The 72,089-nt window shown below is 38.1% G+C and overlaps 3 protein-coding genes across 3 annotated transcripts in view; all 3 read right to left on the reverse strand.

The window, feature by feature from the left end:
* Positions 1 to 177, reverse strand: part of LOC131822698 (olfactory receptor 5AN6-like) — a 945-nt gene extending 768 nt beyond the window's left edge. The window contains exon 1 of the mRNA XM_059158984.1: positions 1 to 177. This exon is cut by the window's left edge and continues 768 nt beyond it. Within this exon, the coding sequence (XP_059014967.1) occupies positions 1 to 177 (177 nt within the window).
* Positions 178 to 29,697: 29,520 nt separating this feature from the next.
* On the reverse strand, positions 29,698 to 30,636 carry LOC131822699 (olfactory receptor 5AN1-like). Its single transcript, XM_059158986.1, has one exon. The coding sequence runs from the start codon at positions 30,634 to 30,636 to the stop codon at positions 29,698 to 29,700; it is 939 nt and encodes a 312-aa protein (XP_059014969.1).
* A 35,366-nt stretch (positions 30,637 to 66,002) lies between these two features.
* On the reverse strand, positions 66,003 to 66,941 carry LOC131822700 (olfactory receptor 5AN1-like). Its single transcript, XM_059158987.1, has one exon. It carries the CDS (start codon positions 66,939 to 66,941, stop codon positions 66,003 to 66,005), a length of 939 nt encoding a protein of 312 aa, XP_059014970.1.
* Between the last annotated feature and the right edge of the window lie 5,148 nt (positions 66,942 to 72,089).

Consider the following 72,089-nt stretch of genomic DNA (forward strand, 5'->3'; position numbering starts at 1 on the left):
AGGTGTGTGCAGATGGGAGTCCACCCTGATGAGTGTGATGAGGCCCAGGTTCCAGCACACTGTCATGAGGTAGGTCCCTAGGAACACTGAAAAAAGGACAATGGTGAGCTTTGGAAATTCAGAGAATCCCAAGAGAATGAATGTCATAACTGCTGTACTGTTCCTTCCCCCAGCCATTGCATTAGTAATCCTAGGATCTGTAGACAAAGAAGAGAATAAATCTTTAAGTTAGCTGTTATCCCAATTTCTATTATCACCTTCTACTCACACTAAAAACAAAACCAAGAGAAATATTGAACCATTTTAGAAGAAATAACTCCACTTAATGTTGCCCCTAAATAGTTACAATGGTCCCCTGCATCAATATTCCCACATGTAAAAGAAGATAATTATACTTTTCACTGTTAGCTCACCAGGCTCTTACAAGGACAAAAGAAAGTATAATAACATTTGGAAAGCTCTTCTTAAAGATACTTTAGAAGTTTCAGGATATGATTAGAGGGATTATAACTCCTATGTATAGCTTAGTGACTAAAAGCATGGCCTTAGATGTCACATAGCTATCTTTGGAATGTGGTTCTGTTATCTGGGAGTTTTAGGACTTTGAATATGTTGTCTATTATCTTTCTACCTAACTTACTTAATTGACAAGACAAAGATAATAGAACCTACCTCATATGGTTCAGTCGAAGTGAAATTAGTTCAGTTATATACAGTGTCACTCGTGCAAATATTAAGTATTGAGTGAAGTTGTATCATTAGCTAATATCTATGGAATATAGTTTTGAAGCACTAGTTTGGCTCGTGAAAAACTTTTAAAAGGTCAGCCTGGTGGTGGGTGTTAAGAAGGGCATGTATTGCATGGAGCACTAAGTTTGGTACATAAACAATAAATCTTAGAACACTAAAAAAATAAATTAAATTAAAAAAATAAAGGATTGGTAATACATATAACATTCTCAGACTACAGTGGGATTAAGTTAGAAATCAGTAATAAATTGGTAATTGAAGAACCATCATATTTGGAAAGTAACCACATATTTCTAAACTATTCAGAAGTCAAAAAATACATTAGAATAGAAATTAGAAAACATTTGTAACTTAAATATAATGAAAAATATTATTCACCAAATCTTGTGGATTTTTTAATTGAGATATAATGGGTATATATAGGATTTCACTCATATGTGGAATTTAAGAAATTGAGCAGATGAACATAGGGGAAAGGAAAAAAGAAAAAAGAGGGAAGCAAACCATAAGAAACACCTAACAATAGAGAACAAACTGCTGGTTGATGGAGAGGAGGTGGGCGGGGGATGGGCTAACTAGGTGGTGGGTATTAAGGAGGGCACGTGCTGTGATGAGCACTGGGAGTTATAAGTAAGTGATGAATCATTAAATTATACATCTGAAACCAATTTTGCCATATATGTTAACTAACTAGAATTTAAATAAAAACGTGAAATCTAAAAAAGGAGAAAAAAGAAGGTATATATACACGATGGAATACTATGCAGCCATCAAAAGAAATGAAAACTTCCCATTTGCAATGATGTAGATGGAACTAGAGGAAATTATGCTTAGCGAAATAAGTCAATTGGAGAAAGACAACTATCATATGATCTCCCTGATATGAGGAAGAAGAGGTGCAACGTGGGGGGTTTGGGGGGTAGGAAAAGAATAAATGAGACAAGAGGGGATCAGGAGGGAGACAATCCATAAGAGAGTCTTAATCTCATAAAACAAACTGAAGGTTGCCGGGGGAGGGGTGTAGGGAGAGAGTGGTGGAGTTATGGACATTGGGGAGGGTATGTGCTATGGTGAATGCTCTGAAGTGTGTAAACCTGGCGATTCACAGACCTGTACCCCTGGGGCTAATAATACATTATATGTCAATTTAAAAAAAAAATAAATAAATAAAATATTTTTAATAGCAAAAAAAATTTAGCGATGGAAAGGGAGATATAACTAGCTCCTGAAATTGTTACAATGGATATGCTAAACAATTTCATGTCAATAAGTTTTAAAACTTAAAATGCTCAAATTTCTAGGAGAATGTAACTTGCCAAAAGTGACTCAAAAAGGAATCAGAAATCTGAATATTCTATAAACACTAAAAATTTGAATCAATACTGAAAATCTTTCCATGAAGAAAACCCCAGGCCCAAATGGTTCAATCAGCAAGTTGTACCAGGAATAAAGGAAAACACGGGGTCCCTGGGTGGTTCAGTCAGTGAAGCATCTGCCTTCGGCTCAGGTCATGATCCCAGGAACCTGGGATCAAGCCCAAATTGGGCTCCTTGCTCACAGGGAGGCTGCTTCTCCCTCTCCTTCTGCTTGCAGCTCCCCCCACTTGTGCTCTTTCTCTCTCTGTCAAATAAGTAAATAAAATTAAAAATAATAATGAAAGAAAACAGTAATTCCAATTATACACAAAACTTTCCAAAGTATAGAAATTTAAACCAATCTCCAATTCATTTTTGTGGGACTATCATAACTTTGTGCCCAAACCTGACAAGAACTGAATAAAAATGAAACAGTATAGCCCTATTGACTTGTGTGCACAGATTAGAAACATCTTGAGCAAAGTGTTGACAAACTGAATCTAACAGCATATAAAAATAATAAAGCATGATCGAGTTGTGTTTATTTCAGAAAGGCATGGTTGCCTTAATATTAGAAAATCACTTATTGTAATTCACCACATTAAGAGATTAAAGAAGAAAATAATATAATCATCCTAATAGATTTAACTAAAAAAATTTTATTCATGATTTTAAAAAATTAGCAAATAAGGGAACTATTTTAACCTTGCTGAGGATATCTTACAACCAACCTCCGCAAATTATATTGTAATGGTGAAATAATGAAAGAATTATCATAGAGTTCAAAACAAGGACATAAAGCTCACCATCACATGTTTTATTAATCTTTGCTTTAAAGATTCTAGCTAGTGAAACAAGGGCAGAAAAACAATGAAATTTTAAAAAGTCAACTTTAGTGAGGTATAATTCACAAACAATAAAGTATATCAATTTTATGCAGTTGACAAATTTGCTCACCCATTAGCACACCACCATAATCAAGATGTAGGACATTTTCTTCCCTCCAAAATATTCCCTTATGCCTTTTTAAAATAAGTCCTCTCTCCTACCCCTTAGGCAACCACCAATCTGCTTTCTTTTTTTTTTATTTATTTTTTATTTATTTTCAGCATAACAGTATTCATTGTTTTTGTACCACACCCAGTACTCCATGCAATCTGTGCCCTCTCTAATACCCACCACCTGGTTCCCCCAACCTCCCACCCACCCCCCACCATTTAAAATCCCTCAGATTGTTTTTCAGAGTCCATAGCCTCTCATGATTCACCTCCCCTTCCAATTTACCCCAACCCCCTTCTAACCCCCCAAGTCCACCATGCTATTTGTTATGCTCCACAAATAAGTGAAACCATATGATAATTGACTCTCTCTGCTTGACTTATTTCACTCAGCTTATTCTGTCACTCTATGTTAGGGGATCTTCACTAGATTTTCAAAATAAATGGAAACAAATTGTATTTAATTTTTATGTCCAGTTCCTTTCATTTAATATAGTATTTTTGAATATTCATATAGTTGTGTTCATCAATAATTTGTTACTTTTAGTGTCTGAATAATATTTTATCATACATATATACAACAATGTGTTCATCCATTCACCTGCTGATGGATATTTGAATTGCTTCTAAATTCTAGCTATTATAAATAAATCTTTTATGAATTTTTTATGTGCAAATAGTGGTGTAGACAAATGTTTTCATTTGGGGAGTAAGTACTTTGCAGCTGACCTGCTGGATTATATGGTAAGTGTTTATTTAACTTTAAAGAAATTGTCAAATTGCTTTCCCAGTATGTAATTTTTTAAAAAGTTTTATTGAGCTATAATTCATATACCATACAATTCACCTGAATGTGCCCTTTTCACTGCCAGCTACAGCTATGAGAATTTCAACTTTGAGGAGAAGATAGAAATTATATTTTTATTACCTCCATGGGATCTGGTTGCTTTTATAAAAAATCCAAAAAGAAACTAAATAGCAATATGAGAATTAATCATTATTCCCACATGATCTAAATGCCTATGTAAAAAACAAAAAAGGACTGTATAGATATCTCATTGCAATGAATGAGCAATTAGCAAAACCAACATATAAAAATGATGTTCAAGGGGAGGAGTCAAGATGGCGGAGAAGTAGCAGGCTGAGACTACTTCAGCTAGCCAGAGATCAGCTAGATAGCTTATCTAAAGATTGCAAACACCTGAAAATCCATTGGCAGATCGAAGAGAAGAAGAACAGCAATTCTGGAAACAGAAAAACAACCACTTTCTGAAAGGTAGGACCGGCGGAGAAGTGAATCCAAAGCGACGGGAAGATAGACCCCGGGGGGAGGGGCCGGCTCCTGGCAAGCGGCGGAGCAACCGCACACAAAATTAGGACTTTTAAAAGTCTGTTCCGCTGAGGGACATCGCTCCAGAGGCTGACCGGGGCAAAGCCCACACGGGGTCAGCGTGGCCTGAGGTCCCACAGGATCACAGAAGGATCGGGGGTGTCTGAGTGTCACAGAGCTTGCGGGTATTGGAACGGGAAAGCCGGCTACAGAGACAGAGCCCACAGTAAGCTCGCAACTCGGGGTGACCTTGAACTGGTCGCAGGCTCAGTGAGCTCAGAGCGCGGCCGGAGGTCAGGCAGACGGGAGTAACTGGGTGCTGTTCTCTGAGGGCGCACTGAGGAGTGCGGCCCTGGGCTCTCAGCTCCTCCCAGCCGGAGACCAGGAGGCCACCATTTATATTCCCGTCCACGGAAACTCTACGGAAAGCACTCAGGGAACAAAAGCTCCTGAAAGCAAACCCGAGTGGATTACTCACCCCGGCCCCAGGTAAGGGCAGTGTAATTCCGCCTGGGGCAAAGACACTTGAGAAACACTACAACAGGCCCCTCCCCCAGAAGATCAACAAGAAATCCAGCCGAGACCAAGTTCACCTACCAAGGAGTGTGGTTTCAATACCAAGGAGAGCAGCAGAATTCCAGAGGAGGAGAAAGCCAAGCACGGAACTCATGGCTTTTTCCCTGTGATTTTTTTTTAGTCTTGCAGTTAATTTAATTTTTTTCTTTTTCATTTTTTGTTTTTTTTTTCTCGCCTTCGGGTAAACATTTTTTTTTACTGTTACCTTTTTCTTTTTTTAACGATTTTTTACTAGTTTATCTAATATATATATATTTTTCTTTTTTATATTTTTCTTAGCTGTTTTCTTTTTTTTAAATTCCTTTCTTTTCTTTTTTTTTTCATTTTTCTTTTTTTTTTTTTCTTTCTTCCTTTTTGAACCTCTTTTTATCCCCTTTCTCCCCCCTCATGATTTTGGATCTCTTCTAATTTGGTTAAAGCATATTTTCCTGGGGTTGTTGCCACCCTTTTAGTATTTTACTTGCCCCTTCATATACTCTTATCTGGACAAAATGACAAGACGGAAAAATTCACAACAACAAAAAAAAGAACAAGAGGCAGTACCGAAGGCTAGGGACCTAATCAATACAGACATTGGTAATATGTCAGATCTAGACTTCAGAATGACAATTCTCAAGGTTCTAGCCGGGCTCGAAAAAGGCATGGAAGATATTAGAGAAACCCTCTCGAGAGATATAAAAGCCCTTTCTGGAGAAATAAAAGAACTAAAATCTAACCCAGTTGAAATCAAAAAAGCTATTAATGAGGTGCAATCAAAAATGGAGGCTCTCACTGCTAGGATAAATGAGGCAGAAGAAAGAATTAGTGATATAGAAGACCAAATGACAGAGAATAAAGAAGCTGAGCAAAAGAGGGACAAACAGCTACTGGACCACGAGGGGAGAATTCAAGAGATAAGTGACACCATAAGATGAAACAACATTAGAATAATTGGGATTCCAGAAGAAGAAGAAAGAGAGAGGGGAGCAGAAGGTATACTGGAGAGAATTATTGGGGAGAATTTCCCCAATATGGCAAAGGGAATGAGCATCAAAATTCAGGAGGTTCAGAGAATGCCCCTCAAAATCATAAGAATAGGCCCACACCCCGTCACCTAATAGTAAAATTTACAAGTCTCAGTGACAAAGAGAAAATCCTGAAAGCAGCCCAGAAAAGAAGTCTGTAACATACAATGGTAAAAATATTAGATTGGCAGCTGACTTATCCACAGAGACCTGGCAGGCCAGAAAGCTGGCATGATATTTTCAAGCACTAAATGAGAAAAACATGCAGCCAAGAATACTATATCCAGCTAGGCTATCATTGAAAATAGAAGGAGAGATTAAAAGCTTCCAGGACAAACAAAAACTGAAAGAATTTGCAAATACCAAACCAGCTCTACAGGAAATATTGAAAGGGGTCCTCTAAGCAAAGAGAGAGCCTACAAGTGGTAGACCAGAAAGGAACAGAGACCATATACAGTAACAGTCACCTTACAGGCAATACAATGGCACTAAATTCATATCTCTCAATAGTTACCCTGAATGTTAATGGGCTAAATGCCCCTGTCAAAAGACACCGGGTATCAGAATGGATAAAAACACAAAACCCATCTATATGTTGCCTCCAAGAAACTCATTTTAAGCCCGAAGACACCTCCAGATTTAAAGTGAGGGGGTGGAAAAGAATTTACCATGCTAATGGACATCAGAAGAAAGCAGGAGTGGCAATCCTTATATCAGATCAATTAGATCTTAAGCCAAAGACTATAATAAGAGATGAAGAAGGACACTATATCATACTCCAACAAGAAGATTTAACAATTTTAAATATCTATGCCCCAACGTGGGAGCAGCCAACTATATAAACCAATTAATAACAAAATCAAAGAAACACATCAACAATAATACAATAATAGTAGGGGACTTTAACACTCCCCTCACTGAAATGGACAGATCATCCAAGCAAAAGATCAGCAAGGAAATAAAGGCCTTAAACGACACACTGGACCAGATGGACATCACAGATATATTCAGAACATTTCATCCCAAAGCAACAGAATACACATTCTTCTCTAGTGCACATGGAACATTCTCCAGAATAGATCACATCCTCGGTCCTAATTCAGGACTCAACCGGTATCAAAAGATTGGGATCATTCCCTGCATATTTTCAGACCACAATGCTCTAAAGCTAGAACTCAACCACAAAAGGAAGTTTGGAAAGAACCCAAATACATGGAGACTAAACAGCATCCTTCTAAAGAATGAATGGGTCAACCGGGAAATTAAAGAAGAATTGAAAAAAAATCATGGAAACAAATGATAATGAAAATACAATGGTTCAAAATCTGTGGGACACAACAAAGGCAGTCCTGAGAGGAAAATATATAGCGGTAAAAGCCTTTCTCAAGAAACAAGAAAGGTCTCAGGTACACAACCTAACCCTACACCTAAGGAGCTGGAGAAAGAACAAGAAAGAAACCCTAAGCCCAGCAAGAGAAGAGAAATCATAAAGATCAGAGCAGAAATCAATGAAATAGAAACCAAAAAATCAATAGAACAAATCAACGAAACTAGGAGCTGGTTCTTTGAAAGAATTAATAAAATTGATAAACCCCTGGCCCCACTTATCAAAAAGAAAAGAGAAAGGACCCAAATAAATAAAATCATGAATGAAAGAGGAGAGATCACAACTAACACCAAAGAAATACAAACTATTATAAGAACATAGTATGAGCAACTCTACGCCAATAAATTTGACAATCTGGAAGAAATGGATGCATTCCTAGAAACATATAAACTACCACAACTGAACCAGGAAGAAATAGAAAGCCTGAACAGACCCATAACCAGTAAGGAGATTGAAACAGTCATTAAAAATCTCCAAACAAACAAAAGCCCAGGGCCAGACGGCTTCCCGGGGGAATTCTACCAAACATTTAAAGAAGAACTAATTCCTATTCTCCTGAAACTGTTCCAAAAAATAGCAATGGAAGGAAAACTTCCAAACTCATTTTATGAGGCCAGCATCACCTTGATCCCAAAACCAGACAAGGATCCCACCAAAAAAGAGAGCTATAGACCAATATCTTTGATGAACACAGATGCGAAAATTCTCACCAAAATAGGTGAGAATAGGATTCAACAGTACATTAAAAAGATTATTCACCATGACCAAGTGGAGTATATTCCAGGGCTGCAAGGTTGGTTCAACATCCGCAAATCAGTCAATGTGATACAACATCAATAAAAGAAAGAACAAGAACTATATGATACTCTTAATAGATGCTGAAAAAGCATTTGACAAAGTAAAGCATCCCTTCCTGATCAAAACTCTTCAAAGTGTAGGGATAGAGGGCACATACCTCAATATCATCAAAGCCATCTATGAAAAACCCACCACAAATATAATTCTCAATGGAGAAAAACTGAAAGCTTTTCCGCTAAGGTGAGGAACACGGCAGGGATGTCCATTATGACCACTGCTATTCACCATAGTACTAGACCTCCTAGCCTCAGCAATCAGACAACAAAAGGAAATTAAAGGCATCCAAATCGGCAACGAAGAAGTCAAATTATTACTCTTCGCAGATGATATGATACTATATGTGGAAAACCCAAAAGACTCCACTCCAAAACTGCTAGAACTTGTACAGGAATTCAGTAAAGTGTCAGGATATAAAATCAATGCACAGAAATCAGTTGCATTTCTCTACACCAACAGCAAGACAGAAGAAAGAGAAATTAAGGAGTCAATCCCATTTACAATTGCACCCAAAACCATAAGATACCTAGGAATAAACCTAACCAAAGAGACACAGAATCTATACTCAGAAAACTATAAAGTACTCATGAAAGAAATTGAGGAAGACACAAAGAAATGGAAAAATGTTCCATGCTCCTGGATTGGAAGAATAAATATTGTGAAAATGTCTATGCTACCTAAAGCAATCTACACATTTAATGCAATTCCTATCAAAGTACCATCCATCTTTTTCAAAGAAATGGAACAAATAATTCTAAAATTTATATGGAACCAGAAAAGACCTCGAATAGCCAAAGGGATATTGAAAAAGAAAGCCAACGTTGGTGGCATCACAATCCCGTACTTCAAGCTCTATTACAAAGCTGTCATCATCAAGACAGCATGGTACTGGCACAAAAACAGACACATAGATCCATGGAACAGAATAGAGAGCCTAGAAATAGACCCTCAACTCTACATTCAACTAATCTTCGACAAAGCAGGAAAGACTGTCCAATGGAAAAAAGACAGCCTCTTCAATAAATGGTGCTGGGAAAATTGGAGAGCCACATGCAGAAGAATGAAATTGGACCATTTCCTTACACCACACACGAAAATAGACTCAAAATGGATCAAGGACCTCAATGTGCAAAAGGAATCCATCAAAATCCTTGAGGAGAACACAGGCAGCAACCTCTTCGACCTCAGCCACAGCAACATCTTCCTAGGAACAACGCAAAAGGCAAGGGAAGCAAGGGCAAAAATGAACTATTGGGATTTCATCAAGATCAAAAGCTTTTGCACAGCAAAGGAAACAGTTAACAAAATCAAAAGACAACTGATAGAATGGGAGAAGATATTTGCAAACGACATATCAGATAAAGGACTAGTGTCCAGAATCTATAAAGAACTTAGCAAACTCAACACCCAAAGATCCAATCAAGAAATGGGCAGAGGACATGAACAGACATTTCTGCAAAGAAGACATCCAGATGGCCAACAGACACATGAAAAAGTGCTCCATATCACTCGGCATCAGGGAAATACAAATCAAAACCACAATGAGATATCACCTCACACCAGTCAGAATGGCTAAAATCAACAAGTCAGGAAATGACAGATGCTGGCGAGGATGCGGAGAAAGGGGAACCCTCCTACACTGTTGGTGGGAATGCAAGCTGGTGCAGCCACTCTGGAAAACAGCATGGAGGTTCCTCAAAATGTTGAAAATAGAACTGCCCTATGACCCAGCAATTGCACTACTGGGTATTTACCCTAAAGATACAAACGTAGTGATCCAAAGGGGCACGTGCACCCGAATGTTTATAGCAGCAATGTCCACAATAGCCAAACTATGGAAAGAACCTAGATGTCCATCAACAGATGAATGGATCAAGAAGACGTGGTATATATACACAATGGAATACTATGCAGCCATCAAAAGAAATGAAATCTTGCCATTTGCGACAACATGGATGGAACTAGAGCGTATCATGCTTAGCGAAATAAGTCAAGCAGAGAAAGACAACTATCATATGATCTCCCTGATATGAGGAAGTGGTGATGCAACATGGGGGCTTAAGTGGGTAGGAGAAGAATCAATGAAACAAGATGGGATTGGGAGGGAGACAAACCATAAGTGACTCTTAATCTCACAAAACAAACTGAGGGTTGCTGGGGGGAGGGGGTTTGGGAGAAGAGGGTGGGATTATGGACATTGGGGAGGGTATGTGCTTTGGTGAGTGCTGTGAAGTGTGTAAACCTGGTGATTCACAGGCCTGTAACCCTGGGGATAAAAATATATGTTTACAAAAAATAAAAAATTAAAAAAAAATGATGTTCAAAATCAAGTTAATGAAAGAAATCACTGTTATAGAGATTAAGTTCAGGTTTGAGGTAGCACAAAAAGGGGGCGGGTAACAATATACTTTGAAAACACAAAGACAGAAAGAACAGCTTTTTAGAAAGGTAAAATAAAGGACCTCCTGTGTGTCTCAGTTGGTTGAGTGTCTGACTCTTGGTTTTTGCTCAGGTCATGATCTCATGGGTTGTGGGATTGAGCCCCACCCTGGGCTCCATGCTCAGCATGGAGTCTGCTTGATATTCTTTCCCTCTCCCTTTCCTTCCCCACTACACTTCCCCTTCTCTCTAAAATAAATAAATAGATCTTTTTAATAAATAGAATAAAATAAAATAAATACCCTCCAAAACAAAAACCTAGTCAAGAAATGGGCAGAAGTTATGAACAGACATTTCTCCAAAGAAGACATAGAAATGGCTAACAGACACATGAAAAAATGTTCAGCATCACTCATCATCAGGAAATACAAATCAAAACAACAATGAGGTATCAGCTCACACTGGTAAGAATGGCTAAAATTAGCAACTCCGGATTCAACAGATGTTGGGGAGGATGCAGGGAGGGGAACGCTCTTACATTATCGATGGGATGCAAACTAGTGCAGTCACTGTGGAAAACAGTATGGAGGTTCCTCAAAAAAAATAAAAATAGAACTACCCTATGACCCAGCTATACATTACTATGTATTTACCCAAATCATACATAGTGATTTGAAAAGGCACATGCACCCTAATGTTTGTAGTAGCAATGTCCACAATACCAAAACTATGGAAAGAGCCCAGATGTCCACCATGGACAGATGAATGGATAAAGAAGATGTGATACACACACACACACACACACACACACACACACACACACACACATGAATATTACTCAACCATCAGAATGAAATCTTGCCATTTGGAATGATGTGGATGGAGCTAGGGTGTATTATACTAAGTGAAATAAGTCTGTCAGAGAAAGACAAGTATCATATGATTTCACTCATATGTGGAATTTAAGAAACAAAACAGATGAACATCAGGGAAGGGAATGAAAAATAAAATAGGATAAAAACAGAGAGGGAGACAAATCATAAGAAGCTCTTATCTACAGGGAATGAACAGGGTTGCTGGAGGGGACTTGGGTGGTGGGATGGGGTAGTTGGGTGACTGGCATTAAGGAGGGCACTTGATATAATGAGCACTTGGTGTTATATGTAACTGATGAATCCCTAAATTCTACCCCAAAATTAATAATACATTATGTGTTAACTAACTTGTATTTAAATAAAACAAATAAATAACAAATAAAAGAACTCAGAGGTCACCATATATATTAGCTCGTCTCATAAATGTCTACCAGAAGATGCACTTGAGCCAAAAAGCAAACAGCAAAAATGGTATATGGAGAAAGTAATGTGATCATAAATACCATTTTACTTAAAATCTTACCCTTATGTAGATACGTCAGTAAATAAGACTGTAGAAAAAACACAATAAAAAGGAATTTTTTAAAAGTCCACATCTTATTTCTACAACTTACTAAACTCTATGCCCAGAGTGTCACTAAGTAATACATGAGAAGTCTCAAATGAAATACTGATTTCTACAATCTGGGGAAGAGGGAGAAAATGGAACACAGACAAATTAGAGACCGGAGCCCCCTGCATTTTGCCCATTGTCTTGCACCAGGACAAGTTACCCAGATTCATCAAGCTGGGTTCTTCTATGTGTTGCTTTCCTAGCCTTTGTAATACAAAGGCAGGGGAGGAACCACCTGCACAGCTATCCCTCTGATCTTTCTGCAGCTCACCCATCCAGCCTGAAAATTATCCCTCTAAAGCAGAGCTTCTCAACCATGGCTGTACATTAGAATAATCTGGTGAACTTTTCAAACCCTCATGGATCAGGCTGCACCTCAGATTTTAAATCAGCATTGCTGGTGCTGGGAACCAGGCATCCGTATTTGCTAAAGCCCCACAGGTAATTTCAACATCAGTCTCCCTTCAATGGGTATAAAAATTGCCCTGAGCATCTGCTAATGCACAGATGACTGGGCCCTATCTCCAAGAATTTCCTAGATAGTAGGTCAGGAATGGAATCTGAGAGTTTGCTGTTGGAACGAGCTTTCAGGTGATGCTCACACGGCTGGTCCCAACAGTATACTTTGAAAACCACTTTTCTAAAGATTAAATGAATTAAGTGACAGTTTGTTGCTAGAGCATGGGCAGCTGTTCTGAAAGCCAGCAGAATGGTTGAAAGCAGTTGTATCTTAGGAAAGCAAGACCACACTCAGCACCTACGTTTTTTGTAAACACCTCCAATGGCTCACATACTGTAGAGGAGGGGCACATGTTTGTTAAAGGAATGCTTCAGCATTTGTCAGACCTTGAGATTAAGATCATGCCTCCAATTGATATTATGATTTATTTCTATCAGTGCATAAATCTTCCAACAAGGTAGATCCACGAAGGATTTTCTTTAATATTGGAAAATGATCACAATCATGGGACCAAAGGAGAAATTTAAAAGGTTCTTTTACTCACTGAAATATTATCATCCCATTTTGGGGAGAAATTATATTCCTGTTATTTATAAAAAAACAAAACCAAAACAGTCTCTTATGGTTTGTCTCCCTCTCTGCTGGAGGGAAAGTGGATGTGTGTATGGGATAACTAGGCATTAAGGAGGGCACATATTGTGATGGACCCTGGGTGTTATAAGCAATTGATGAATTATTGAAATGTACATCTGAAAATAATGATGTATGATATATTGGCTAATTGAATTTAAATTTAAAAAACCAATATTCTATCATTGAAGGAGAAGGAGAGTTTGAGTTTCTCTAAGACAATACCTGGAGCTAAAATGGGGGAAATATCCAGTATCTCTGTGGGCATCACTGTGTATCCATCCTTACAACTTCGGGTGAACCAGCCTCAGGGGTTAGGGGACCCAGAAATCCTGAGATGATAACTTTCCCTTGTAATCTGAGGGTATTGCTTTAAAGGAGACTGATTTAGCATAGGTCTTTGATGTAGCAAATTGTGTCACGGTGATTTGTTCACAGTAACAGGATAGAAATTACTGCCTGGTGTAAACTTCTTAAACTTCTTAAGTTAGCAAAGTTGTTTCTCTTTATGTGCTCCTTGCAATTAGAGAATGAAGGAAGAAAAGAAGGAAGAAAAAAGTGGGAAGAAGTTCATATTTAGAAATTTAAAGACCAAACCTCTTAAAACTTAGGACATGCTAGGGAACCAGAGCAATGCTAAGGAACATTTAGCTCATTGATTCCTAAAGTTCTTCATATTTCAGGATTTGGGGTAGGGATGGGGCTTGGGTTTGTTCACTTGTAGGTCATATGCTTTACATCCTAACTAGCCCTTAAATGAATTTAATTGGAAACAAAAAGCTATAAAATGTGAAATAAATATTGATTCTTAAACCCCTAAGCATTATGAAATGAAATATGCTAATTTCATCATAAAAAGATTTTGCATATTGACAGATTTGGAACATCAAACAAACAAATCAATTGTTAATTTTTAGGGTACAGTATCATAAATGTCTGCCCTTTTGTTTATCTGTTTTCATCAAATATAATAATAAATAATACTTGTTGACCACACTTACTATTCTAGTCCTTCTTCTAATATATATATTAACCAGGTAAGCCTTACAAAAATCCTATTTTAATATTAGACACATGAAGTTAAAGGATTTGCCCAGGGTCCCAATGCCAAAAAGTGGCAGACTTGGGAGCCCACTCAGGAGGACTGGCTCTGAGGTTAGGCATTTAATAATTAACTATTCTTCAAATTTATATTAAAAGTTTCTGTGTCGGGACGCCTGGGTGGCTCAGTTGGTTAAGCAGCTGCCTTCGGCTCAGGTCATGATCCCAGGGTCCTGGGATCGAGTCCCACATCGGGCTCCTTACTCGGCAGGGAGCCTGCTTCTCCCTCTGCTTCTGCCTGCCTCTCTGTCTGCCTGTGCTCGCTTGCTCTCTCTCCCTCTGTCTCTGACAAATAAATAATAAAAAAAAAATCTTAAAAAAAAAAGTTTCTGTGTCTTTCATCTTTATTTTCCTAGTTATTAACATTGAACTACTTATTGTTTATAAGTTGCTTAAAGCTTCAAGATGATTCTTAAAGTTTAAACAAATAAGAGTAGGTAGGGTCAAAAGATCACATTGGCCTAGTATCAACTGTAGCTGAAGTAAGTGACCTCTTGCATCAACTATTACAAAGATTAATATCCACTTTATTTAAAAAAATTCTTTAATTTTAATATCCACTTTAAAGATGGGTCTGGAAAGATGGCAGTCAAGGACAATTTTTAACATTTACAAAAGCTATATAAATTGTATATTTATGCAAAATAATGCCATCAAAGTGCTTTGGAATAAAATTGTATCAACTCCCTCTGGCTACTGCATTTCAGGCTAAGAAACAGTTTCAACTATTCCTAATGAATATAAATGGGAAACTAAATTAATTACTGAGAAGCAGAGTATACTTGGCTCCACGGTTTACCAACTTTATGATGGTTAGCAAATCACATCACCACTGTTTGTCTCCATTTCTTCATTTGTAAGGGAGGAATGACCATGATCTCATTAGGTTTCTGTGAAAACCTATTTAAGTATGGTATGTAAAATATGTAATAGAGTGCTGGTCACAGTAAGCTCTTGAAAATGGGTTTTTATATTAATAATAAATGGTAATAATGATTATATCCTAAAGGTGTTTTCCAAAAAGTTTTTACAGGGAAAAAGCGGAATTATATGGTAATGAAAATCTGGGGCTCCTTGAGCTATTAGAAAACCTCCATACTCTCCACTCCTCATTCTACCTATTTGTCAATGACCGAAATTCCATGGGAGATGTTTTTCTTTCAGTTAAAATACCTTGGATTCTGTTAACATTCAAATATTCCCACAGGGTTAGGGAAGAGGGAATATAGTTATCATGAGAAAATAAAAAAGTAAAAATAGTAATTGAACCTGGATGCATGAGGACTCTGAATTGAATGCATAGGAAATCAGGGTTGCACGAAGAAAGCAAACCAAGGGTGCCTGGATGGCTCAGCTGGTTAAGCATCTGCCATGAGCTCAGGGTCCTGGGATCAAGCCCAGGATTGGGCATGCTGCTCCCTCTGCACCTCCCCCTCTTATGTTTTGTCTCTCAAATAAATAAGTAAAACCTTTTTTAAATAAAGAAGCAAGCAAGCCAAATTTTCCCATTCTGATTTTACCCACCCAGGTATTGTAGATGTTCTGACAGGTATATCTTGGTGAAATCTGAGAGGCACTGCTACCATGGCTGCCTTGTCCTGGACGTGTGCCTGGACCTGTGCTGTCTTCTTGACTGTACCCTATATGCCCAGATGTGCACAGAGTTCTCTAGGGATTTGAAGGACACAAACATCACAAGATGAGCATTTCAGGATGGGTATGTTTACTTCCCCTAGGTCCTACTAGCCATTGCTTCAAGAGAGGTGCTTCCAACTCAAGATTCTCTTAAAGGTCTCCTTAGGGTCTAGTGTGGCAAGAGAGGAGGTAATTAACAGAAGGCATTGTTGGCATCTAATTAGTCTCCAGAGTGAGGGATGGAGGAAACCCATAGAGAAATGTTCCCAGCTGAGTCCATTTCTCTGCGCTATCATGTGCCCCTCATGACCTAAGTGAATCAAATTCTAATTTTTCTTTCTAGACTTTCAGAATCAGGAGCTCTACAAGGGGCTCTTAATGCAGGGAGATCATATCACTTATTATCCAAACTGAACAACCTTGGTCATGAAAAAAGAATTATTGATAATCATTTCAGGACAATACGCATAAATCAGGATTGTTCCAGGCAAACCAGATTGTATGCTCACCCAATATTTGAAGCCTTTATCAAAACAATTATTCATTGTGGTTTTGGTGATAATGTACTGAAGCTCTGGACAGACCTGCTTGGGTTGAATTCTGACTTTCTTACAAACTCTATGACCTTGACCCTTTTACTTAATCTCACTGTGCTAATCAGCAGAATGGAGGTGATAAAAGAACAACTAGCTGAAAGAATTGTGGTAAACCTAAATGAAGTAAATCTGTACAGTGCTTGGGAGTGCTCAATAAATGTTAGCAATCTTCATTGTTGTAATTTTCCCATTTTTGTTTATACTTTTACCAAAAAAAGTACATGTTATATATACAATTCCCTGATATTCAGCTTTTGTTACATGATGTTATTTTTATTTATTTATTTTTAATTTTTAAATTTTTAAATAAACATATCATGTATTTTTATCTCCAGGGGTACAGGTCTGTGAATCGCCAGGTCTATACATTTCACAGCACTCATCATAGCACATCCCTCTCCAATGTCCATATTCCCACCACCCTCTCCTGTCCCCCCGTCCCCCAGCAACCCTCAGTCTGTTTTTTTGAGATTGAGTCTTTTATGGTTTGTCTCCCTCCCAATCCCATCTTCTTTCATTTTTTCTTTTCCTACCCCACAAACCTCCAATATTGCATCTCCACTTCCTCATATCAGGGAGATCATATGATAGTTGTCTTTCTCTGATTGACTTATTTCGCTAAGCATACTACACTCTAGTGCCATCCAGAACATGACATTATTTTTGTATGTATTTAAAACTTTATAAATTATGTTTTAATAAGCTATATAATGTACTGTTCAAATTTTTAATTTAGTTAATGGTTTTCTTACTGTATCAGACTTTCTCTATATATTTTATTTTTATTTTATATTTTTCCCATTTTATTTCATTTTTTATTAACATATATGTTATATTATATTATATTTTGTGGGTCAAAGTGTACATGCATTTTATTTTATTTTTTTTAAGTATAACTTTTTAAAAAAATTTCTTTTCAGTGTAACAGTATTCATTGTTTTTGCACCAACCCAGTGCTTCATGCAATTCTGCCCTCTCTAATACCCACCACCTGGTTCCCCTAACCTCCCAACCCCCACCCCTTCAAAACCCTCAGATTGTTTTTCAGAGTCCATAGTCTCTCATGGTTCACCTCCCCTTCCAATTTCCCTCAACTCCCTTCTTCTCTCTAATTCCCCTTGTCCTCCATGCTATTTGTTATGCTCCACAAATAAGCGAAACCATATGATAATTGACTCTCTCTGCTTGACTTATTTCACTCAGCATAATCTCATCCAGTCCTGTCCATGTTGCTACAAAAGTTGGGTATTCGTCCTTTCTGATGGAGACATAATACTCCATAGTGTATATGGACCACATCTTCCTTATCTATTCGTCCATTGAAGGGCATCTTGGTTCTTTCCACAGTTTGATGACTGTGGCCATTGCTGCTATAAAGGACACAGTCAACAAAACAAAGAGGCAACCCACATGGGAGAAGGTATTTGCAAATGACAGTACAAACAAAAGGTTGATATCCAGGATCTATAAAGAACTCCTCAAACTCAACACACAAAACAGATAATCATATCAAAAAATGGGCAGAAGATATGAACAGACACTTCTCCAATGAAGACATACAAATGGTCATCAGACACATGAAAAAATGTTCATTATCACTAGCCATTAGGGAGATTCAAATTAAAACCACATTGAGATACCACCTTATGCCAGTTAGAATGGCCAAAATTAGCAAGTCAGGAAACAACATGTGTTGGAGGGGATGTGGAGAAAGGGGAACCCTCTTACACTGTTGGTGGGAATGCAAGTTGGTGTACCCACTTTGGAGAACAGTGTGGAGATTCCTCAAGAAATTAAAAATAGAGCTTCCCTATGACCCTGCAATCGCACTACTGGGTATTTACCCCAAAGATACAGATGTAGTGAAAAGAAGGGCCATCTGTACCACAATGTTTATTTTTTTTTTAATACTTTCATCACTTGAGTGTGTATACCTAACTGTTAAGATGGGTTTGGCTTTTTTTTTTTTTTAATATGTTGATTCTTTCTGTCTCTTTCTGTCTCTGTATCTCTCTGCCTCTGGATCTCTTTATGCATGTATATGTGTCTCTGTCTCTCTCTTGGTCTCTATGAAATTTATCTGTTTTTCCTTTGGAACTTCTCAGATTCTGCATTTTGCTAATTCAATCCTCATAATACGGTTTAGTATGTTTTTCTGTCTCCTGTGTTTCATGTAAATTGGTAGTTGGATATAGGGGCTTAATTGATTTAGTTCTGAAATTTTCAGCAAGACTATCCCATAGGTAATACTGCACACTTGTTTTTAATATCCACATTTAGAAAGCACAGATCTCCATCCTCAGTCATGTCATAAATGCAGTGCTTTGCCTGGCTCCCCAATCTGAGAACCTATGGGAAACCAAGAGAAATGGTGACACGTCCCACAGATTCATTCTGGTTGTTACACACTGCTTCAGTGGATCTTTAAAAACCTTTCTCTACCTCTGTTTTCCTCTCCAGTAAGTAAATTTCACAGAAGTTTGTTCTGATTATTTGTTAACTTCTAGTTTTAAACTTCTATATTTATCATGTAAATGCTTATTGTCTCTTACTCTAACATTGTCCACTGCCATGTGATGAGATAGCTCTTGTTAAAGAATGTGTACATACCTGTTCAAATATTTCAGAACAAGAGAAAAGAGAAAGACAAAAGCAGGGTTTCTCTCCTAGATCAAATACAGTTAATATTTTGTGTGGAATAGGGAGCGAACATGAGGCAAGATATTGTCAGGTTGCACCCAAGTGAAATGGGTGTGAAGTCTTGCAGATTGCTAATTACAGCAATAACTGGGACTATAACAAAAAGGTTGACAAACAGGTGAGGTTAAGGAGATCCTAAGAGGTGGAGAAGAAGTATTTGATATAGATAACCCTTAGTACCACTCAGATTTTTCATGCCCTTGCATTGTATTTCCCATATTACAATACGGAGACTCCATTTTTGTGGGAACTAGATGCTCTCAGATCCTCTCAAGAAGGGAGGTTCAGTCAATAGGGTTAGTGAAGCAATTTTCAGTGCTTGATAGAGCAGCTAGTTCTGAGGTCCCAGATTAATTTGATCTCTCCACTACTGATTCCATATTTCCCTCACTCTCAGCCATTATTTCATCTGGTATAGTTTGCTCATCTAGAGAGAGATCCAACACATATATCCCTAAAGAAATTGAGCCCTTAGTTGCCTTGCTCTTAATAGCTATTGGGTGCTGCAATTGCCTATTAACTGCTCTTCTGGATACACAGGCATCAAGAGATGCGTCAGTGAATCCCCCGGACCCCAAACACTCTTATTCTAGCTGACTGTGTAGCAGCAACCCTAAATCCTCACGATAATCAAGTCAATTATCCCCACCATAAAGCAAGTCCTTTCTTTGCCTGATGGTCTACTAGCATCAGATGAAAGTCTCAGTTTTGAGTTCATTGGACTCCTTTTGTGTCCCTTGACAGTGTTTCTACCTGGGATCTAGGGCCCAAGATTGTATAACCTAAGTTTATGGGGGAAAGAAAGCACACATTATAAAAGGGGGTCACTGGGAATGATGGTGAAGGAGGGGAAAATCCTACTCTATTCTTTGGTTCCTGGAGCCATGTACATAAGGTCCTGGGGAAAACCACTCTATATTATGTTTGTTTAGTTCACATTCAGCTCCCTGGAAGATAACACCTTAAATATAAGGAATTTTTTTCTAGCTGACACCTTAATTCAGCTTAAAGCAGATACTTCTTTAATGACATACAATAACATAATAACATAATGACATACAATAAAAGATCAGTGAATCTCATGCTTATACTTCCATCAGCTCACCTTCTTTGCTGTAAACTGTGTCCTTTTAGCTGAGGCAATGTTATATTGGATAGCCTGGGTGTTTTTAAATTTTTTATTTGACAGTGAGAGAGAGAAAAATAGAAAACAAGCAGGGAGAGCAGCAGGCAGAGGGAAAAGGAGAAGCAGGCTCCCCTCTGAGAAGGGAGACTGATGTGGGGCTTGATCCCAGAACCCTGAGATCATGACTGAGCCAAAGCCAGATGCTTAACTGACTGAGCCACCCAGAATCCCTAGACTGAGTGTTTTGTAGGCCCTCAGTTGCTGGTACTGGCAGAGATACTGCACACATGGAAGGCAGACCTTTAACTAAAGAATGTGTCAATTCAAGTAAACATATATCACTCTCCCTTCCAAAGTGGTGGAGTTCACTATAATATACCTATCACCAAGTGGTTGGTATACCTGAGTATCATTTAGTGTTCAGGTTTATCTTCTTTGCTAACACATTGGATATTCAGTGGTGTCAGTAATTTGGTCTTGGTGAGAAGGTGCTTAAGCAGTGCCTTCATCCATTCCACCGTGTTCATTCTCTGTTCCTAGTAGCCATGAATTGGAATATACAAAGAGGGAGACTAAATGACATTCATAGTCTTTGTCAACCTGTCCATCTAAGTGTGAGAACTCCCAATGCAATGGATATTTTCTGGTGAGTATTAACATGTGACAAAAAGATCTAGGGGCTTTATGCCTATAGGTTTATACATATACTTCTTCCCTGGATGTTCCCGTCACCAATCTTCCAAACTTGTTCCTTCTAGGTTCCTGACCAACTAGTCAAGATATCTATCACTTCTTAAAAGCCCATGTGTGCCTTTAACCCAGGAGCTTTCTCCCTCAATTCAAACTGGACAACCAGGTGTGCTTCTTGGAATTTTGACCACTAGAAGAACTTCCCTTTACCACTGTCCTTTAAGGCCACTTTATTGGATAGTGAAAGACTGCGTTCAAAAATAGATGTACCAGAGTACACTCTCATCAGCAGAAGATGAAACTCTGTAACTGTATACTTTAGTTGACACTTGATATTGTCCTACTTGATACTTTTTACTTAAATGATAGGTGTGAAATTGTATCACTCTATAATTAATGAGGTTTAAATTCTTTAATATGTTTTTTTTTTTTAATTTTTCAGAGAGAGAGAGAGGGAGAGAGAGCGAACACAGGCAGAGGCAGAGGGAGAAGCAGACTCCCTGCCAAGCAAGGAGCCCGATGTGGGACTCGATCCCAGGACGCTGGGATCATGACCTGAGCTGAAGGCAGCTTCTTAACCAACTGAGCCACCCAGGCATCCCTAAATTCTTTAATATATTTTAAGACCATTTGTACTTTGTCACAAAATTCCTATTGATTTACTTAGCCCATATTAATGCAGACACTTCCTTTTTTATTCATAGGAATCCATTATATATTCTAGATACTTATCAGTCATATTTGCCTTAGTGTCTTCTCCAGTCAAAATTGGATCTTTAAGGAATTCCTAGCAGTCTCTTAATAATGTCTGTATGGTTCTTCTTGGTTTAGAAATATGTTCCTACAAGTAGTAAATGAATTTTCCTCATGTGTATCTTACACATATTTTGTTAGATTTATACCTAAACATTCACTTTTTCAGGTGCAAGTTGTCTGGTTCACATATCCAATATTCAGTGGTGGAACCTGGATCAGGAAATAGCAATAAACACACCTATTTTGAAAGTGGAGAAGTAAGACGCATATAAAACTCACTGGTCTATAGCAATCCCAAGATTCTACTAGGCAGATTTTATGAGGAACTCCCACACTGAGAGTGTGTACTATTCCATAACTAGGGACTATTTCCATTTTCCCTAATTCACTATTTTCCAAGATAGTTAGTTTCACCTTCTCTAATGTCCTTACTTTGATGTTTCTCCTCTTTGGCCACATTTGAAGAGTGAATTGAAAAACATCTGCTCCATAAGAGTCTGATCAACTGTCCCAGACGGTTTCCTAGCCATTGAAAATTGATGGCCCCCAGATTCTTTAAAGTCTCAAGTAGCCAAATTTCTCCTAGTCCAGATTAATAGTTGACTTCTTATTTACTTATTCAGGTACATTCCACAGATCAGTAGACACATTAACAATTCTGTTCTAAATATCTTTGTCTCTGTCCAAAATATATATGAAATATCTCAGTCCTATCAGGCTTCTCTGTGAGAATCACACTCTACATTGCTGAATTTCTTTTACATGAACCATTTGTCAAATTAAAAAGATTTACTGAGCAAAACCTTCAACCATTTAGAGTTTAAAACAATGGGAGGTAATAAACACATCCTTGATATGGTCCTTAATGCAAGGCTAAGTTTTATTACCCTTTTTTTCTGAGTCTTTCTAATTTTTCTCTTTACTCATTGGAGATGAAGATTGAGAGTTTTTCCTCTAAGACCAGGAACAAGATAAGAATGCCCACCCTCACTACTGTTTTTTTCCCCCACACATGCGTGACTGACAAAGCCACTCATTCAACATGGTGCTGGAGTCCTAGCTAGAGCAACTAGACAAGATAAAGAAATAAAAAGCACACAAATAGGACAAGAAGTAAAGTGGCTTCTATTTGCAGATGATTTGATCTTATTTATGGAAAATCATAAAGAGTCAAGCAAGCCACTGTTAGAAGTAATCAATGAATTCAGTAAAGTTGCAGGATATAAAATCAACATACAGAATTCATTCTTTTTTCCATACACTAACAACAAAACATCTGAAAAAGAAGAAAACTATCCCATTCACAATTGCATCAAAATCAATAAATACTAAGGAATAAAACAAGGAGGTGAAAGATCTATGCAATGAAAACTCTAAGACATTGATGAAAGAAATTGAGAACATAAACAAATAGAATGATATCCCATGTTCATGAAACAGAAGAATTAAAATAACTACACTAACCAAAGCCATCAATAGATTCAGTGTAATACCTATCATAATTCCAGTGGCATTTTTCACAGAAAAAACAACCCTAAAATTTGTATGGAACCACAAAAAAACCCCAAATTGCCAAAGCAATGCTGACAAAGAACAAAGCCAGAGGCTTCCCACTTCCTGATTTCAAACTACACGAAAAGCTATAATAATTAAAACAGTATGGTAGTAGCATAAAAACACATACATAAACCAATGGAACAGAACAGAGAACCCAGATAAGCCCCCAATCAGTTAATGAATATATGACAAAGGAGAAAAGAATACTCAATGGGGAAAGGACATTCTGTCCAACAAATGGTGTTGGAAAACTGGATAACCATATGCAGAAAAAAAAAAAATGGACCCCTATCTTACACCACCCACAAAAATTAACTCAAGATGGTTTAGAGGCTTAAACATATGACCTGAACTCATAAAACTCCTTGAAGAAAACATGAGGAAAAAGTCCCCTTGACACTGGTCTTGGCAATAATTTTTTGGAAATGACACCAAAAGCACAAAAAATAAAAGCAAAAATCATTAAGTAGGACTACATCATATTAAAATCTCTGCACAGCAAAAAAAAAAAAAAATCAACAAGATGAAAAGGCAAGCTAGGAAATGGGGAAAATATTTACAAGCCATTTATGGTTAAGAGGTTATCTTCAGAAAGGACGAATACCCAAATGTTGTATCAACATGGACGGGACTGGAAGAGATTATGCTGAGTGAAATAACTCAAGCAGAGAGAGTCAATTATCATATGTTTTCACTAATTTGTGGAGCATAAGAAATAACATGGAGGACATTGGGAGGAGAGGAGAAAGGAGTGTGGGGAAATTGGAGGAGGAGACAAACCATGAGAGACTGTGGACTCTGAGAAACAAACTGAGGGTTTTGGAGGGGAGGGAGCTGGCAGGTTGGGTGAGCCTGGTGGTGGGTATTAAGGGAGGCATGTATTGCATGGAGAACTGGGTGTGATGCATAAACAATGAATTTTGGAACATTGAAAAAATAAAGTTAAAAAAAGATTACTAAAAAATAAAATTAAAAAAAGAGGTTACCATAAAAAATATACAAAGAATCATACAATTCAGTAACCAAAAAAAAAAAAAAAAAAAAGGAATAATCTAGATTTAAAATGGGCAGAGGAACTTAAACATTTTTCCAAAGAAGACATCCAAATGGCCAACAAGTACATAAAAAGATGCTCCATGTTACTAATCATCAGGGAAATGCAAATCAAAACCACAATGAGATACCACCTCATAGCTGTTAGAATGGTTATTATCAAGAAAAAAAAGAGATAATAAGTATTGATGAGCATGTGAAGAATAGGGAATCCAATGCACTGTTGTAGGAAAGTAAATCCAACCATTATTAAAAACAGTGTGGAGGGGGTGCCTGGGCGGCTCAGTCAATTAAATGTCTCCCTGGTCCTGGGATCAAGCCCCACCTTAGGCTCCCTGCTCAGTGGGGAATCTGCTTCTCCCTCTCCCACTCCCCCTGCTTGTGCTTACTCTCTCTCGCTCTTAAATAAATTTGATGGCATTGATAGCATTAAGTTAAGTGAGATAACTGGGAGTCGGGGGAAGACAAACACTGTGATATCACTAGTATGTGGAATCTAAAAATGCTGAACTTATGAACACAGAGAGGAATAATGGTGACTAGGGGCTGGTTGGCAGAATTGGGGAGACATTTGTATGTGTACAAATTTACTCTTAAAAGATAATTAAGTTCTGGAGATCTAATGCACAGCATAGTGAATACAGTCAACAATACTGTATTATACACTTCAAAGTAACTAAGAGACCAGATTTTAAGATGTTCTCACCACAGAATAGAAATAATTATATGACACAAAATAATTGTTCACTAATGCTACAGGCAGTAATCATATTGCAACATATAAAAGTATCAAATCAATATATTGCATAACAAACTTATACAGTGTCATATGTAAATTATACCTCAATAAAAAAAATAAATAAATTTTTAAATAAAATAAATTGCAAAATGATATTAATGTAACTGGTATTTTTTTAAACTTCAATCCTACCTACTGTCATTCAGATACCTTCCAAATGTAACCTACCTCTTAGATTGTTGCTAGAGGGGAGGTAGGCAGGGGAATAGTTTAAATGGGTGATGGGTAGTAAGAAGGGCACTTTCTGGGCACCTGGGTGGCTCAGTGGGTTAATCTTCTGCCTTTGGCTCAGGTCATGATCTCAGGGTCTTGGGATTGAGCCCCACATCGGGCTCTCTGCTCAGCGGGGAGCCTGCTTCCCCCTCTCTCTCTGCCTGCCTCTATGCCTACTTGTGATCTCTCTCTCTCTGTGTCAAATAAAATAAATAAAATCTTAAAAAAAAAGAAGGGCACTTGCTGTGATGAGCACTGGGTGTTGTATGTAAGTTATGAATCACTAAATTCTACACCTGAAACTAATAATATACTGTATGTGAAGTAATTGGAATTTAAGTAAAATCCTGAACAAAAAAAAAAAGAAATGCTAAGTCTTTGTACTAAAATTCATGCTCAACTTTTCATTCTTATGGGACATGGCTCCCAATAATACCTTCTGCACATTCAAACCACTTCACTTTGTTAATTTGTATGACTATGGGAAATGCCCTTCTCTTTTGTGAAGTAAATCCTACAAAATGAGGTAAAGCCCCTCCTCCTGACTGAACTTTCCATGGACTCCCTGATAATCCACATGAGTTCTTATTCTTTTCAAGTCCCTTAGTCTGTGGGTCTGTTTCAATCATCTTACATTGAACTATACCAAAAGTGTAGAATTTATTATTTTATATATGGGTCGGTCTCCTAGTTAGATATTCCTAGACAGGAAACTTTCCTAATTTCTCTTTTCATCCTTACCACCCACCTCGATGTATTTATCTAGCAAACTCTTAGTGGGGGCTGGCAGATTCACTGTTCCTTGATATTACATGACAAAATCTCTGTGCAATTACTGTGGGCAAGCTAAACTGTCTTTTTAGTCCCAAAGACTGACCTAGTTTAGAATATGTGGTTCACCTAAGAGTAGAATCTGGCATATACCATTGGTCTAAAAGTTCTTAAGGGGCAAGTTGAAATAATCATGTTTTATTTTCCCAGGTTTTTTCTTTAAAGTAATACTTTAGTGGTGCGTGGGTGGCTCAGTGGGTTAAAGCCTCTGCCTGTGGCTCAGGTCATGGTCCTGGGGTCCTGGGATTGAGCCCTGCATTGGGCTCTCTGCTTGGCAGGGATCCTGCTTCCATACCCCTGCCCCGCCTGCCTCTCTGCCTACTTGTGATCTCTGTCAAATAAATAAATAAAATTTTAAATAAAATGAAATAATATTTTAATGGCATTTCCCATCAGTACCTCTAGCATATGATTTTCAACAGCAGTTGAAATGCAAGGTGCACTGATGAAGGCAATTCTTAGAAGACAGCAGTTCTGGGAACCTAACCCATCTATAGGAGCTCCCAGAAGATTAACTTCCAGTTATCATCAGCAGCTCTTATTTGTCACCTGCCTGAGCTCATCTGAACCCATCAAAAGTTAGATCTGCACAGTATTATGGAAATATCCTCCAGTAATATCTAGCAGAGTTTGTCTCCCGATGAAACCCTCATAGTACTTTAGCAATAGACTTCCCATACTTCCTTATACATATGTAGTGAGCAATGCCACAAACAACATACTTATACCTGGACTGGCAACCCAAACATCCTTTATTTGTACTACAGTTTCCTTGGAATGGGGTAAGCACCCACACACCCTCCTGGAGATTTCAATAATTCCCCTTTTTTCAGTCCTATCCAAATGTAAACTCATGCAAGATTTGGCAAAGGTTTTAAATGCCTCTTCACTTAAAGTCTTTAATTAAATAGAATAATTCATGTGACTCATCAAAATTGAGACCAAAAGCATTCATTAACACAATGAACACTGAAAAGAAATTCAAAAATAAATAAAAATAAAAATAAAAGAATCCATTAAATTGGGATGCCTGGGTGGCTCAGTTAGTTAAGTGGCTGTCTTTGGCTCAGCTCATAATCCCAGGGTTCTGGGATCAAGCCCCACATCAGGCTCCTTGCTCACTCAGCAGGGAGCCTACTTCTCTCTCTGCCTGCCACTCCCTCTTCTTGTGCATGTGCTCTCTCTATCTTTCTGACAAAATTTTTTTAAAAGTCTTTAAAATAATCCATTAAATCTCTGAGGATATGTATATGTAATGACATCTAGTTTTTAAAATTTATTTTATTAATTTCTTTTCAGCATAACAGAATTCATTGTTTATGCACCACACCCAGTGCTCCATGCCATATGTGCCCTCCATAATACCTACCACCTGGTTCCCCCAACCTCCCACCCACCCACCCCTTCAAAACCCTCAGAATGTTTTTCAGAGTTCATAGTCTCTCATGGTCCACCTTTCCTTCCAATTTCCCTCAACTCCCTTCTCCTATCCATCTCCCCATGTCCTCCATGGTATTTGTTATGCTCCACAAATAAGTGAAACCATATGATAATTGATTCTCTCTGCTTGACTTATTTCACTCAGCATAATCTCTTCTAGTCCCATCCATGTTGATACAAAAGTTGGGTATTTGTCCTTTCTGATGGAGGCACAATACTTCATAGTGTATATGGACCACATCTTCCTTATCCATTCATCCGTTGAAGGGCATCTTGGTTCTTTCTACAGTTTGGCGACTGTGGTCATTGCTGCTATAAATATTGGGGCATATGTGGCCCTTCTTTTCACTACTTCTGTATCTTTGGGGTAAATACCCAGTAGTGCAATTGCAAGGTCATAGGGAAGCTCTATTTTTAATTTCCTGAGGAATCTCCACACTGTTTTCCAAAGTGGCTGCACCAACTTGCATTCCCACCAACAGTGTAAGAGGGTTCCCCTTTCTCCACATCCTCTCCAACACACGATGTTTCCTGTCTTGCTAATTTTGGCCATTCTAAGTGGTGTAAGGTGGTATCTCAATGTGGTTTTAATTTGAATCTCCCTGATGGCTAGTGATGATGAACATTTTTTCATGTGTCTGATAGCCATTTGTATGTCTTCATTGGAGAAGTGTCTGTGACATCTAGTTTTTATCATTTGGTTAAAGACTGAGCAATTTAGCTAGTCAACAGTGTTGGGACACATCTTGTTCCTCTTTTTAACCAGATCTCTAGGACCAAATGTTTTGTTTTCTCCTTCAGACAACATAAACTAGCCAGAGCTGAGAATCTGCATATCCCACTATTTCCTCTCCTAACCCTTGAGGCTTCCTAGAATATATCATTTTAGAGCAATTTGACCATCTACTCCATCCACTGAATCACCCATACAACCATAACTTTCTAGGAGATAAATACTGAACACACACAAGAAAGAATGCATACCAGTTTTCCATATTTGTTCCTAGTCTCTGCAAATACTGCACATTCAGTAACTATATTATTACAACAAATTCTCACACAAATCTCCTTACACCAAATTTGAACAGATGCTTAAAATACCAGAAACAACTTGGTAGTGTAATCCCATTGGCTATGTCAATTAAGGGCAAAGTTTCAAGATTTAATGGAGGAGAAAAAGAGGTTTGTGTGCCACAATATCAGAAATTGCTATTAGTTGACATAAATTTTGTACATCATCTCCCATCAGAAATCCACATTGGACATGAGGCACAATAATTAAAACATGAAAGTTATAAGTAAATAGTACTGAAGGGATGACATTATTCATTCCATTCTTCTTTATGATCCAAATTGCCTCCTGATTCCTTAGATTATAGCTGATGGAGACTGAGATGTGACCAAAAACTTACCAGGTGATCAGTCCTGAAAGAGCCCTTAACAAACATTAGCCACCTCAGATTGCTCTTCCCAGAGGACACAACCAGGCCAGTTGCATAGCTTTGTTTCTGTTCAAAGGCACATCCCCTCTCTTGATTTATTCCCATTGTGGTCAGAAATACAGAACAGACATTGATCACCCTCTTGTCTGGATTATGCTGCATAAAATATTTAGGAGACAATGTCTCTACACTCCTGGGGATCTCTATCAGGTATCACTCCTTTACAGTCAGAGGTCTGGGACAGAGCAGGGCTCAATCTCTGAAGAAAAAGAAGTAGGAAGTTTCTAAACATTAACATTTTACAAATACTTGCAGACTATTAATAAATGATGAGGCCACTCCTCATGCAAGTGAGAAAGTATGAAACTCCAAGACTTAAATGTATTGTGCTTGTGTGGAACCAAGTCAGCTCTCAGTCCATTTGGCATATTATCTGTCTCAAATTAACCTTTCTTTATCCAAAGGCAGTATGAATTTTGTTAAAGTCCATTCCTGTGCATGTTACTAGGGGTTAAGTTTTGTGAGAGGAAAAGTCTAGACAGGACCTCAGCAGGACCATCTCTTCTTTTGTAACCTCTTCAAGGCATCTTTGATTTCCTTGTTCCTCAGACTGTAAATCAAGGGATTCAGCATTGGAATAACCACAGTGTAGAATACTGATGCAAATCTGTCAAAACTAGAGGAACCACCAGAGCTGGAACTCAAATAGACAAACATACCAGAGGTATAGAAGAGGGAAACTGCTGTCAGATGAGAAGCACATGTGTTGAAAGCCTTGGACCTGCCTTTGGCTGAAGTGATCTTCATGATGGAGAGGACAATATAGCCATAGGATATCATGATAATGAGGGCATTTATAATCCCAAAGATCATTGTTAATATAGCAGTCAACAGTTGTGCAAAGAAAGTGTCAGTGCAGGACAGGGCTAACAGCTGGGGCATGTCACAGAAGAAATGATTGATGACATTAGACCCACAAAAGTGGAGCTGAAACATGGTACACAACTGGGATATAGAAGCAGAGAGTCCGGCCAAATAGGATCCCAGCACCATCTGAATACAGAGGGTGGGTGACATGATGGATGAATAAAGAAGTGGATTACAAATGGCACTATATCGGTCATAAGCCATGGCTGTCATGAGACAAGACTCACTCAGTCCCATGGTTGAAAAGACAAAGTACTGAACAGCACAACCCACAAAGGTGATGGTCTGCTGCTCTTGGAAAAAGTTGGAGAGCATCTTGGGAGCTATAGAGGTCACATAGCAGATATCTATGAAGGACAGATTACTGAGGAAGAAGTACATGGGTGTGTGAAGGTGAGAGTCCATCCTTATTAAGATGATGAGGCACAGGTTCCAAGTCAGAGTCAAAATGTAGATCAGCAGGAATACAACAAAGAGCACTGCTAGGATTCTGGGAAAATCAGAGAATCCCAAAAGGATGAAACAGGTGATCTGTGTAATATTTCCTCTCCCAATCATTGGCTTGTACTTCTAAAATCAGAGAAAAAAGAAGAGAATGCACTGCTGACTCAGGCAAGATGACAGTATTACAATTCCCATATGTGCTACTTTTTCCCCTTCACTGAGTGCTGGGAAAAACCAATGTCTCACTGTCCTGGTGAAAAGACCCAGATTTTCATCTCAAATTATCAAGAAGTGTGATTTTAAAAGTGCTTCCAACTAATATTTATTTGACTAATAGAATTGAAATTAAAAAAAGAAAAAAAGTGCTTCAGATTCTCAATTATTTCATGAATTCTCATGAAAATTAAAGAGATATGTTTTAATTTGACTGAGAACTAAAATAATATAAGTGCTGTGATTATTACAGAGATCATTCATTAAAAGTTTTTTTAATTTATTTTTTATTTTCAGCATAACAGTATTCATTATTTTTCCACCACACCCAGTGCTCCATGCAATCCGTGCCCTCTATAATACCCACCACCTGGTACCCCGACCTCCCACCCCCCGCCCCTTCAAAACTCTCAGATTGTTTTTAAGAGTCCATAGTCTCTCATGGTTCACTTCCCCTTCCAATTTCCCCCAACTCCATTCTCCTCTCTAACTCCCCCTGTCCTCCATGCTATTTGTTATTTAAAACCTCAGATAATTCATTATATAATCACTGCTTTACAAGAACAGAAGTAGAATCACTCTAGATTAAAACCGAAATAGCTCTTCAGGCCAACATGGCCATCTAGATAATGTTTTGAAATTTCCTTTTTTATTCTTAAGAAAAGTTATTTATCCTCTTTGTAATAATTTCACAAACTCTTATATGCATGTAGTCAGTGTATCATCTTCTAGCTGGCCTGAAAACTATATCATAACTTATGACTCTGACAATATTTTCTTGAGGCACAGTATATGTAACCAATAAAGTTATGCAACAAGTGTTCTTAGGGAATTCTTCGTACTAAGTATATCAAAGGGAAGGTAGTATAGCTCACTACTGACCCCAACATTTTTTTCATTTTTAGGGTACTTTACTACTTTAGAAACAGCATGAGAACAAATTGAGAACATTAAATGTTCAGACTATAGAGTTTTGTCTGATATCCTCTCGCTTTATGAGCTTGTCCCAGTAGCTTAAATACACAAGACTGATTTACTCAAAATGAAGTGAGAACATTAAGAGCTGCTGGACTATGAAATTACTAGGACAGTTACAAGAAAATTCATGGAGATGCTCAGCACACAGTTCTGTACACAATAATTGTTCAATAGGTGTTGGCTATTATTATCATGGATTGCTTACAGATAACCATAAATGACAGCTGTGCCCATGGTTAGGAACATTAACAGTGCTATAGTTGTATGGGTTAATCTGAGGAACTTCCTGAGGCATCACTGACCTTGTGGACAGTGAGAATCATTGCCTTTAGGCAGATGTATATTCAGACCTCATGTAGAAACAAATCAAACCACCCAGGGCCATGAAGACACAAAACACATAAACAATTTTCTATTTAATTTGCTTGAGTTTGAGTACACTTGGTTAACTGACAACCAGCATCAGACAATGATGGACCGGATGCAGAGGAAAAGTTACTTTTAAGGATTTATATATCTTAATAGCTTTTGTTCCTGTAAATAATATGTTCCTGTAACACTTATTTTTATCTATTGGATGTATAATGCTTAGCAAGTTATTGACCCCTTTGTGCTTCAGTTGTATCATCTATAAACAGAGCTAGGAGAACTTACCACTTCAGAGGGTTGCTGCAAAGACTGATTGACATAAAGCGCTTAAAACAGTAAGGGCTCAATAAATGTTGGCAACTATCATCCCCATTATCATTCCTCTCTGTGAAGGAAAAATAAAGTAAGCTAATACTGAAATATCAAGAAGTTCTTCACATAAATTATTTTCTAAATTAAATGGTCTCTAAGCCAACACTCAAAAATATCGTTAGTCAATGACTGTAGTTGTTCCTGTCTGGTATTACTCTGTTATCTCCCAGTCAGCTGGAGTATAAACAGCTGATGCTGCTTTTCATGGGCCACCACCACCAGGCACTCTGAGCTGATGAAGCTCCATACAGCACATGGTCTCGTGGACATGTTTCACTATTACCGATAAGCACCTTGTATACGAATAGTTGTGTTACTGAACAAATACATGGTGCTTTCACCCACTTTTGGAGACAAAACTAAAATTATCTTATTTCATTTCATTTATGCTTTTGTGAACTTGGAAGTCTTTCCTTTGACTCCTAAAGTGTGGCCAATATAACTTATCCACAATTTTATCCAAGATGAGTTGGGGTCAATGAAAATATTCTGAAAACATAAACTCTCATGCACAACATCCCCCAATACATGAACATAATCAATAAATTTGGTGAAAAGAATTCAGGTTTCTGATCAATCACTTGCAGTAAAGCTCTTCACTTTTTTTTAAATTTAATTTTATTTTTTCAGTGTTCCAAAATTCATTGTTTATGTACCACACCCACTGTTCCATGCAATACATGCCCTCCTTAATACCCACAACCAGGTTGACCCATCCCCCTCAACCACTTCCTTTTAAAACCCTCAGTTTGTTTCTCAGAATGCACAGTCGCTCATGGTTCATCTCTCCCTCCAATTTCCCCCAATTCACTTTTCCTTTCATCTTCCTAATGTCCTCCATGTTATTCCTTATGCTCCACAAGTAAGTGAAACCATATGACAATTTACTTTCTCTGAATGACTTATTTCACTGAGCATAATCTTCTCTAGTCTCATCCATGTTGATACAAAAGCTGGGTATTCATCATTTCTGATGACTGAGTACTATCCCATTGTAGATATGGACCACATCTTCTTTACCCATTCATCTATTGAAGGGCATCTCCGCTCTTTCCGCAGTTTGGCAATTGTGGACATTGCCACTATGTACAGGGTATTGGGGGTACATATAGCCATCTTTTGATTACCTCTGTACCTTTGTATCTAGTAGTACAATCAGGGTCATAGGGTAGTTCTCATTTTAATTTTTTGAGTAATATGCACACTGTTTTCCAAAGTGGCTGCACCAACTGCATTCCCACCAACAGTATAAGAGGGTTCCCCTTTCTCCACATCCTCTCCAATATTTATTGTTTCCTGTATTGTTAATCTTGGCCATTCTAACTGGTATAAGGCAGTATCTCAATATGATTTTGATTTGAATTTCCCTGATGGCTAATGATGATAAGCATTTTTTATGTCTGCTAGCCATCTGTATGCCATCTTTGAGAAGTGTCTGTTCATGTTTTCTGCCCACTTTTTAAACACTTGAAAGCTAAAGACCATCCTGCTCAAGAATGTTTGGATCAACCAGGATATAGAAGAAGAACTTAAACAATTCATGGAAACCAAAGAGAATGAGGACACATCAGTCCAAAACCAATTGGATACAGCAAAGGCAGTCCTAAGGGGGAAATACATAGCTATCCAAGCCTTCCTCAAAAAAATCGAAATATCCAAAATATAGCAATTCTCTTTACACCTTAAGGAATTGGAAAATCAATAGCAAATTAAGCCAACCCCATGCACAAGAAGAGAAATAATTAAGATTAGAGCAGAGATCAATGAGAGATAGAAACTAGAGATAAAGTATAACATGTCAACAAAACTAGAAGCTGGTTCTTTGAAAGAATTAACAAGAAAGATAAACCATTGGCCAAACTAACCCAAGAGAAAAGAGAGAGGATCGAAATTAATAAAATTATGAGTGAAAGGGGAGAGATCATGACTAACACCAAGGAAACAGAAACAATCATCAGAAAGCATTATCAACAGTTATATGCCAATAAATTAAGCAACCTAGAAGAAATGGATGCATTCCTGGAAATCTATAAATTTACAAGTCTGAAAAAGGAAGAAATTGACAATGTGAATAGACTAATATCTAGTAATGAGATTGAAGCAGTGGTCAAAAAACTCCCAAAGAGGAGCCTGGGTGGTTCATTGGGCTAAGCCTCTGCCTTCAGCTCAGGTCATGATCTCAGGGTCCTAGGATCGAGCCCCATATGAGCCCCATATCAGGTTCTCTGCTCAGCAGGGAGCCTGCTTCCCCTCACCCCTCCCCACCTGCCACTCTGCCAACTTGTGATATCTGTCAGATAAATAAAATCTTTAAAAAAAACCCAAACTCCCAAAAAACCAGAGTCCAGGACCTGACAGATTCACTGGGGAATTCTACCAAACATTCAATGAAGAAATAATACCCATTCTCCTGAATCTGTTTCCAAAAATAGAAACAGAAGGAAAACATCCAGACTCTATTAAGCCAGGACTACCTTGATCCCCAAACCAGAAAAAGACCTCATCAAAAAGGAGAGTTTCAGACCAATATCCCTGATGAATATGGATGCCAAGATTCTCAACAAGATCCTAGTTAATAAGATCCAACAGTACATTAAAAAGATTAGCTCTTCACTTTCTCATCACATTCTGGTGACAGAGGCAGCCAGAGGTAAAGGTATTTCATGTGACTCAGCATTCCCCCAAAGGTAAGGAATTATGGATTGTTCTACTCATTCATGACAAAATGTATCTTCTTAAACTTTGGTAAGTTATAGGAAATGGGAGAAATTCACTTTTTGGTTAAGTTTTTGCATGTGTCCACCATTTCCCAAGACAAGTTAAAAAAACAGTGACTGGTGTAAATATTAATTGGAGGGGAATGGAACCAGTGTTCATGTTCTAGAGGCAGAAAGGTACCCCTCCCCAATATCATAGAATCTAGAAAGACCTCAAGGCATCTAGTTGTGAAAATGAATTATAATTTTAGACAAGACTCTTGAAAGCAGCTAGGAGGAAGAGATTCCTTACATGCAGAGGAAGGCCCATCAGAATAATGTCAGATCTGTCCGCAGAAACCTGGCAAGCTAGTAAGGGCTGGCAGGATGTATTCAGGGTACTGAATGAAAAGAACATGCAGCCAAGAATACTTTATGCAAGACTGACATTCACAATGGATGGAGAGATAAAGAGCTTCCAAGACCAGCAAGGTTTAAAAGAGTCTGACCACCAAGCTGGCACTGCAAGAAATATTAAGGGGGGTTCTATGAAATATGAAAAAAACACAAAAATATCATTGAACAGAAATATATGGAGACAATCTATAGAAAGAAGTACTTGACAGATAACATGATGTCAATAAAAACGTATCTATCAATAATCACTCTCAATGTGAATGGCCTAAATGTGCCCATAAAATGGCACAGGGTTGCAGATTGGATAAAACAACATGACCCATCCATATGTTGTCTACAAGAGGCCCATTTTGAACCTAAGGATACATCCAGACTGAAATTGAAGGAATGGAAAAGCATCTTTCATGCCAACGGCCTCAAAAGAAGGCTGGGGTAATGATTCTTATATCAGATAAATTAGATTTTAACCTAAAGACTGTAGTTGGAGATACAGAAGGACACTATATCATTCTTAAAGGATCTATCCACCAAGATCTAATAGTTGTAAATATTTATGCCACGAATATGGAGGCAGCCAACTACATAAGAAAACTGTTAATCAAGATAAAGAGTCAGGCGAGGATGCGGAGAAAGGGGAACCCTCCCACACTGTTGGTGGGAATGCAAGCTGGTGCAGCCACTCTGGAAAACAGCATGGAGGTTCCTCAAAATGTTGAAAATAGAACTGCCCTATGACCCAGCAATTGCACTATTGGGTATTTACCCTAAAGATACAAACGTAGTGATCCAAAGGGGCACGTGCACCCAAATGTTTATAGCAGAAATGTCCACAATAGCCAAACTATGGAAAGAACCTAGATGTCCATCAACAGATGAATGGATCAAGAAGATGTGGTATATATACACAATGGAATACTATGCAGCCATCAAAAGAAATGAAATCGTGCCATTTGCGACAACATGGATGGAACTAGAGCGTATCATGCTTAGCGAAATAAGTCAAGCAGCGAAAGACAACTATCATATGATCTCCCTGATATGAGGAAGTGGTGATGCAACATGGGGGCTTAAGTGGGTACGAGAAGAATCAATGAAACAAGATGGGATTGGGAGGGAGACAAACCATAAGTGACTCTTAATCTCACAAAACAAACTGAGGGTTGCTGGGGGGAGGGGGTTTGGGAGAAGGGGGTGGGATTATGGACATTGGGGAGGGTATGTGCTTTGGTGAGTGCTGTGAAGTGTGTAAACCTGGTGATTCACAGACCTGTACCCCTGGGGATAAAAATATATGTTTATAAAAAATAAAAAATTAAAAGTAAAAAAAAAAAGATAAAGAGTCATATTGATATGAATACACTAATAGCAGGGGACCTTAACATGCCATTCTGAGCAATAGACAGACCATCCAAACAGAAAATCAATAAAGAAACAAGAGCATTGGGGCACCTGGGTAGCTCAGCGGGTTAAGCCTCTCCCTTCTCTGCTCAGCAGGAGCCTGCTTCCCCCTCTCTCTCTGCCTGCCTCTATGCCTACTTGTGATCTCTCTCTCTCTGACAAATAAATAAACAAAATCCTTAAAAATAATAAAAAAAAGAACAAGCATTGAATGACACATTGGACCAGATGGACTTCATAATTATATACAGAACATTCCACCCTAAAACAACAGAATACTCATTCTTCTCAAGTGTACATGGAACTTTCTCCAAAAGATTTCACATACTGGGCCACAAATCAGGGCTCAACCAATACCAAAAGATTGTAATTATTCCCAGCATATTCTCAAACCACAATGCTTTGAAACTGGAGATCAACCACAAGAAAAAGTTTGGAAGGAATTCAAACACCTGGAAGCTAAAGACCATGTTGCTTAAGAATGCTTGGATCAACCAAGAAATCAAAGAAAAACTTAAACAATTCATGGAAACCAATGAGAATGAACACACTTTGGTCCAAAACCTATGGGATACAGCAAAGGCAGTCTTAAGGGGCAAATACATAGCCATACAAGTCTCCCTCAAAAAAAAAAAAAAAAAGTGGAAAATCCAGAATACACCAGCTGTCTCTACACCTTAAAGTACTGGAGAATCAGCAACAAATTAAGCCAAGTCCACACACAAGAAGGGAAATAATCAAGGTTAGAGCAGAGATCAATGAGATAGAAACTAGAGATACAATAGAATGTATCAGTGAAACTAGAAGCTGGTTTTTTGAAAGAATCAATAAGATTGATAAACCATTGGCCACACTAATCCAAAAAGAAAAGAGAGAATGCCCAAATTAATAAAATTATGAATGAAAAGGGAGAGATCACAACACAAAGGAAATAGAAACAATCATCAGAAATTTTATAAACAGTTATATGCCAATAAGTTAAGCAACCTAGAAGAAGGGAATGCATTCCTGGAAAACTATAAACTTCCAAAACTGAATCAGGAGGAAATTGACAACCTGATTAGACCAATATCTAGAAATGAGATTAAAGCGGTGAACAAAAACCTCCCAAATAACAAGAGCCCAGGACCTGAAGGATTCCTTGGGGCCATACCACCAAACTTTCAAAGAAGAAATAATCTCTATTCTACTGAAGCTGTTTCAGAAAATTGAAGCAGAAGGCAAGCTTCCAGACTCTTTTAATAAAGCCAGCATTACCCTGATCCCCAAACCAGGTAAAGACCCCACCAAAAAGGAGAATTTCAGACCAATATCACTGGTGAATATGGATGCTAAGATTCTCAGCAAGATCCTAGCTAATAGGAACCAATAGCACATTAAAAAGATTATCCACCATGACCAGGTGGGATTTATCCCTGGGTTGCAAGGGTGGTTCAATATTCACAAATCAATCAATGTAATAGAACAAATCAATAAGAGAAGAGCTAAGAATCACATGGTTATCTCAATTGATGCAGAAAAAGTATTGGCAAGATACAGCATCCTTTCCTGATTAAAACGCTTCAGAGTATAGGGATAGAGGGAACATTCCTCAACTTCATCAAATCTATCTATGAAAAACCAACAGTGAATATCCTCCCCATTGGAAAAGAGCTGACAGCCTTCCCTTTGAGATCAGGAACACAAGGATGCCCAATATCACCACTCTTGTTTAACATAGTATTAGAGTCCTAGCAACAGCAATCAGACAATATAGAGAAATAAAAGGTATTCAAATTGGCAGTGAAGAAGTCAAACTCTCTGTCTTCACAGATGACATGACACTTATATGGAAATCCCAAAAGATTCCCCCCACCCAAACTACTAGAACTCATACAGCAATTCAGTAATGTGGCAGGATACAAAATCAGTGTACAGAAATCAGTTGCTTTCTTATACACTAACAGTGAAAATACAAAAAGGGAAATTAGAGAATTGATTCCATTTACTATAGCACCACCAACCATAAGGTACCTGGGAATAAACCTAACCAAAGAGGAAACATATCTGTACTTGAGGAACTACAGAACACTCATGAAAGAAACAGAAGACACAAAAAATGGATGACCATTCCATGCTCATGGATTGGAATAATAATCATTGTTAAAATATCTATACTGCCTGGAGCAATCTATACTTTCAATGCCATTCCAATCAAAATTCCCTCAGCATTTTTCAAAGGTATGTATGTATGTATTTATTTATTTAACAGAGAGATCACAAGTAGGCAGAGAGGCAGGTAGAGTGAGGGAGAGGGAAAAGCAGGCTCACTCTGGAGGAGAGAGCCCGATGCAGGGCTCCATCCTAAGACCCTGAGATCATGAGCTGAGCCAAAGGTTGAGGTTTAACCCACTGAGCCACCCAGATGCCCTTCCACAAGCATTTTTCAAAGAGCTGAAGCAACAATCCTAAAATTTGTATGGAACCAGAAGAGACCCTGAATTGCTAAGGAAATGTTGAAAAACAAAAACAAAACTGGGGACATCACATTGCCTGGTTTCAAGCTTTACTACAAAGATGTGATCACCAAGACAGCATGGTACTGGCATAAAAACAGATGCATAGACCAGTGGAACAGAGTAGAGAGACCAGATATGGACCTTAAACTCTATGCTCAAATAATCTTTAACAAGGCAGGAACAAATATACAGTGGGAAAAAAAACAGTCTCTTCCATAAATGGTGCTGGGAAAATTGGACAGCTATGTGTAGAAGAATGAAACTCGACCATTTTCTTACACCATATACAAAGACAAACTCGAAATGGATAAAAGACTTCAACGTGAGGCAGGAATCTATCAGAATCCTAGAGAAGATCATAGACAGTAACCTCTTTGACATTGGCCACAGCAACTTCGTTCAAGATATGTCTCCATAGTATCATGCTTAGCGAAATAAGTCAAGCAGAGAAAGACAACTATCATATGATCTCCCTGATATGAGGAAGTGGTGATGCAACATGGAGGCTTAAGTGGGTAGAAGAAGAATAAATGAAACAAGATGGGATTGGGAGGGAGACAAACCATAAGTGACTCTTAATCTCACAAAACAAACTGAGGGTTGCCGGGGGGAGGGGGTTTGGGAGAAGGGGGTGGGATTATGGACATTGGGGAGGGTATGTGATTTGGTGTGTGCTGTGAAGTGTGTAAACCTGGTGATTCACAGACCTGTACCCCTGGGGATAAAAATATATGTTTATAAAAAATAAAAATTAAAAAAAAAAAAAGAAAAAAAAAAAAAAGATATGTCTCCAAAGGAAAAGGAAACAAAGGCGAAAATGAATTTTTTGGGCCTCGTCAAGATCAAAAGCTTCTGCACAGCAAAGGAAATGGTCAAAAAAACAAAGAGGCAACCCATGGAATGGGAGAAGATATTCACAAATGACAATATAGACAAAGGACTGATATCCAGGATCTATAAAGAACTCCTCAAACTAGGGTGCCTGGGTGGCTCAGTGGGTTAAGCCACTGCCTTCGGCTCAGGTCATGATCTCAGGGTCCTGGGATCGAGTCCCGCATCGGGCTCTCTGCTCAGCAGGGAGCCTGCTTCCTCCTCTCTCTCTCTCTCTGCCTGCCTCTCTACCTACTTGTGATCTCTCTCTGTCAAATAAATAAATAAAATCTTTAAAAAAAAAAAGAACTCCTCAAACTAAACACACATGAAACAGGTAATCATGTCAAAAAATGGGCAGAAGACATGAACAGACTTCTCCAATGAAGACATACAAATGGCTATCAGAGACATTAAAAAATGTTCATCATCCCTGACCATCAAGGAGATTCATATCAAACCACATTGAGATACCATCTTACACCATGTAGAATGGCCAAAATTAACAAGACAGTAAACAACGTGTGTTGGAGAGGATGTGGAGAAAAGCAAACTGTCTTACACTCTCGGTGGGAATGCAAGTTGGTGCAGCCACTTTGGAAAACGATGTGGATATTCCTTAAGAAATTAAAAATAGAGCTTCCTTATGACCCTGCAATTGCACTTATGGGTATTTACCCCAAAGATACAGGTGTAGTGAAAAGAAGGACCATCTGTACCCTAATGTTTCTATCTGTACCCTAATGTTTATAGCAGCAATGGCCACAGTCATCAAACTGTGGAAAGAACCAAGTCACCCTTCAATGGATGAATGGATAAGAAAGATGTGGTCCATATACACTATGGGGTATTACGCGTCCATCAGAAAAGATGAATACCCAACTTTTGTATCCACATGAACAGGACTGGAAGAGATTATGCTAAGTGAAATAAGTCAATTTTCATATGGTTTCACTTACTTCTGGAGCATAAAGAATAACATGGAGGACATGTGGAGCTGGAGAGGAGAAGGGAATTGGGGGAAATTGGAGTGGGAGACGACCTATGAAAGACTGTGAACTCTGAGAAACAAACCGAGGGTTTGGGAGGGAATGGGCATGAGAGGTTGGGTGAGTCTGGTGTTGGGGATTATGGAGGGCATGTATTGCATGGAGCACTGGGTGTGGTGCATAAACAATGAATTCTGGAACACTGAAAAGAAATTTAAAAAAAATAAAGGCTACCTGAGGGAGAAAGGAATATTAATTGAAAATTTTATTATGTGCATTTAGCTAAACAAAATATTTCCATTTCTCAATACTGAGCATGTGGCCAGTTTGTAAGGTTGTGCAGAATACAAAATCAAGTAAAGAAAACCAAGATGTTGCGATGAAGTAGAACAATATAAGTAACAGAAAAGATTAAAAGAGACAGGCCAACAATGCCTTGAAGTGAGGCATCTCTGATATCTGTGTTACTCACACCAGTGCCTCCAGACCGGCAGGGCTCCAAAAATGACCACAGAGAGCTATTGGAAGTATTTCAAAAGGCAAGTGGAAAGAACCAAGATGCCCTTCAATGGACGAATGGATAAGGAAGATGTGGTCCATATACACTATGGAGTATTATGCCTCCATCAGAAAGGACGAATATCCAACTTTTGTAGCAACATGGACGGGACTGGAAGAGATTATGCTGAGTGAAATAAGTCAAGCAGAGAGAGTCAGTTATCATATGGTTTCACTTATTTGTGGAACATAACAAATAGCATGGAGGGCATGGGGAATTAGAGAGGAGAAGGGAGTTGGGGAAAATTGGAAGGGGAGGTGAACCATGAGAGACTATGGACTCTGAAAAACAATCTGAGGGTTTTGAAGGGGTGGGGGGTGGGAAGTCGGGGTACCAGGTGGTGGGTAGTATAGAGGGCACGGATTGCATGGAGCACTGGGTGTGGTGCAAAAAATAATGAATACTGTTATGCTGAAAATAAAAAATAAATTTAAAAAAAGGCAAGTGGAATTGTACATGAGTACTTTATTATATCATTAATTGGTGAAGCTGCTTGCCTCTTGCTACTCAGAAATTATAAAAAACGCTGTATGTTGACATGGAAATCCAATTAATTAATATTATTATAAAAACAAATTCCTTAAACAAAAGAAAATTCAAAAATTTCTTTTGATGGAAAAAGTTGGAAAATCTAGATAAGAATATGGGATCTTAAGAAATTCCTCTGAATGTCAGTAAATTGTTATTTTTAATTCAGTGCTCAATTATTAACTTTTAAAACTGTTAGCTTTAAAAAAATTTTTAAGCTTTAATTTTTTTAAACCTTATGCACGTATTTATTTATTTGACAGAGAGTGAGACAGAGAAAGAGGGAACACAAGCAGGGGAAGTGGGAGAAGCAGAAGCAGCCTTCCCATTGAGCAGGGAGCCTTGGGATTATGACCTGAGCTGAAGGCAGATGCTTAATGATTGAGCCACCCAGGTAACCTAAAATTTTTTAGCTTTTATAAACTTTATCTCATTAGATTCTAAATAATCCCAATATCCCCCATTGAACACGTGAAAAATAAAATTAAAAAAAAAACAGAAGGTGACAGAGCTCAATATCACACCCTGAAAAAATTGTAGACCTGGAACTCAACATTCATCCTTCACCTCAGAATAATCCCTGAAATTTTAGATTAGAGATTAGCCTAAATCTTCTTTCCAACGAAGTCAGAGAAGTTGGGAAGGAGAAAGCAAACCCAGGAAGGGTTCACAGTAGAGGAATGGGGGTGAGGAAGAGGAGAAGAATGGGAGACACTGAGGAACATAAAACTTGCTCTACTACAGCTCCTACTAGAAGAATCACATGGCTATTAAGATAGCACAGAATCCACTGTTCTCACCAAATCTTGCCCTCTCACCTTGATTCAGAATCCACAAGAAGACAGAGCTCTTGCCAAAGGCTGAAATTGTTTATTTCTTTTCCAAGGGAATATTCCAAGCAAAATTCTATTGCTCTCCAAGATGGGACCCTTTGGCCAAGAATTAGGCTTTCCACTCAGAGTAAGAGAGATGCCAACAACTGGAGATCCTCTTAAATTAGTTATTGTTAAGGGCAGAGATAATAGGATAAAAGACAATTAGAGGGAGAAAACCCTCCAGGTACTTGTTCTCTGGAGTCACAGTTGTCATGGAGATTCTGTCCTGCTAATTTCATGCCCCATTTTGCCATGTCCCTTGTTGGATCCAGTCCCCACTTCCCCAATAGTCCAATCATGTCCATATGACTATTGCTTTTCTGTTAGACACTAAAGAGTAAGTAGAGCTGGGAAGAAGCTAGGAATCATTTAGTCTTATACTGTCTATTACCAGATGAGGAACCTAAAGCCAGAAGAGCTAAAAGATTTGCTCGAGATGACACTGGTAAAATACTAACTGGTGAAATACCTTAATTAAAATAAGTTAGAAATGTGAGCATTTCCCTGTTATCAAAGCACTTTCATTTTAAATATATATATTCGTACATTTGCTCACCTCTCTGACTGGATCCAATCATTGCTGCAGCCCGTGAGGCAGACATGGAATTTCCTATGGGTAAGCAAGGAAATCGAGGCAATCAGGAAAACAGTAAAACTAATTCATGACTTATCATGGCACAACCTGGGGCATTGATATCAACCAATCTGGGTAAAATTCTGACCCTTCACTTGATGACTGTGTGACCATGAGCAAATTAACCTATAACAGCCTCAGGATTATCACATCAGGATTATCATAAAATGGGGCTTATAGTAGTAGCAACTTCATAGAGGAGTTCGTCATAAAGAGAATGAAATTGGATAATGCTTATAAAGAACTTAGAGGTGGTGTAGTGCAAGCATGTCTTCTATTATTATTCAGTGTAATTTCTATGCTCTGATTTGGAGTTCTTTCCAACATATGCTGCATTACTAATACGTCCTTCAAAAATATCTCCTTATCATCATTCCCACAAACATTTTTGCTTGTTTGTTTCTAGGGGGTTTTTGTTTGTTTGTTTCTAGTTTTTTGAAAATGAAAGTTGTCTACCGTGCCAGTTACTAGGAATACAGAGATGTTTTAGAGAAGTTCCATTTTGGTTTGAGCTACTTCAACTATTCTCACTTCTAGGGAGAAACGGGTGGGTGGGCAATGAATTAATTATTTAACACTTGCTGATAATTTAGTAGTTCTATATTTCCCCTGATAAGGACTGTAATAACTTAATCCTTAAACTGAGCAGGTACCTAAGATAGTTTTAAATGTCTAACACCAAAAGTAGAGAATTAGGCCACCATGGCCACCCAATAGAGGACATGTTTCTGGTCAGAAAGAATCATGTATGTTCCACAAATAACACTTTGTGAGATTCAAATAAATTGTTACTACAGTGGGAAGAATGTGGCATACCTCTTTGTGCCCAAAGGTTCTATCTGTAATATCTGAAATATAATTTCTCATCTACCATCTTCATATGGCCATCTTCATACAGTAACAGAAAAAATTAAATCTAAGTGATGTAACTATGTAAAGTATAAAGTACTGTATCTATATACACAAGATAAACAGGGAAGAATAATAATACAAAAACAAACTCATAGATACAGAGAACAAATGACGGTTACCAGAGACATTGCAGAGTGGATAAAATGGTGAAGGGGGTCATTTATATGGTGATGACTGGTAATTAGACTCTTGGTGGTGATCACTTTGTAGATGTTATATAGATTATATAGATTATTTAGATTATAGATTATATAGATTATTATATAGATGTTGCTTATAATGTACACCTGAAACTTACATAATGTCATCAGTTTCTTGGCATAGGCAGGCCTGGATCTTGCTGCTTGCTATCTTCCCCAAGAATGTGTAGTCCTCACATAGTTAGCCTCACAAGAATGATGGTTATCATGGTGTGTTTAAGGTATAGGAACTGAGTCTTTGATTTGAGTTTCCTAGTGATTCCAGGACCTTAAGATGATTAGGAGCAGAAGAGCCATTATATTTGGGAGTTCCATGAAGACACAATAGGACAACTAAGAGAATTTCAAGAAAAATTTAAAAAGAGATTTTTTTTTCCATTCAAGAGTTTGTGGATAATTTCATACATTGTATGTTACTATATTTTAAAGATTTTATTTATTTGTTAGAGAGATGGAGAGAGAGCACAAGAAGGCAGAGTAGCAGACAGAGGGAGAGGAAGAAGCAGGCTCTCCCCTGACCAGGGAGCCTGATGCAGGGCTCAACCCTAGAACCCTTGATCATGACTTGAGCCAAAGGCAGCCATTTAACCAACTGAGCCACCTAGGTGCCCCAGTACATTACTATTTATACAGTACTTAAGAAATATCTACATTTTCCAAATTGGCCGAACGAGCTTACTTTCCCACCAGCTCTGCACAAAGGTTTTTTTTTTTTTCCTAGTCCTCCCCAACACGTGTATTTCTTGTCTTTTTGATATTACCCATTCTGACTGGTTTAAGGTGCTATCTCATCTTGCTTCCGCATTCCATTTCCCTGAAGAATAGGGATGTTGAGCATATTTTCATATGTCTATTGGCCATATGTCTTCTTTGGAAATAGGTCTATTCAAGTTTTCAGCCCATTTTTTAAATTGTATTCTTTGGCTTTTTTTGTCTTTGCATTGTATGAGTTCTTCATATATTTTGGATATTAACCTTATGTCAGATATACCATTTGCAAATACTTTCTCCCATTCAGTGAGTTGACTTTTCATTTTGATGATGGTTTCCTTCATTGGTTTTTCCTTTACAAGCTTTTTAATTTGATGTAGTCTCATTTGTTTGTTTGTTTGTTTGTTTTGTTTTCCGTGCCTTTGGCATCAGATCCACAAACACATCAGCTAAGTCTGATGTCGAGGAGCTTGCTGCCTATGTTTCTTTCTAGGAATTTAATGGTTTCAGGTCTTAGATTCAAGTATTTTATCCATTTTGACTTAATTTTTGTGTATGATATACGAAAGTGGTTGAGTTTCTTTCTTTTTTTTTTTTTTTCATGAGGCTGTCCAGTTTTACCAGCACTATTTATTGAAGAGACTGCTTTACTTTTCCATTGTATGCTCTAGGCACTTTGCTGAAAACTAATTGTCCATAAATGTGTGATGTTTTCTCTGGGCTATCTGACCAGATCCAATCATCACAGCAGCCTGTGAGGCAGGCAGGGCATTATTTCTTATGGCTTAGCAAGGATATCAAGGCAGTAAGGAAAAGAGTAAAACTAATTCATGACAGAGCCATGACTTATTTTGGTACAACCTGGAGCATTGTTATCAATCAGTCTGGGTAGAATTCTCACCCTTTCACTTGATGACTATGTGACCATGAGCAAATAAACCTCTCCCAGCCTCAGGATTATCACCTCAGGATTTTCATAATGGGGCTGATTTGGAGTATTTTCCAACATGTTATGCTACATTACTAACCCTTCACTAAAAATATCTACTTAACATCATTCCCACAAACATTTTTGCTTGTTTGTTTTTAGTATTTTGAATAGGAAAGTCAGCTACCTTGCCAGTTATTAGGGATAGAGAGATGTTTTAGGTAAGCTCTCATTCTTGGTTTGATCGACTTCAACTATTCTTATTGTGGAAGAAAGCAATGGGTGGGCAAGGAATTATTTAACTCTTGCTGACAGGGATTGCATTTAATCTGTAGATTACTTGTTTTTAGGGGGCTGAGTTTGAGAAATTCTTTATAGATCTTTGATACCAACTCTTTATCTTATATGTCATTTGCAAATATCTTCTTCCATTTTGAGGGTTGTCTCTTAGTTTTGTTGACTGTCCTTTGCTATGCAACAGCTTTTTATCTTCATGAAGTCCCAAAAATTCATTTTTGCTTGTGTTTCCCTTGCATTTAGAGACATTTCTTTAAAAAATGACTACTGGAATTTTGATAGGGATTGCATTTCATCTGTATCTTTCTTTTAAAAGGATGGAAATTTAAACAATATTAATTCTCTTAATATTTTTACCCATTATTTTGTTCATGTGTTATGTCACACTGATTGATTTATTGATGTTGAATCATCCTTTCATAACTGAAATAAGTCCCCCCTAATCATAGTATATTATCCTTTTAATGTGTTCTTGAATTCACTGTGCAATATTGAAGATTCTTGCATTGATGTTCATCAAGCACAATGGGTTCTAGTTTCCTTTTCTTTGATGTCCTTGTCTGTTTTGGTATTAGGGTAATGCTGCCCACATAAAATGTGTTTAGACTCTTACTATTTGCAGATGATATGATACATTATGTGGAAAACCCAAGAGCACTCATACATAGAACTCATATAGGAATTCAGCAAAGTGTCAGGATATAAAATCAATGCACAGAAATCAGTAGCATTTCTATACACCAACACCAAGACAGAAGAAAGAGAAATTAAGGAGTTGATCACATTTATAATTGCACCCAAAACCACAATATACCTAGGAATAAACCTAACCAAAGAGGCAAAAAATCTCTATTCAGAAAACTATAAAGTGCTCATGAAAGAAATTGGGGAAGACACAAAGAAATGGAAAAACCTTCCATGCTCATGGACTGGAAGAACAAAGATTGTGAAAATGTCTATGCTACCTAAAGTAATCTATACTCTTAATGCAATCTCTATCAAAATGCCATCAACTATTTTCAATGAAGTGGAACAAATAATCCTAAAATGTATATGGAACCAGAAAAGACCCTGAATAGCCAGAGGGATGTTGAAAAAGAAAACAAAAATTGGCGGCATCACAATTTAGGTCTTCAAGCTCTGTTACAAAGCTGTAATCATCAAGACAGTATGGTACTGGCAAAAAGAAGATACATGGATCAATGGAACAGAACAGAAAATTCAGAAATGGACCCTCAACTCTATGGCCAACTAATCTTTGAGAAAATAGGAAGGACTATCAAATGGAAAAATGTCTCATCCATAAATGGTGCTGGGAAAATTGGGTAGTCACTTGTAGAAGAGTGAAACTGGATCAATCTTACACCATACACAAAGATAATCTCAAAGTGGATGAAAGACCTCAAAATATGAGATAGGAATCCATCAAAATCCTAGAGGAGAACATAAGCAATGACCTCTTTGATATTGGCCACAACAACTTCTTTCAAGACATGTCTCTAAAGGTAAGGGAAACAAAAGCAAAAGTGAACTTTGGCAAATTTATCAAGATAAAAAGCTTCTGTCTCCAAAGGCAAGGGGAAAAAAAGCAAAAATAAGCTTTTGGGACTTCATGAAGATAAAAAGCTGTTGCACAGCAAGGGAAACAATCAACAAAACTAAGAGACAACCCCCAGAATGGGAGAAGATACTTGCAAGTGACACTACAGATAAAGGACTGGTGTCCAAGATCTACAAAGAACTTATCAAACTAAACACTCAAAAAAACCAGATAATCAAGTGAAAAAATGGACAGGAGACATGAACAGACACTTCTCCAAAGATGACACTCAAATGGCTAACAGACACATGAAAAAAAAATGGTACAGGTACTCAACATCATTAGTCATCAGGGAAATTCAAATCAAAACCACACTGAGAATAGACCTTACACCAGTCAGAATGGCAAAAATTGACAAGACAAGAAACAAGTTTTGGAGAGGTTGTGGAGAAAGAGGAACCCTCTTACACTGTTGGTGGGAAGGCAAGGTTATACAGCCACTTTGTAAAACAGTGTGGATGTTTCTCAAAAAGTTTAAAATAGTCCTACCCTAAAAAAAATAGACTTACCCTATGATCCAGCAATTGCACTAGGGGGTATTTAACCCAAGGATACAGATGTAGTGAAAGGAAGGGTGACATGCACCACAATGTTCATAGAAGCAATGTACACGATAGCCAAAATGTGGGAAGAGCTGAGATGCCCTTCAACAGATGAACAGATAAAGAAGATGTGGTCCATATATACGATGGAATATTACTCAGCCATCAGAAAGAATGAATACCCAACTTTTACATAAACATGGATGGAACTGGAGGAGCTTATGCTAAGTGAAATAAGTCAAGCAGAGAATGATGATTATCCTATGGTTTCACTTACTTGTGGAACACAGGAATAGCATGGAGAGCATTAGGATAAGAGAGGGAAAAATGAAGGAGGAGAAATCAGAGGGGAAGATGAACCATGAAAGACTATGGACTCTGGGAATCAAACTGAGAGTTTCAAGGAGGGGAGGGGCTTCAGGGGTGGGAAGATGGGTGAGCCCGGTGATGGGTATTAAGCAGTGCATGTATTGAATGGAGCACTGGGTGTTATATGCAAACAATGAATCATGGAACACTACATCAAAAATCAATGATGTCCTGTATGGTGACTAACATAACATAAGGGAAAAATTATATAAAAAAAGAAAAAAGCTTCTGCACAGCAAAGGAAACAGTCAACAAACTAAGAGACAACCCACAAAATGGCAGAAGATATTTGCAAATGACATATCAGATAAAGAACTAGTATCCAAGATCTATAATGAACTTCTCAAATTCTCAACACCCAAAACACAAATAACCCAGTCAGGAAATGGGCAGAAGACATGAACAGATACTTTTCCAAAAAAGACATACAAATGGCCAACAGAAACATGAAACAATGGGCCACATCACTAGCTATCAGGGAAATACAAAAAAAAAAAAAAAACCCACAATGACATACTACCTCATACCAGTTGGAATGGCCAAAATTAACAAGAAAGGAAACAACAAATGTTGTTGAGGATGTGGAGAAAGGGGAACCCTCTTAACACTGCTGGTGGGAATGCAAGCTGATACAGTCACTCTGGAGAACAGTATGGAGGTTTCTCAAGAAGTTAAAAATAGAGCTATCCTACAACCCAGTAATTGCACTACTAGGTATTTACCCCAAAGACACAGATGGAGTGGTCTAAAGGGTTACCTGCACCCCAGTAGTCATATCAGCAATCTCCGCAATAGCCAAACTGTGGAAAGAGCCAAGATGTCCATTGATAATTGAATGGAAATACACAACAGAATATTATGCAGCCATCAGAAAGGATGAATACTTACCATTAACATCGATGTGGATGGACCTGGAGGGTGTTATGCTGAGCAAAACAAGTCAGAGAAAGACAAATATCAGGATTTCACTCCTATATGGAATATAAGAAACAGGGCAGAGGACCATAGGAGAAGGGAGGGAAAACAGAATGAGAAATCATCAGAGAGGGAGAAAAACCATAAGAGACTCTTAACTATAGGAAACAAACTGAGGGTTTCTGGAGGGGAGGTGGGTGGGGGTATGGGGTAACTGGGTGATGGGCATTAAGGAGGGCACGTGATATGATGAGCACTAGGTATTATACACAAATGATAATTTACTGAATGCTACATCTGTAACTAATGATGTATTGTAAGTTGAATAACTGAATTTTTAAAAAAAGAAAAAATAATTTGCTTTGTTTAGAAGTTTTTTAAAAACAGCCCCTAGTTTCATTAATATTTTCTATTGGCTTTTTGTTCTCTTTTTCATTCATTTCCACTCTGATCTTTGTTATCCCCTTCCTTCTACTAACTTCAGGCTTATTCTTTTTTTAGTTCCCTGAACTATAAAGTTAGGTTGTTTAATTTACATTTTACCTTTCTTTTTTTTTTTTTTTTTGGTTACTTATTTTTTTTATTTTTTATAAACATATAATATATTTTTATCCCCAGGGGTACAGGTCTGTTAATCGCCAGATTTAAACACTTCACAGCACTCACCCCAGCACATACTGTCCCCAATGTCCATAACCCCACGCCCCTTTACCCAACCCCCCTCCCCCTAGCAACCCTCACTTTGTTTTGTGAGATTAAGAGTCACTTATGGTTTGTCTCCCTCCCCATCCCATCTTGTTTCATTTAGTCTTCTCCTACCCCCTTAACCCCCCATGTTGCATCTCTACTTCCTCATATCAGGGAGATCATATGATAGTTGTCTCTCTCCAATTGACTTATTTCGCTAAGTGTGATACCCTCTAGTTCCATCCACGTCATCGCAAATGGTAAGATTTCATCTCTTTTGATGGCTGCATAGTATTCCATTGTGTATATATACCACATCTTCTTGATCCATTCATCGTTGATGGACATCTAGGTTCTTTCCATACTTCGGCTATTATAGACATTGCTGCTTTAAACATTTGAGTGCACGTGCCCCTTCGGATCACTACATTTGTATCTTTAGGGTAAATACCCAGTAGTGAAATTGCTGGGTCATAGGGTAGTTATATTTTCAACATTTTGAGGAACCTCCATGCTGTTTTCCAGAGTGGTTGCACCAGCTTGCATTCCCACCAACAGTGTAGGAGGGTTCACCTTTCTCCACATCCTTGCCAGCATCTGTCATTTCCCGACTTGTTAATTTTAGCCATTCTGACTGGTGTGAGGTGGTATCTCATTGTGGTTTTGATTTGTATTTCCCTGATGCCGAGTGATGTGGAGCATTTTTTTCATGTGTGTGTTGGCCATCTGGATGTCTTCTTTGCAGAAATGTCTGTTCATGTTTTCTGCCCATTTCTTGATTGGATTATTTGTTCTTTGGGTTTTGAGTTTGATAAATTCTTTATAGATTTTGGACACTAACCCTTTATCTGATATGTCATTTGCAAATATCTTCTCCCATTCTGCCAGTTGTCTTTTGGTTTTGTGAACTGTTTCCTTTGCTGTGCAAAAGCTTCTGATCTTGATAAAATCTCAATAGTTCATTTTTCTCTTGCTTCCCTTGCCTTTGGCAATATTCCTAGGAAGAGGTTGCTGCAGCTGAGGTTGAAGAAATTGCTGCCTGTGTTCTCCTCAAGGATTCTACACTTGATCTTAGCCAAAAGGCCGAGAAGCGATCTCTCCTCAAGGATTCTGATGGATTCCTTTCTCACACTGAGGTCCTTCATCCATTTTGAGTCTATTTTTATGTGTGGTGTAAGGAAATGGTCCAATTTCATTGTTCTGCATGTGGCTGTCCAATTTTCCCAACCCCATTTATTGAAGAGGCTGTCTTTGTTCCCATTGGACATTCTTTCCTGCTTTGTCGAAGATTAGTTGAATGTAGAGTTGAGGGTCTATTTCTGGGCTCTCTATTCTGTTCCATGGATCTATGTGTCTGTTTTTGTGCCAGTACCATGCTGTCTTGATGATGACAGCTTTGTAATAGAGCTTGAAGTCCGGAATTGTGATGCCACCAACGTTGGCTTTCTTTTTCAATATCCCTTTGGCTATTCGAGGTCTTTTCTGGTTCCATATAAATTTTAGGATTTGTTCTATTTCTTTGAAAAAAAATGGGTGGGATTTTGATAGGGACTGCATTAAATGTGTAGATTGCTTTAGGTAGCATAGACATTTTCACAATATTTATTCTTCCAATCCAGGAGCATGGAACATTTTTCCATTTCTTTGTGTCTTCCTCAATTTCTTTCATGAGTACTTTATAGTTTTCTGAGTATAGATTCTTGAGCTCTTTGGTTAGGTTTATTCCTAGGTATCTTATAGTTTTGGGTGCAATTGTAAATGGGATTGACTCCTTAATTTCTCTTTCTTCTGTCTTGCTGTTGGTGTAGAGAAATGCAACTGATTTCTGTGCATTGATTTTATATCCTGTCACTTTCCTGAATTCCTGTGCAAGTTCTAGCAGTTTTGGAGTGGAATCTTTTGGGGTTTCCACATATAGTATCATGTCATCTGCGAAGAGTGATAGTTTGACTTCTTCTTTGCCAATCTGGATGCCTTTAATTTCCTTTTGTTTTCTGATTGCTGAGGCTAGGACTTCTAGTACTATGTTGAATAGCAGTGGTTATAATGGACATCCATGCTGTGTTCCTGACCTTAGTGGAAAAGCTTTCAGTTTTTCTCCATTGAGAATGATATTTGCAGTGGGTTTTTCATAGATGGATTTAATAATATTGAGGTATGTGCCCTCTATCCCTACACTTTGAAGAGGGATGGGATCAGGAAGGGATGCTGTACTTTGTCAAATGCTTTTTCAGCATCTATTGAGAGTATCATATGGTTCTTGTTCTTTCTTTTATTAATGTGTTTTATCACATTGATTGATTTGCAGATGTTGAACCAACCTTGCATCCCTGGAATAAATCCCACTTAGTCATAGTGAATAATCCTTTTAATGTACTGTTGAATCCTATTGGGCAGTATTTTGGTGAGAATTTTCGCATCTGTGTTCATCAAGGATATTGGTCTATAGCTCTCTTTTTTGATGGGATCCTTGTTTGGTTTTGGGATCAAGGTGATGCTGGCCTCATAAAATGAGTTTGGAAGTTTTCCTTCCATTGCTATTTTTTGGAACAGTTTCAGGAGAATAGGAGTTAGTTCTTTTTTAAATGTTTGGTAGAATTCCCCCAGGAAGCCATCTTGCCCTGGGATTTTGTTTGTTTGGAGATTTTTGATGACTGTTTCAATCTCCTTACTGGTTATGGGTCTGTTCAAGTTTTCTATTTCTTCCTGATTTTTTTGTGGTAATTTATATGTCTAGAAATGCATCCATTTCTTCCAGATTGTCAAATTTGTTGGCATAGAGTTGCTCATACTATGTTTGTATTTCTTTGGTGTTAGTTGTGATCTCTCCTCTTTCATTCATGATTTTACTTATTTGGGTCCTTTCTCTTTTCTTTTTGATAAGTCTGGCCCGGGGTTTATCGATCTTATTAATTCTTTCAAAGAACCAGCTCCTAGTTTCATTGATTTGTTCTATTGTTTTTTTGGTTTCTATTTCATTGATTTCTGCTCTGATCTTTATGATTTCTCTTCTCCTGCTGGGTTTAGGGTTTCTTTCTTGTTCTTTCTCCAGGTCCTTTAGGTGTAGGGTTAAGTAGTGTACCTGAGACCTTTCTTGTTTCTTGAGAAAGGCTTGTACCGCTATATATTTTCCTCTCAGGATTGCCTTTGTTGTATCTCACAGATTTTGAACCATTGTGTTTTCATTATCATTTGTTTCCATGAATTTTTTCAATTCTTCTTTAATTTCCCGGTTAACCCATTCATTCTTTAGTAGGATGCTGTTTAGTCTCCATGTATTTGGGTTCTTTCCAAATTTCCTCTTGTGATTGAGTTCTAGCTTCAGAGCATTGTGGTCTGTAAATATGCAGGGAATGATCCCAATCTTTTGATACTGGTTGAGACCTGATTTAGGACCGAGGATGTGGTCTATTCTGGAGAATGTTCCATGTGGACTAGAGAAGAATGTGTATTCTGCTGCTTTGGGATGAAATGTTCTAAATATATCTGTGATGTCCATCTGGTCCAGTGTATCATTTAAGGTCTTTATTTCCTTGTTGATCTTTTCCTTAGATGATCTGTCCATTTCAGTGAGGGGGAGTGTTAAAGTCCCCTACTATTATTGTATTATTGTTGATGTGTTTCTTTGATTTTGTTATTAATTGGTTTATATAGTTGGATGCTCCCACGTTAGGGGCATAGATATTTAAACTTGTTAGATCTTCTTGTTGGACAGATCCTTTGAGTATGATATAGTATCCTTCTTCATCTGTTATTATAGTCTTTGGATTAAAATCTAATTGATCTGATGTAAGTATTGCCACTCCTGCTTTCTTCTGATGTCCATTAGTATGGTAAATTGCTTTCCACCCCCTCACTTCTAATCTGGAGGTGTCTTCAGGTTTAAAATGAGTTTCTTGAAGGCAACATATAGATGGGTTTTGTTTTTTAATCCATTCTGATACCCTGTGTCTTTTTTTTTTTATAAACATGTATTTTTATCCCCAGGGGTACAGGTCTGTGAATCGCCAGGTTTACACACTTCACAGCACTCACCAAAGCACATACCCTCCCCAATGTCCATAACCTCACCCCCCTTCTCCCAACTCCCCTCCCCCCAGCAACCCTCAGTTTGTTTTGTAAGATTAAGAATCACTTATGGTTTGTCTCCCTCCCAATCCCATCATGTTTCATTGATTCTTCTCCTACCCACTTAAGCCCCCATGTTGCATCACCACTTCCTCATATCAGGGAGATCATATGATAGTTGTCTTTCCCTGCTTGACTTATTTCGCTAAGCATGATACGTTCTAGTTCCATCCATGTTGTCGCAAATGGCAAGATTTCATTTCTTTTGATGGCTGCATAGTATTCCATTGTGTATATATACCACATCTTCTTTATCCATTCATCTATTGATATAGATTTCAACATCTAGGTTGAAAATAGAACTACCCTATGACCCAGCAATTGCACTACTGGGTATTTACCCTAAAGATACAAACGTAGTGATCCAAAGGGGCACGTGCACCCGAATGTTTATAGCAGCAATGTCCACAATAGCCAAACTATGGAAAGAACCCTGTGTCTTTTGATTGGGGCATTTAGCCCATTTACATTCAGGGTAACTATTGAGAGGTATGAATTTAGTGCCATTGTATTGCTTGTAAGGTGACTGTTACTGTATATTGATTCTGTTCCTTCTGATCTACTACTTTTAGGCTCTCTCTTTGCTTAGAGGACCCCTTTCAATATTTCCTATAGAGCTGGTTTGGTGTTTGCAAATTCTTTCAATTTTTGTTTGTCCAGGAAGCTTTTAATATTTCCTTCTATTTTCAATGATAACCTAGCTGGATGTAGTATTATTGGCTGCATGTTTTTCTTGTTTAGTGCTCTGAATATATCATGCCAGTTCTCTCTGGCCTGCCAGGTCTCTGTGGATAAGTCTGCTGCCAATCTATTATTTTTACCATTGTATGTTACAGACTTCTTTTCCTGGGCTGCTTTTAGGATTTTCTCTTTGTCACTAAGACTTGTATATTTTACTATTAGGTGACGTAGTGTGGAACTATTCTTATTGATTTTGAGGGGGATTCTCTGCACCTCCTGGATTTTGATGCTTGTTCCCTTGGCCATTTAAGGGAAATCCTCTATAATAATTCTCTCCAATATACCTTCTGATCCCCTCTCTCTTTCTTCTTCTGGAATCCCAATTATTATAATGTTGTTTCATCTTATGGTGTCACTTATCTCTCAAATTCTCCCCTCATGGTCCAGTAGCTGTTTCTCCCTCTTTTGCTTAGCTTCTTTATTCTCTGTCATTTGGTCTTCTATATTGCTAATTCTTTCTTCTGCCTCATTTATCCTAGCTGTGAGAGACTCCATTTTTGATTGCACCTCATTAATAGCTTTTTTTATTTCAGCTTGGTTAGATTTTGGTTCTTTTATTTCTCCAGAAAGGGCTTTTTATATCTCCCGAGAGGGTTTCTCTAATATCTTCCATGCCTCTCTCAAGCCCGGCTAGAACCTTGAGAATTGTCATTCTGAACTCTAGATCTGACATATTACCAATGTCTGTATTGATTAGGTCCCTAGCTTCGGTACTGCCTCTTGTTCTTTTTTTTGTGTGTGTGAATTTTTCTGCCTTATCATTTTGTCCAGATAAGAGTATATGAAGGAGCAAGTAAAATGCTAAAAGGGTGGCAACAACCTCAGGAAAATATGCTTTAACCAAATCAGAAAAGATCCCAAATTGTGTGTGTGGGGGGAGGTTACAAAAAGAGGTTCAAAAAAAAAAAAGAAACAATTAAAAAAAGAAAACGAATAAAGAAAAAATATAAAAAAGAAAAATATATATTAGATAAACTAGTTAAGAAACGTTAAAAAAAGAAAAGGGTAAAAGTTTAAAAAAATTAGCAGAAGAAGAGAAAAAAAATTGAAAAAGAAAAAAAATTAAATTAACTGTGAGACTAAAGAATCATGGGGAGAAAGCCATGAGTTCCGTGTTTTGCTTTCTCCTCCTCTGGGATTCTGCTGCTCTCCTTGGTATTGAAACTGAACTCCTTGGTAGGTGAACTTGGTCCTGGCTGGATTTCTTGTTGATCTTCTCTGGGAGGGGCCTGTTGTAGTGATTCTCAAGCATCTTTGCCTCAGGCGGAATTACACTGCCCTTACCAGGAACCGGGCTGAGTAATCCACTCAGGTTTGCTTTCGGGGGCTTTTGTTCCCTGAGCGCTTTCTGTAGAGTTCCAGAGGATGGGAATGAAAATGGTGGTCTCCTAGGCTCCAGCACGGAGGAGCCGAGAGCTCGGGGCCCCACTCCTCACTGCGCCTCAGACAATGGTGCCCATTTACTCCCATCTGCCTGGCCTCCGGCTGCGCTCGAGCTCCTGGAGCCTGCAACCAGTTCAAGGTAACCCCGAGCTGTGAGCTCACTCCTCGGCTCTGTCTCTGTAGCCAGCTTCCCCGTTCTAATACCTGCAATCTCTGCGACACTCAGACACCCCTGATACTTTTGTGACCCTGCGGGACCTGAGGCCACGCTGGCCCCACGTGGGCTTCACCCTGGTTGAGCCTCTGGAGCGATGTCATTCAGCGGAACAGACTTTTAAAAGTCCCGATTTTGTGCTCCATTGCTCCACCACTTGCCGGGAAGCCAGCCCCTCCTCCCGCAGTCTATCTTTCCATCACTTTGGATTCACTTCTCCGCCAGTCCTACCTTTCAGAAAGTGGTGGATTTTCTGTTTCTAGAATTGCTGTTCTTCTTCTCTTTGATCTCCTGTTGGATTTGTAGGTGTTTGCAATGTTTAGATAAGCTAGCGATTTAGCTGATCTCCTGCTACCTGAAGTAGTCTCAGCCTGCTACTTCTCCGCCATCTTGACTCCACCCCCTTACATTTCACCTTTCTTAATTCAAGCATTCATCGCTATGTACTTCCCCTCTTAGAACTGCTTTTGCTGTATCCCTAAGTTTTGACATGTTATATTTGAATTTTATTGGTCTCAAAAATACTTTAGTTTCTGTTTTTGATATCTTCTTGATCCATTGTTCAATAGCATGTTGGTGCTCAGTAGCATGGTGTTCAGTAGCATGTTGTTTTCTCTGCACATATTTGTGAATTTTCCAGTTTTCTTCTTGTACTTGATTTCTAGTTTTATACCACAGGAAAAGATGCTCAATATGATTTTAATCTCTTTAAATTTAATAAGACTTATTTTGTGGTTTAACATATGAAGTGTTCTGGAGCATGTTTCATTTGTACTCTGGAAGAGTATATATTCTGCTTCTTTTGGATCAAATATTCTGCAAACATCTCTTAAGCCCATTTGTTCTAACATGTAGTAGTTTCAGTCCCACATGTTGATATTAATATTCTGTCTGGTCTATCTAGTGTTTAAAATGGGTTAGCAAGTTTTGCTACTGTTATTGTATTGCTCTTTCTCCCTTTGAGTCTGTTAATAATTCCTTGATGAATTTAGATGTTCCTAAGTTGGGTGCATAAATACTTGCAAATGTTTTATCCTCTTGTTGAATTGACCCCTTATTCTTATATAATGATCTCTGTGTCCTATTAAATCCTTTTTAATAAAGACATCTGAACCGTCTTTCTTTTGATTTCAATTTACATAGAATTTATTTTTCCACCCCTTCATTTTTAGTCTTTGTGTGTGTATCTTTAAAGCTCTAGAAAGTCTCTTGTAGGCAGCATATACTTCGATCTTATTTTTTTTAATCCATTCAGTCACTCAACATGTTTGATTGGAGAATTTAGTCCTTTAATATTTAACGTATTAACACGTGTGGGTTAATGCTGCATTTTGTCCATTTTTTTTTTGCCATGTTTTGTAATTCATTTGTTTCTTGATCTCTTGCTCTCTCCCTTTCTATTTGATGATTTCATGTAGTAGTATATTTAGATTCCATTGTCCCTATCTTTTGTGGATTTACTATAGGTATGGATGTGTGATTACCACAAGGCTTACATAAAACACATTATGACGGTCTACTTTAAACTGGTAAAAACTTAAGCTCAAATGTATTTTAAAACTATATAAGAAATTTAAAAAATAAAAAAAAATTTTAAAACTACATTAGTACATTTTATATTGTTAATGCAACAATTTATATCTTTTTATCATGTGTACCCATTACCATATTATTGTAATCATTTTATTTTTACTTTTGTCTGTAACTCTCATTTTACATTTTAAGTGATATACCTCCATTTTCACCATATAAGAATATTCCAAATTTAATTTACCTTTCCAATGAGATTTTATTTTCATATGGTTTCTTCTTACTAATTGGTGACATCTTGTTTTTGCTTGAAGTCCTCCTTTACATTTTTTGTAAAGGCAATCTAGTGGTGATGAATTCATTAGGTTTGTGTGTCTGGAAACTCTCCTTCAAATATGAAGGACGATTTATCTGGGTAGACAATTCTTGATTGGCAGGTTTTCTTCTTTCAGCACTTTGAATATAGTGTGCCACACCACTGGCCTGGAAAGCTTCTGCTGACCTATCTACTGATAATTTAATGGAGGTTTCCTTGTACATAAAAGTTGTTTTTCTCTTGCTGCTTTAAAGTTTAACTCCTCGTCTTTAATTTGTGACATTTTATTTGTAATATATGTCAGTGTGGTTCTCTTTGGATTCGTATTAATTACTTAGAATACTCTGGGCTTCCTGGATATAGATATCTGCTTCTTTTCCTAGGTTAGGGAAATTCTCAGCCATAATTTCTTGAAATAAGTGCCCTCCCACCCCGCCCAATCTTTGGGGCCTCTATAATGCAAACATTGGTCTGCTTGATGGTAGCCTATAAATCCCTTAAGCTATATTCACTCTATTTCATTCTTTATCTGACTGCTCCTCTGATTGGAGCATCCATCACTTCCACTGTCCTACCTATGATTTCATTGGTTCTTTCTTTCATTTCATCTGGTATGCTGCTGACCCTTTCTATTGAATTTTACAGTTCACTTAATTCATTCCTCAGTGCTGTGATTTCTGTTGGTAATTTCTTATATTTTCTATCTCTGTTGAAATTCTCACTTGTTTCTTCATTGCTCTCCTAACATTGGTAACCATCTTTATGCCCATAATCTGAACTCTTTATCAGATAAATCATTTATCTCTGTGTCAATAAAATCTCTTTATGGGGTTCTACCTGTTCTTTTGTTTAAAACATATTTCTTTCTTTCACTTTCCTTCTCTGTGTTGATTTCTGTGCATTAGATAAACAAGCCTCCTCTCCGAGTCTTGAAGGAATAGTCTCATGCAAGATATAAAACATATTGTCCAGTTGGGCCCTAGGTCATGATTGTTTCTCAAACCTCTCTGATTGTCCAAATGGCTTTCTTTGTTCTTAGTGGCTCCCCATTGTTGAGGTTGTGCCACGATTTGTCAGTGTCTCAGAATGGAGGATCTCAGCCAGCACCTACATGCAGGGTGACTGGAAGTCAGATACTCAAGAAGCATTTCTAAAGTGGACAGGTGGGCCTCTTTCAGGGAAATACTGGGAAATGGGTGTTTCTATCTATGCCCTCTGCAGTAAGCCTGTGGTGAGGTGGGGGACAGCCAACTAAGGATTGTTTCATTGTTTGCCACACTCCTGTGGGATCCATGAATGCAAGTCCCACTAGTCAAGAGAGTCAGGCTATCAAGGGAAGTATCTTCAAGTCAGGACCCATAAAATCCAGAACATCAGATATTAGCACATTCTCCCTTCTAAGACATAGCAATAACCTAGAATGGGGCAGAGGGAGAGCACAGAAATAGTGCCTACAGCCTCCCCAGTCTCCAGAGAATGTGGCAGTTCACCCATAGGTGTGTATTAAATTAGACCTTTATGATATAACTTGTATAATATGCATATAGGATCCTTTCAAAAAAAAAAGACTAGAAGTTGAGTGTTTCTGACTGCTGCATCTGCGCTAAGTTCTGGATGATATATAGTTCAGAACTCTTTCTATGTTTGCTATCATCTTGTGGGTCTCATGGATGTAGGTCCAGTCAACTTTCAAAGACAGGTTTTCTGGGAGCCTATCGCCCAGGAGGAAGTCTTAGAAGTTAAGGTGCTCTTTGTTTTGTTTTGTTGACTGTTTCCATTGCTGTGCAGAAACTTTTGATCTTGATGAAGTCCTAAAAGTTCATTTTCATTTTTGTTTCCTTTGCCTTAAGAGACATATCTTGAAAGAAGTTGCAGTGGCTGATATCGAAGAGGTAACTGCCTATGTTCTCCTCTAGGATTCTGATGGATTCCTGTCTCACTTTGAGGTCTTTTATCCATTTTGAGTTTATCTTTGTGTACAGTGTAAGAGAATGGTCGAGTTTCATTCTTCTACATATAGCTGTCCAATTTTCCCAGCACCATTTATTGAAGAGACTGTCTTTTTTCCACTGTATATTTTTTCCTGCTTTGTCGGAGATTATTTGACCATAGAGTTGAGGGTCCATATCTGGACTCTCTACTCTGTTCCACTGGTCTATGTGTCTGTTTTTATGCCAGTATCTTGCTGTCTTGGTGATCACAGCTTTGTAGTAAAGCTTGAAATGATGATGCCCCCAGTTTTGCTTTTCTTTTTCAACATTTCCTTAGCAATTCAGGTTCTCTTCTGATTCCATACAAATTTTTGGATTATTTGCTTCAGCTCTTTGAAAAATGCCAGTGGAATTTTGATCCGAAAGGTATTAAAAGTATAGATTGCTCTAGGCAGTATAGACATTTTCACAATGTTTATTCTTCCAATCCAAGAGCATGGAATAGTCTTCCATCTTTTTGTGTCTTCTTCAATTTCTTTCATGAGTGTTCTGTAGTTCCTTGAGTACAGATCCTTTACCTCTTTGGTTAGGTTTATTCCCAGGTATCTTCTGGTTCTTGGTGCTATAGTAAATGGAACTGATTCTCTAATTTTCCTTTCTATGTTTTCATTGTTAGTGTATAAGAAAGCAACGGATTTCTGTACATTGACTTTGTATCCTGCCACATTATTGAATGCTGTATGAGTCCTAATAGTTTGGCGTAGAGTCTTTTGGGTTTTCCATATAAAGTGTCATATTATCTGTGAAGAGAGAGGGTTTAAGTCCTTCACTGCCAGTTTGAATACATTTTATTTCTCTTTGTTGACTGATTGCTATTGCTAGGGCTTCTAATACTCTGTTGAACAAGAGTGGTGAGAGTGGGCATCCTTGTTGTGTTCTTGATCTCAAAGAGAACGCTGTCAGCTCTTTCCCACTGAGGATGATATTCACTGTGGGTTTTTCATAGCTAGATTTGATGAAGTTCAGGAATGTTCCCTCTATCCCTATACTTTGAAGCATTTTAATCAGGAAAGGACGCTGGATTTTGTCAAATGCTTTTCCTGCATCAGTTGAGAGGACCAGGTGGTTCTTCTCTCTTCTCTTATTGATTTGTTATATCACACTGATTGTTTTGCAAATGTTGAACCACCCTTGCAACCCAGGGATAAATCCCACCTGGTCATGGTGGATAATCTTTTTAATGTGCTGTTGGATCCTGTTTCCTAGAATCTTGTTGAGAATCTTAGCATTCATATTCATCAGAGATATCGGTCTGAAATTCTCCTTTTTGGTGGGGTCTTTGCCTGGTTTGGGGATCAGGGTAATGCTGGCTTCATAAAAAGAGTCTGGAAGTTTGCCTTCTGCTTCAATATTTTGAGAGAGCTTCAGGAGGATAGGTGCTATTTCTTCTTTGATAGTTTGGTAAAATTGCCCAGGGAAATCCATCATGTCCTGGGCTATTTTGGGGGAGGTTTTTGATCAGTGCTTCAATCTCGTTACTAGATGTCAGTCTATTCAGGTTGTCAATTTCTTCCTGGTTCAATTTTAGGAGTTTATAGTTTTCCAGGAATGCATCCATTTCATCTAGGTTGCATAACTTATTGGCATATAACTGTTGATAATAACTTCTGATGATTGTTTCTATTTCCATGGTTTTAGTTGTAATCTCTCCCTTTTCATACATAATTTCATTAATTTGGGCTTTCTCTCATTTCTTTTGGATTAGTGTGGCCCATGGCTTATCTACCTTATTGATTCTTTCAAAAAACCAGCTTCTAGTTTTATTGGTGTATTCTACTGTATCTCTAGTTTCTATATCATTGATCTCTGCTCCAACCTTGATTATTTCCCTTCTTGTGTGTGGAGTAGGCTTAATTTGTTGTTGATTCTCCAATTCTTTAAGGTGTAGAGCCAGCTGGCATATTTTGGATTTTTCCATTTTTTTGAGGAAGGCTTAGATGGCTATGTATTTCCCCCTTAGGAGCACCTTTGCTGTATCCCATAGGTTTTGGACTGAAGTGTCTTCATTCTCATTGGTTTCCATGAATTGCTTAAGTTCTTCTTTGATCTCCTGGTTTATCCAAGCATTCTTAAGAAAGGTGGTCTTTAGCTTCCAGGTGTTTGAGTTCCTTCCAAACTTTTCCTTGTGATTTAGTTCTAGTTTCAAAGCATTGTGATCTGAGAATATACAGGGAATAATCTCAATCTTTTGGTATTGGTTGAGCCCTGGTTTTATTTATTTATTTATTTTTAATTTATTTTCAGCAAAACAGTATTCATTGTTTTTGCACCACACGCAGTGCTCCATGCAATACATGCCCTCTCCAATACCCATCACCTGATTCCCCCAACCTCCCACCCCCCGCCCTTTGAAAAACCCTCAGGTTGTTTTTCAGAACCCATAGTCTCTTATGGTTCACCTCCCCTTCCAATTTCCCTCAACTTCCTTCTCCTCTCCATCTCCTCTTGTCCTCCATGCTATTTGTTATGCTCCACAAACAAGAGAAACCATATGATAATTGACTCTCTCTGCTTGACTTATTTCACTCAGCATAATCTCTTCCAGTCCCGTCCATGTTGCTTCAAAAGTTGGGTATTGGGGTGCCTGGGTGGCTGAGTGGGTTAACGCCTCTGCCTTCGGCTCGGGTCATGATCCCAGGGTCCTGGGATTGAGCTCCACATCGGGCTCTCTGCTCTGCAGGGAGCCTGCTTCCCCCTCTCTCTCTGCCTGCCTCTCTGCCTACTTGTGATCTCTGTCTGTCAAATAAATAAATAAAATCTTAAAAAAAAAAAGTTGGGTATTTATCCTTTCTGATGGAGGCATAATACTCCATAATGTATATGGACCACATCTTCCTTATCCATTAGTCCATTGAAGGGCATCTTGGTTCTTTCCACAGTTTGGCAACTGTGGCCATTGCTGCTATAAACATTGGGGTACAGATGACCCTTCTTTTCACTACATCTGCATCTTTGGGGTAGATTCCCAGTAGTGCAATTGCAGGGTCATTGGGAAGCTCCAGTTTTAATTTCTTGAGGAATCTACACACTGTTCTCCAAACAGGCTGCACCAACTTGCATTCCCACCAACAGTGGAAGAGGGTTCCCCTTTCTCCACATCCTCTCCAACACATGTTGTTTCCTGTATTGCTATTCTGGCCATTCTAAGTGGTGTAAGGTGGTATCTCAATGTGGTTTTAATTTGAAACTCCTTGATGGCTAGTCATGAAGAACATTTTCTCATGTGTCTGGTAGCCATTTGTATGTCTTCATTGGAGAAGTGTCTGTTCATGTCTTCTGCCAATATTTTGATTGTCTGTTTTGTGTATGTTGAGTTTGAGGAGTTCTTTATAGATCCTGGATATCAACCTTTTGTCTGTACTGTCATTTGCAAATATCTACTCCCATTCCCTGGGTTGCCTCTGTTTTTTTGACTGTTTCCTTTGCTGTGAAGAAGCTTTTGATCTTGATAAAGTCCCAAAAGTTCATCTTCGCTTTTGTTTCCTTTGCCTTTGGAGACATATCTTGAAAGAAGTTGCTGTGGCTGATATCGAAGAGGTTACTGCCTATGTTTTCCTCTAGGATTCTGATGGATTCCTGTCTCACGTTGAGTCCTTTTATCCATTTTGAATTTACCTTTGTGTATGGTATAAGAAAATGGTCGAGTTTCATTCTTCTGCATATAGCTGTCCAGTTTTCCCAGCACCATTTATTGAAGAGACTGTCTTTTTTCCACTGTATATTTTTTCCCGTTTTGTCAAAGATTAATTGACCATAGAGTTGAGGGTCCATATCTTGGCTCTACTCTGTTCCACTGGTCTATGTGTCTGTTTTTATGCCAGTACCATGCTGTCTTGGTGATCAAGGCTTTGTAGTAATGCTTGAAATCAGGGATGTCTTTTTTTTTTTTTTAATTTTTTTTACATTATGTTAGTCACAATACAATATATCACTAGTTTTTGATTGTTTCTATTGAAGGCCCCTCACCTCCATTTTTGCCCATTATGACCAGATACACAGGATAAACCTCAATCACCCTCATATCTGGATTATGTTGCATCAAAATATTTGGGAGAAAAGGTCTCTGTACACCTTGGGCCTCTGTCAGGTATCACTCCTTTACAGTCAGAGGTCTGAGATTGAACAAGGCTCAATATCTGAAGCAAAGAGAAGTAATGAGTTTCTAAACTTCAACATTTTACAAATACATGTGGATTATTTTAAAGATTTTAATTATTTACTTGAGAGAGAGAGAACATAAGCAGGAGGACGTACAGAGGGAGAGGGAGATTCAGGTCCCTACTGAGCAGAAACCCCTGACATGGGACTCAATCCCAGGACCCTGGGATCCTAACCTGAGCAAAAAGCAGATGCTTAACCAACTAAGCCACCCAGGTACCCCCACTTGCAGATTACTAATGAATTATGAGGCCACTCCTCATGCAGGGTGAAAGTATGAACCTCCTAGACTTAAATGTATTGTGCTTGTGTAGAATCAAGTCAGCTCTCAGTCCATTTGGCCTATTACCTGTCCCTAAATAACCTTTGTTTATATTAAGGCAGTTTGTATTTTGTTAGAGTCCATTCCTCTGCATGTTACTGGGGATTAAGGTTTCTGAGAGGACAAATCTGGACATAACCTCAGCAGAACCATCTCTTCTTTTGTAACCTCTTCAAGGCATCTTTGATTTCCTTATTCCTCAGACTGTAAATCAAGGGATTCAACATGGGAATGGCTACAGTGTAGAATACTGATGCAAATCTGTCAAAACTGGAGGAACCACCAGAGCTGGAACTCAAATAGACAGAGATACTTGAGGTATAGAAGAGGGAAACCGCTGTCAGATGAGAAGCACAAGTGTTGAAAGCCTTGGACCTACCTTTAGCTGAAGTGATCTTCATGATGGAGTTGACAATATAAACATAGGATATCATGATAATGAGGGCATTTATTATCCCAAAGAACATTGATAATATAGCAATCAATAGTCTCACAAAGAAAGTATCAGTGCAGGACAGGATTATCAGTTGGGGTATGTCACAGAAGAAGTGCTTGATGACATTAGGCCCACAAAAGTGGAGCTGAAACATGCTACACAACTGGGATATAGAAGCAGAGAGTCCAGCCAAATAGGATCCCAGCACCATCCGAATACACAGGGTGGGTGACATGATGGATGAATAGAGAAGTGGATTGCAAATGGCACTATATCGGTCATAAGCCATGGCTGTCATAAGACAAGACTCACTCAGTGCCATGGTTGCAAAGACAAAGTACTGGACAGCACAACTCACAAAGGTAATGGTCTGCTGCTCTTGGAAAAAGTTGGAGAGCATCTTGGGAGCTATAGAGGTCACATAGCAGATATCTATGAAGGACAGATTACTGAGGAAGAAGTACATGGGTGTGTGGAGATGAGAGTCCATCCTTATTAAGATGATGAGGCACAGGTTCCAAGTCAGAGTCAAAATGTAGATCAGCAGGAATACAACAAAGAGCACTGCTAGGATTCTGGGAAAATCAGAGAATCCCAAAAGGATGAAATAGGTGATCTGTGTCATATTTCCTCCTGCAATCATTGGCTTGCTGCTTCTAAAATCAGAAAAGAGAGAAGAGAATGCACAGCTGACTCAGGTGAGATGACAGTATTACAATTCCCATATGAGCTGTTTTTTCCCTCCACGGAGTGCTGGAAAGAACCAATGTCTCACTGTCCTAATGAAAAGACCCAGCTCTTCATCTCAAATTGTCAAGAAGTGTGTTTTTAAAAGTGCCTCTAAATAATGATGTGTTATATGTTGGCTAATAGAATTAAAATTTAAAAAAAAAGTGCTTCAGGTTCTCAAATATTTCATGAAGTCTCATGAAAATTAAAGAGATATGTTTGAATTTGACTAAGAAGCAAAATAATGCAAATGTTGTGAATATTACAGAGATCATTCATCAAAAGTTTTTTTTAAAACCTTTGATAATGCACTATATAGCCAGTTTTACTAGAACATAAGTGGAATCACTCTAGATTAAAACTGAGATAGCCCTTCAGGCCCACATGGCCATCCAGGTAATGTTTTGAAATTTCCTTTTTTATCTTTAGGAAAAGCTTTTTACTCTCTTTGTAATAATTTCACAAACTTTATATGAATACAGTAAATATATAATCTTCTAACTGCCCTGGAAAACTATATAATAACTTATCACTCTGATAATATTTTCTTGAGGCACAGTATATGTATCCAGTAAAGTTATGGAAGAAGTCTTCTTAAGGAAGTCTTTGTACTAAGTATACCAATGGGAAGGCAGTACAGATCACTATTGACCCCCCAATTTTTTCAATATTAGGGTACTTTACTACTTGAGAAACAACATGGTATGGTGGCTAAATGTTCAGACTTTGGAGTTTTGTCTAGTAACCTCTTTATGAACTTGTCCCAATAGCTTAAACACAGTAACATTGATTTGCTCAAAATGAAGTGAGGACATTAAGAGCCTCTGGATGATAAAATTACTAGGACAGTTACAAGAAAATTCATGGAGATGCTCAGCACACAATTCTGTACAGAGTAATAGTTCAATAGGTGTTGGCTATTATTATCAGGGATTTGTTACAGTTAACCATGAATGACAGCTGTACCCATGGTTAGGAATATCATCAGTGTTATAGTTGTATGGGTTAATTTGAGGGATTTCCTGGGCATCACAAACTTGTAGACAGTGAGGAATCATTACCTCTAGGCAGATGTAGATTCAGACCTCATGTAGAAACAAATCAAACCATCCGGGGCCATGAAGACACAAAGCGCATAAACAATTTTCTATTTAGTTTTTTTGAGTTTGAATACACTTGGTCAACTGACAACCAGCATCAAACTATGACCCTGATGCAAAGGAAAACTATGTATTTTTAATTACCAAGTATCACATAGGTATATGTTAAATTTCATTGATACAGTCATCCAGTTAGAGCTCACTAACAGATTCATAACAGATTGCAACTATAGCCTATGCTCCATAACTGACTGTCCTTCCTTGTTATGAAGGAGTATATCAATGAGAACAGCTAAGAAATTTTTGAAAAAATATGAATAATTAAAAAGACATGAACTTTCAAATATTAAAAAGTATTAGGAACATTGATCATTCACTATGCCTATGAAAATAGACATGTGTCAAAAGACCTTATACAGGGGCGCCTGGGTGGCTCAGTGGGTTAGGCCGCTGCCTTCGGCTCGGGTCATGATCCCAGGGTCCTGGGATCGAGCCCCACATCAGGCTCTCTGCTCAGCGGGGAGCCTGCTTCCTCCTCTCTCTCTGCCTTTCTCTCTGCCTGCTTGTGATCTCTGTCAAATAAATAAATAAAATCTTTAAAAAAAAAAAAAAGACCTTATACATATTTTAGAAAAATTTGAATATAATTAAGAATATAAACATGATAAAATTAGTATTTTAAATTGATAAGCATTTCTGTAATCTTGGTGTGTGGCAAAATGTATGAAACATAATATCAGAAACAGAAACTATAAAAGAAATATGTAACAATTTAAAACTCGGTTATGTGACAAAAATCCACTTAAGGAAAATACTTCTTTTTTTTAACATCTTAGTGTTTATTTGTCCAGATATTTTTAAAGTAGGCTCCACACCCAGTATGGAGTCAAATTATGGGACTGAACCCACAACCCCGAGATCAAGACCTGAGCTGAAATCAAGATTTGGATGCTTCACCAACTGAGCAACTGAGGTGCCCTTCTCCAGACATTTTTTAAAATTTCTTTTCAGTGTTCCAGAATTGATTGTTTATGTATCACACCCAGTACTCCATGCAGTATGTGCCCTCCATACCCACCACCAGGTTCATCCAACCACCCACTCCCCTCCCCTCCAAAACCCTCAGTTGGTTTCTCAGAGTCCACAGTCTCTCATGGTTCATCTCCCCCTCCAATTTCCCCCAACTGCCTTCTCCTCTCCATCTCCCCATGTCCTCCGTGTTATTTCTTATGCTCCACAGATAAGTGAAATTATATGATAATTGACTCTCTGCTTGACTTATTTCACTCAGCATAATCCCTTCCAGTCCTGTCCATGTTGATACAAAGTTGGGTATTCATCCTTTCTGATGGAGGCATAATACTCCATTGTATATATGGACCACATCTTTATCCATTCATCCATTGAAGGGCACCTTGGTTCTTTCCACAGTTTGGTGACTGTGGCCACTACTGCTATGAACATTGGGATAGAGGTGGCCCTTCTTCTCACTACATCTGTACCTTTGGGGTAAATACCTAGCAGTGCAATTGCAGGGTCATAGGGGAGCTCTATTTTTAATTTCTTATGGAATAACCACAAGTTAAAATACAATTAATTAGGGAAAAATAGTTACAAAGCACAAAAAAGACAATGTACTAATGCCTTTAATATAAAAGGCATAAATCATGGGATAGGGCACTCATATTTGCTAATGATGGGGGTACAAAATGATTCTACCTTCCAGAAAGTAAAATATTTTTGCTTTATATAACATCTCTGTCTCTCAGTATCTCTGTCTCTGTCCTTATTTCTCTCTCACTCACACATACAAACACAGGAGACAAATAAAACTGCCTGAAGTAATGAATGGTGTGATTCTGGTTTCCTTCTTTAAACCTCTCCGTGTTTGATCAATTATTTCCAACAACCCATATATTTACAGGATCTAAAGCTATTATGAAATATAAATCCTTAAAAGTAAGCACAGAGTAAGACATAAAGGGAGAGGGGACAGGGAAATGAAATGGAGAGAGAATGACAGAGAAAACAGACTTTCAGAATTTCCTGGCTTTTACCTACTGGCTGTGTCACCCTTAGCAAGTTGTTAACCCCTCTGTGCCTCAGTTGCCTCATCTATAAATGGCACTAATAGTACTCACTACCTCAGAGGGTTGCTGCAAGGACTGATTGACATAAAGTGCTTAAAACAGTAAGGGCTCAATAAATGTTAGCAACTATCATCTCCATTATCATTCTGCTCTGTGAAAGAAAAATAAAGCAAACTAACACTGAAATATCAAGGAGCTCTTCACATAAATTATTTTCTAAATTAGATGTTCTCTAAGTCAAGACTCAAGAATATCATTAGTCAATAATTGCATTTCTTTCTATCTGGTATTACTCTGTTATCTCCCAGTTAGCTGGAGTGTAAACTTCTGATGCTGCTTTTCATGGGCCACCACCACCAGGAACTCTGAGCTGATGAAGCTCCGTACAGTGCATGGTCTAGTGGACATGTTTCACTATTACCAATAAGCACCTTGTATACGAATATTTGTGTTACTGAACAAATACATGGTGAACAAATGGTGCTTTTACCCACTTTTGGAAGCAAAACTAAAATTACCTTCTTCATTTCAGTTATACTTTTATGAACTTGGAAACCTTTCTATTGACTCCTAAAGTGTGGCCAATATAAAACTTCTCCATATTTTATCCAGGATGAATTGGAGTCAAAGAAAATATTCTAAAAACATAAACTCTCATGCACAACATACCCCAGCACACCAACAGCACAGAATCCACTGTTCTCACCAAAGCTTGCCCTCTCACCTCGACTGAAATTCCACAAGAAGATGTAAGTCTTGCCAAAGGCTGAAATTGCTTATTTCTTTTGCAAAGGAATTTTCTGGATGAATTCTATTGCTCTCCAAGATGGCACTCTTTGGCCACGAAAGAGGCTGTCTACTCTGAGTAAGAGAGATGCCAACAACTGGAGATCCTTTTAAATGTGTTATTGTTAAGGGCAGAGATAATAGGATAAAAGACAATTAGAGGGAGAAAACCCTCTAGGTACTTGTTCTCTGGAGTCATGGTTGTCAGGGAGATTTTATCCCTCCTAATTTCATGTCCCATTTTGCCATGTCCCTGTTGGATCCAATCCCCACTTCCCCAATAGTCCAATCATGTCCATATGACTATAACTTTTCTGTAAGACACTGAAGAGTCAATAGAGCTGGGAAGAAGCTAGTAATCATTCAGTCTGATACTGTCTATTACCAGACGAGGAACCTAAAGCCAGAAGGGCTAAGATTTTCTCAAGATGACACTGGTAAAATACTAACTGGTGAAATACCTTAATTAAAATAAGTTAGAAATGTGAGCATTTCCCTGTGGAAAAAGCACTTTCATTTCAGATATATACATTTGTACATTTTCTCAACTATCTGACCAGAGCCAATCATCACAGCAGCCTGTGTGGAAGACATGGCATTAATCCCTATGGGTAAGCAAGGAAATAGAGGAAATCAGGAAAACAGTAAAACTAATCCATGACAGAACCATGACTTATCATGGTCCAACCTGACTCGTTGTTATCAAGCAAACTGATACCAAACAATTGATATCAATTAACTCACTTGGTGCCTGTGTGACCATGCACAAATTTACCTCTCCCAGCCTCAAGATTATCACCTCAGAATTGTCATAAAATGGGACTGAGAGTAGTAGCAACTTCATAGAGGAGGTCTTTGTAGAGAGAATGAAATTGAATAATGCTTATAAAGGACTTACCAGGGGGTGTGGTACAACCATGTCATCTATTAATGGTCAGTGTAATTTCTAGGTTCTGTTTTGAAGTTCTTTCCAAGATGTTATGCTGCATTACTGATCCTTCACTAAAAATATCACTTAATATCATTCCCACAAACATTTTTGCTTGCTTGTTTCTAAAGTTTTGAAAATGAAAGTCAGGGACCCTG

The sequence above is a fragment of the Mustela lutreola genome, chromosome 1 (genome assembly GCF_030435805.1).
Source record: "Mustela lutreola isolate mMusLut2 chromosome 1, mMusLut2.pri, whole genome shotgun sequence".
NCBI lineage: Eukaryota > Metazoa > Chordata > Mammalia > Carnivora > Mustelidae > Mustela > Mustela lutreola.

Bases quoted from the DNA above. Each gene is read 5' to 3' on its own strand.
- LOC131822700 (XM_059158987.1), bottom strand. From the start codon at position 66,941: ATGATTGCAGGAGGAAATATGACACAGATCACCTATTTCATCCTTTTG.
- LOC131822699 (XM_059158986.1), bottom strand. From the start codon at position 30,636: ATGATTGGGAGAGGAAATATTACACAGATCACCTGTTTCATCCTTTTG.